This window comes from Leptodactylus fuscus, chromosome 6, assembly GCF_031893055.1.
Source record: "Leptodactylus fuscus isolate aLepFus1 chromosome 6, aLepFus1.hap2, whole genome shotgun sequence".
Taxonomy (NCBI): domain Eukaryota; kingdom Metazoa; phylum Chordata; class Amphibia; order Anura; family Leptodactylidae; genus Leptodactylus; species Leptodactylus fuscus.
Window position 1 is genome coordinate 94009978 of NC_134270.1, and position 72089 is coordinate 94082066.

At 44.8% G+C, this 72089-nt stretch overlaps 1 protein-coding gene across 1 annotated transcript; it reads left to right on the forward strand.

The window, feature by feature from the left end:
- Window positions 1–4070: 4070 nt before the first annotated feature.
- Window positions 4071–35464, forward strand: PARD6B (par-6 family cell polarity regulator beta). The gene is made up of 3 exons (XM_075276825.1): window positions 4071–4225; window positions 10006–10228; window positions 32733–35464. Exons 1-3 carry the CDS (start codon window positions 4157–4159, stop codon window positions 33563–33565), a joined length of 1125 nt encoding a protein of 374 aa, XP_075132926.1. The 5' UTR covers window positions 4071–4156; the 3' UTR covers window positions 33566–35464.
- Window positions 35465–72089: the final 36625 nt, after the last annotated feature.

A 72089-nucleotide genomic window follows, 5' to 3' on the forward strand; every position in this document is an offset into this window, starting at 1 on the left:
AACGTGAAAACCTGACTACACCCTGCTGTGGAACGACGAAAATTCTGACTATTTCACTGAAGAACTTCACAGCTTATCTTGTATCAATAAAGCAGATAAGATGTCGACCTCTATGGCCAAGAGGCTCTATACAGAACAGAGTGTCTATGATTCTTGATGACAACACTGCCACAATTATCAAAGCCATAAATACCATCTTTACATGTCTCTCCCCACCCCCACCCACATTATTAACCACCACAAACATGAGCGCCCATACTAGGCTGCTGTCATCGTTGGAGAGTGCCTGAGTATGTTGCACTTGTTAGCGCTTAAGCATCACCAGGTCTCTGAATGATCACCGACACCTTATCTTTTGAGTCTCAACTGTGCTACAGACAGAAGAAGGCATACATGGACATATAATACTTTAATACATATTCTCTATTCACAGGAAGAGGGTTCATAATCTGATTGGTGCGGTTCTGAAAAGAGTGGCAGGAGACACAGATGATGTCTATTCATTATCTGACTCTACCAGAGATAGCCAAATATAAAAAAACAAAACTTGAAAGTCTTTAGGAGATGATACCTTTTTTAATGGCTAACTCATAATGATGACAGAATATAACGTTTCGAAGCTCTCGGCTTCTTCTTCAGATATAACTAAAAACCATTTCTGAAGGCTGCATATTTATGTACAACAGGACACATAGGGATAGAATTTTAGGAGGGAGGGGGAAAGGGGGAAGAGGCTTATTGGTATGTGAATGTAAACAAATCCACAGTTCCCAGTTCTTATCAGTTCAGAGTGTCTTTATGGCTTTATGTGCCAGTCTCATACATGGTATGGGAGTTATTCTCCTGTATGGAGCTCACCACGGACAGTATCCTTCTGTCGTCCATCATCTGTACTGGGTGTAGGGGGCTCCCCAGGACAGAGCTGGCCCTTCTAATCAGCTTATTTAAAGGGGCTCTATCACTGGGAAAAGTCATTTTTATCTAAACACATTCTTGCATAGGCTTTAGAAATGCTATTTCACACCTACCTATAGTATGTAAATTGCCTCAGTGGTGTCTGAATAAGTCCGTTTTTATTCATATGCTAATGAGCTTCCAGCCAGCACAGGAAGTTCCCAGCAGCCTCCTCTCTCCTATTATCTTCTATGTGTGTGAAGCAAACAGGAAGCTGAGTCAGCAGCAGCAGCAGTCTCCCATAGAAAACAATAGGAGAGGTGTGCACGATCTATCCTGCACCAGTCTAATTAGCATATGGATAAAAACGGACTTATTCAGAGACCACTGAGGCAATCTACATACTATAGGTAGGTGTGAAATAGACTTTCTAAAGGCTATGCAAAGGTGTGATTAGTTAAAAATGACTTTTCCTAGTGATAGAGACCCTTTAAGGCTAGGTTAGGGAGCGTTCACACTACCGTCGGTGTCCGACAGCTAGTGTCCGCTGCTAATGTCCGTTCAAAATCTTGCGCGGACATTAGCATCGGACACTAGCTGTGTCCGTGACATTTTGTTTTGATTTAAATGGACATCGGGTGCGTTCTTTTACAGTCCGTGTCTGTCCTTAACTGTCCGTTCCCAAAGATGTCCGACTTTTCAAGCGGACAGAAAAAACCTACATGTCGGGTTTTGCTGTCCGCTTGAAAAGTCTTTCACCCTTACACCATATATACCCTATTAATCCTATTAATATTATAAAGGTGAATGTTTGTGAATTTGTGGGTTTGTGTGTTTGGATGTTCGGATGTTTGTTCCTCAATCACAGCCAAATGGCTGAATGGATTTGGGGGAAATTTCACACACACCTACATATTTCCCACGAAAGTGCAATAGGCTACTTTAAATGTGGGTCACTCACCCCAAATCGCCACCGTCACCCTCCAAACACCCCTCCGGGCTCGTCTGTAGAAACTGGCATTCTACCAGCGCTGCTCTGTCCACGCTCCTCCTATTGGTGCATGGCAGGCTGTGGGCAGGCTATAGAGCCAGAACTGCGGCACCATAGGTTGGGGGCTCAATGTGGGCGTGCCGATTCACCAGGGACACAGTGAGGAAGATGTTCCGGGGGGGGTGGGGTGCCCCAGGGGGGAGGTGTCCCCAGGTCCCCAGCTTCAGTTTCCCCCCTACATCGGCCCCTGTGTAGTAGCTCTCACCTTTGGCTCTCTCCTCCGCTCCACACACTCTCCTCCGCTCTTGTCTGTGTCCTGTATGAAGCACAGCGAGCTCCGGCGTCAGGTTGCTAAGATGCCGGGCCTGCTCTGCTACATAAACGCCACAGGGAGCAGCACAAGAAGTGTGTGCAGGCAGCCAGTAGACACAGGAGCAGAGGAGAGAGACAAAGGTGAGAGCTACTACATGGGGGCCGATGTAAGGGGTGGGGGCAGGGATGGGGGAACATGAGACTGGGGGGCAGAGATGGGGGGGGAAGACATTGGGGTCACATGAAATGAACTAGGGGCAGAGAAGGAGGGACATGAAGCTGGGGGCAGAGATGGGGGTGAAGAAACTGGGAGCAGAGATGGGGGGGACAAGATACTGGGGGCAGAGATTGGGGGGGACAAGATACTGGGGAAAGAGATTGGGGGGACAAGATACTGGGGGCAGAGATGGGGGGACAAGATACTGGGGGCAGAGCTGGGGGGGAACATGAATTTGAGGGAAGAGATGGGGGGACATGAATCTGGGGGCAGAGATGGGGGACATGAATCTGGGGGCAGAGATGGGGGACATGAAGCTGGGGGAAGAGATGGGGGGGAAGATACTGGGGGCAGAGATAGGGGGGACTACATACTGGGGGAAGAGATGGGGGACAACATACTGGGGGCCGAGATGGGGGGGACAATATAGAGGGGGACAAGATACTGAGGGCAGGCTCGCTCTGGACACAAGTAGAGGGGTGTTGGGGCCCACGGCCCGCGCTGCAGGTGGTTTGCGCAGGCATCAGGGGGCCGACGACGAAGTCACGGGTTATAGCTAATATATATAATATAGGTAAATGTTACAATATGTATGTGTATATATATATATATATATATATATATATATAAACAATCCGGTCTGTCAGCAACTTGTGTGGAAAATGTGCTTTTATTGGAAAAATCAGTACACCACATATCGGTCCACACTCGGACTTTTCTCAAGTGCTTCCCTCCGAAGCGCTACTGCGCAGGCTCACTCTCCATTTTACTTAATGGCAGTTCGCGAGTGAGCCTGCGCAGTAGCGCTCCGGAGGGAAGTGCTACTACGCAGGTGCGGGATTTGAAGACAAGAAGACGGAAGAAGACACGGAACCAGAGGGCGTTACTACAAGAAGACAGAAGTGGCAGGCGTGCCCGAAGATGACGTTGCATCGTGCATCCCCTCCCATGGTGCATATATGTTTTAATGCTTTTATTTAAAAATGGTACGGGGGTTTAATATAACATTTACGGTGCCTGAATAGCCTTTTTAAAGGCTTCATGCATATGTGGGGCTCTATTAGCATAATTTTGCTGACAGAGCCCCTTTAATAATTGTAATTAATAATTGTTCATGGGTGTCCACAATGGGGCATAAAACTGTGTGCAAGGCCACTATGGGGCATCACAATGTGTACAGGGGCCACTATGGGGCACAATAGTGTGTGCAGGAATGTGGGGGGATTTGGTCGGTCAGGTTCTTGATGTTGGTCGGGGGAGGGGGACTATGTCAAAATTTCACCACGGGGCCCCGCCATTCCTAGTTACGCCACTGATACAAGTAAATGTCACTATATTGGTGGTGTTTTGTTCTTCTGTGTAGTTAGTTGTCACTATAAGGGGACGGATCTTCTATACAGGTAGATATCAGAATAGGTGGGAACAGATATTATCTATACAAGAGTGTCGTACGTCACACATGGAGCACCCCTCCAGTAAATACACTGCTGTCACATTTGTTGTTGTTTCCATGGCAGCCGGCCTATGTGACGCCATCACGTAACGCAGCGCTCCTTTCCAGGTGTCCTGCTCGCTGTCTGGTGGGTGTGGTTTATGAACAGGGTAGTGGGCGGGGAGATGACGTAGACGGCCGTGAGGCGGGGCAGTGACGTAGGCGGCCCCGGTCTCCGTGTCACACGGGAATACCTTCCAGGCGCAAGGTGGACGACGAGGCGAGAGGAAATAGCGCTCAGAGCGGCAACATGAACCGGAGCCATCGGACTGCGGGCACCAGCAGCAGGTCCCTGGGCACCGTGGAGGTGAAGAGCAAGGTACATGCCTTAGGAGGAGGATATATGTTAGGGACACCTGCTGGAGAAAAGGAGGGGGCCTGATGGGGCACTGGCGGGGGGGAAAGAGATGCATAGAGGAGGGTAACATGGAGGGGGCACCTGCTGTGGAAGTGGAGTGGATACATAGGGACACCTGCTGGGGGGGACGGGGGACATGGTGGGGACACCTGCCAGATGAAGTGGGGGACAAGGTACCTTAAAGGGGCTTGAAGGCCCCCTGCCTGGTTATGTACAGTGGGAGCTTCTTGCTGAGGACTTACGGTGCGCACACCTGAAGTGTAGGAAAGAGACTATGACAGTCACCTGCTAGAAGCAGAAGGTTCCGGATTGTGGCCACCGCCTAGTATTACTTACCAGGGATGGGGGCACCTGCTATATAGTAAGAGAATGGCAGCACCTATGTTAGGAGGGCGAGCAGTGCCCAGTGGGACAGACAGGTAAGTGATATGGGGCTCTTATCAGGAGAGAAGCTTCTGGCATCTGCCTGGAGAGAGAGGGGTTCCCAGGGACATTATTTGAGTCTTGGGTACAGTTGTCTGGGTATGGGATGGGGCTGGAACTTCCTCTGACCAATGTATGCTGTTGGCTGTACAGTGTGCTCATGTTCTGTGTGTACTCCCAACTCTATAGGTTTATATAATATAGTATATCTTGTTATTATAAGTACTTATTATGTAATGTCAGGCTCTAGGTGTGTGGTTTGTGAGTGCTAAATATAGAATTAGTAGAAGCGGTGCTAGGAATGTGCAGGTAGAAAGTTGCCTTCTGCTTACGTAATAGGGGCGAGAACTGCCATAGACACAATGTCCGGATCGGTGCCGTGAGATACTGACGTCACTTCGCTCTTCCTACTGTACACAGCTGTAAGGTGCAGATCAGGTGATCTGTAAATATATCTCATACTGGAGCAGGTTTATATTGACCATTCCTTTCAGTGAGTGCCCTTTAAGGAGCCTCTTTACCTAAAGTTACGAAACCTCAAGTTAATTCTTGAGTGTGAAGTCATCCTCTTCTGTCATACTTCCTAGAACCAGAGATCAGTAACCTTTTGCATTCCTGCTGCGGTAGAACTACAGCGCCCAGATTGCCCAAGTTCTATGCGTCTGTGGGTAGCCTCAAGAAGAGCAGAGCAAGTCGGTATGCTGGGAGTTGTAGTTTCACAGCAGCTGGAGTGCTGAAGGTTAGCTACCTTCTAGACATAGCTGTATATGATGGGGAACCCACAATTGGGTTCTGAACAGCAATGCATCTACTTGTTCATTGGTACACAAGTGTATATAACTAGGCAGGTTTGCTTTTCAGTAGCTTTGGAAGGAAGACATCCCAAGTCAGTTGTATGAGACCAGTTTTGTTACTACCCATCATTTTAGAGTCAGATCTGTTTATTATTATTATTTATTTATATAGTACCATTAATTCCATGGTGCTTTACATTTGGGGGTTACATAAAATACACAGAATATACAGGTAGATATAATACTAACAATGACTGACTGGCACAGTGGGGTAGAGGGCCCTGCCCGCGAGGGCTTACAATCTATGAATCTGTTTGACTATGCTCCAAGGCATTTCCAAATGTTTCTTTGCATAACTAAGCAGATTTGCCATTGAGGAGTCTTGAAAATCTTGACTGTTCATATTCATGGAGCTTGTACTGGCATCCATATCATATTAGTTGTCATCAAGTACAGTGGGAGTCCTAAACGGCTACTCTACCTTCTTATGCCATGGTGTACGGGTGGAAATATATCCTTATATAGATAGGCAGGTTTAGTCTTCAGCAGGCTTGAAAAAGTTTTCAGATCACATCTGTGTTAACCAATGTGGCCCCACAGTTGTATCCAACTTTCCGTAAATGATTACTCTGCTTAATTTGCTCTGATAATGAGCATAAAATCACTATATGAATTTGCAGATATTCCTTCGAGGAGCCTGGGAAAGCTGGATAATTACATTTGTGGAAGCCATATTGTTTGTAACCCAGCTTTTCCAGGAACAATAGATATAGTAAAGAGCTTTCGAAGAGCAACTATTAGAGATGCCAAGATTTTGGCGAATTTTTTTATTTTTTGTACGTAAGGAAGATCCTTGTTAGCACTTGGTTTCTGTGGGATATGCCTTGTATAAAGTGGCCGCAGAGGCCTCTCTTAGGTAGCGTTCTGTGGTCGGGGTTATAATTAGTGTCTGGCGTCTTGCTAGGTCCTGACCTGGTGACGTCACCTCCTGCACAGGTCTTAATCCAGTAGAGCAAGGCCCTGGACTTAACTAGCCGTGAGCGTATTGAACTGTGCATAAGGTCAGTGGGCAGAGCATCAACCCTAGATCTACAGCAGAATGCTGGGTGAACTTCTCTTTGACTTTGCACTAGTTATATCTGTTCTGCATGTGCTCATTATTTATGTGCATAGTTTCTTTCTTTTTTTTTTTTGGGGGGGGGGGGCGGATCATGCTATGAAAGCTCTGACAGGGAATGAACAGTGACTGCCAATCAAGTGCATACCTCTCTTAGCGTCCACTGTTTGGGGTCCTGGTTCTTTTTGGCACGATTCCATGTTTGCTATAACATGCATGTGTAAATCTGCCTATGGTGCTTCCTCCTTACAGTCACAGCGATGTTAAGGGAGTTATCCAGCTTTTAAAAAGAAAAAAAAAATCTGAAACCAGCTGCAAATGCGATGAAATAAAGAAAAAAAAAAATCACTGCCTACCCTCTGTCCCTTTTTACATGCCCTACCACTGATATAATGGGTGACATCACTGAGCCATGGTGCCAGGGTGGCCTTTATTTGGCTGCAGGGGTCACATGCTGCCCATAGTAAGGACTGTCAGAGAGCAGTTTTCTATTTTCAGATAGGGCATGCACCAGCAGGGATCTCATTTTCAATTCATCCTTGTCTGTATATACTTTTTTGCTGGCAGACGTCTACCCTGTGCACCCACTGCTATTAGCCCCAATCCTTGCGATCTCCTCCACCATCAATTCCATATTCAGCTACCTTTGACTGTATGCAGGTCAGTAGCAGCAGCAGTATGGAGAATGACTCTGGGTGAAAGTCTCCCTTGTGATCATGTGACAGTTTTCCGCAAACTTCTTTATCTTGAGTATTTACACGTGTCTACTAACAATTTCTATTCGTTTGTAACCTTTGATATTTCGCGTTTATTGTTCAGCTTGCAGGTCGCAAATAACTGGTTTCCTGGAAAATGTCTACAATGCAATAGAAGTATTCTAATCTAGTATTAAGGGAGGGGGGGGGGGCAGTTTTATGACTATAAAAATCATTAAATTAAAAAGTTCTGCAATATGAATGTTCGTCCAGAGCTGGAATTCACCATAGAGCTTATAGTTTTCACAACTATGGTTATACTATGATGTATGGAAAAAGCCTGCAGCCCTGACATTTTATGTAACCATCCCTCAGAGGTAGTGGGTTATAAGATAAAAATAACTCTCAGAATGTGTGAGTGGAGATCTCACAAAGGAGAATAACAAACACCATCTATTAAAACTTTTTAGTTTAGGGTGATTGAAGACGGCATGAGCTTGTGAGTTAATTGCCCCTCCCCCACAACTATGCCCTGTCCGTGTAGTAGTGGCTGCAGTGACTGCAGTGTAACACCTGCAGTTTCCCATGCACCACATACCTCTGCACTATATCACTAGATTTTTCCGCTGGTGGACTGGGGACAGTTTTGACTTGTATAACAGGAATATGCTGCTGCTCCCATCCCATTTAGAGAATGACAGGATTCTGTCTGACTGCATGTACTGTGATTGTCTTCTGACCCCCCAGGCCATGGGAAGAGTGTACTTTAATTAAACAAGTCTCTGTGTAAAGATAAACAGATTATGCTTCATGCCATCGTGTCTCCTGTGACAGTATAAAGCATGCACAGTCACGAGTACATACAGGTATACATACTCACAAGTACATTTATAGGTATGCACAGCCATGTCAGCGGCTGCACAGTCTGTAAGAAACTGCTATTTTTACAGCTATTCATGGTTTCACACTATATTATTGGACACTAACTGACGTTAATGTGGCCATTTTTTTAATTGATCCATTTAATTCAGTTTGTGTCTAATTTTATAACTTTCTGAACATGCGTAGAAAAAAAGTACAATAATAACTGACCGTATAGCGGACGCCCGTCCATTACTGTCTGTTAGCCATAGACATTAATGTTAATAAATAAATAATGGACACTTGACGTCCATCATAAAACAGTTATGGTTTTTGTGAGATTTTTTTGTTTTAGGCTTATAACTAACTGGCATTTTTACTTTTCCAAGATTCTCTTTTTTTTTTTTTTTTTTGTTTCCAACCAAAGAGAATCTTGTTCGATACCTTTAAGACACCTGTAGTTTGCGGCACATTTCCATGTGATCTTATCATCCAGCAGTTAATAGAAAACTAAAGATTTCACCTTACACATCACCGGAACTTGAAACAAGGATTTTCTACATTACATTAACACATGTCCGCATGCTATTAAATAGCCTGTATATATTGATAAGAGCTGAAGGGGTTAATATGTGTTTGCAAGCCACATACCTGCAATACTGAGTGTTCACCTGATGATCATAACTAGGTATTTGCCTTAAGCCTCACTGTATGTGCATTTGGTGTTTATCTGCCTGACTCAGGAGCTCGGTATTGTCCTTCCTAGAACAGGCAGAATGTGTGCGCTGACCTCTTAGTCACACATAGGTGTGTCTGATCCAAGTGAAACAAGGTATCTGGACGTGCAGCTGACGACAAACCTGGGGGAGTCTCATGCAAAACAAAGGGTTTGTAACATTTCCAGAAAAACAGAAAGACTGAGTCAACAAGCTCGGTGGCCCAGACAATCTGATTGGAGCTGATCATAAACCACGTGGCCGTAGATTGTAAATCCTCTCTGCACCTCTGCCTAGAGTTCTCAATAAACTGTTCATCCCCTTTTCCTGTTACTCAGTACTACAGCTATCACTATCCAGTACCTCCTAGATCAGCCATACAATGAGCGAAGACAGTTACCGTAAATGTCCTTCATTTTCTAGAAAGCTGGGTGACACTAGCCAGTTACTTTTACAATGGGGATATTGATAGTCGACCACTACTTTGTTAGCAGACTTGGGTGGGTGTAGGTCAAATGGGGCTGATAGCTCTCATTTTCTTGGTTTTAGGGAGAAATGCTTTTGCTGTGCTTGTCTTCAGTTTCTCTAGACCCATGAGAATAGGGCCGCACTATAGGTAGGGTCATTTGAGTGATATCAAAGGAATATTAGTGTGCTGATGCACTCACCTATTAGATGCTTGCTAATGTCCCAATCGATGTAGATGAGGATGATGCCCAGTACTGAGGGTAATACTATGTTGTTCTTCTGTCAAGTACTCCAATCCCAGGAAAGATGGGTGAATGCCAGGGTGTTCCAGAATGTTAACCTGAAGCCATATATTTATATTACAGAACAGGTACCATTCTGATAGGGTCAGCATTCAGCCATCTTTTCTGGGATCAGAGCAGCTTGGCGCCGCACATAGTACTGAGTGAGTCTGACTTGAGGTCAGCTGATTATCGCCCTCCTCCTCCCGTATCGTATTAAACCCATGACAATTCATATGGCTTTCTGCTGTAGGTGCTTGGCAGCCCACCATTGGCTTAGCCCTACAGTGTTATTGAATGGTATGCACTGAAGTCGCGACATGTTTACTGTCATTTTTATTACATTTACTGTTTGTTTTAAAAAATATTTTTTTCCATCTTCACAGTTTGGTGCAGAATTCCGACGATTTGCATTGGAAAGGTCTAAGCCAGGGAAATTTGAAGAGTTTTATGGATTACTTCAACATGTGCATAAAATTCCCAATGTGGATGTGTTGGTGGGATATGCAGATATCCATGGAGACCTGCTGCCCATTAACAACGATGACAATTACCATAAAGCAATAACCACAGCCAATCCCTTACTCCGGATATTTCTACAGAGAAAAGGTAACGTCTTATTTATACCTCAGCCATTGCATTATCTGTTTACTGAACCATAACCAGAAAGGGTCCCCTCCTCCACCTGCTTCTGTCTAAATCCACCCGGACACTGGTTGTGAAATAGGGAACACACATCTGCATCAGGTAGTTGTACAGAGCTTTGTGTAAAGGCAACACTTCCTAGAATGCAAATCACTAGAGCGATCAGGGAATATCGAGAGATTTCAGCTGTAAGGTTGCAGAATTGTGTCTGTAGCTCTGGGGTACAATATATGGTATTCTAATGTGACTGTAAATAGTAAATGTGTGAGAATGAGAATTCTAAAGACATGTAATATTAACTTTCTTTTGTAGCTATTGAAATTGCATTAATGGCAGTGCTTTTATTTTGTCTACATTGATCAGATTCCCTCTTGTAACTGCACATATCCAGGTAAAGGGAAGTGATAGCACAATATAAGGAAACTATTATTAGTTAATACTGCTTTCATCTCAGAAGTTTGCATTTATATTCTGTGTGAATACATTGGTAACACTCAGAACTGTAAGGGTTTGTTCACACTTGTGCTCAGTGTCCGGTTTGTCCTCTCCGCAGGAAAACAGTTTTGTTTTGTTTTTTTTAGTCGGACATGCAGGACTTTGTATCCAGCTTAAAAAACACAGTTTCCCTGCGGACACCAGCGGTAATTTTTACAAACCCATTCAAGCGAATGGGTTTTAAAGCTGCCCGCCAGGTTTCCTTCCCCTTTCCAGTTTTGCCAGGGCTGAAGACTGAAACCCGGCGGAATGCACACACCGAACACCGATTCACATTTAAAGACTACTGTTAAATATCCATTAACGAATAATAACTGATGTTATCGCGTCTGTTTTTTTTTTTAAACTGATCCGTTTAGTGGTCAGGTAAAAAAAAAAAACGGACACATTATCCTCGGTTACGCTAGGTTCACACCTGCGTTCAGCCTTCCGTTCTGTGCTTTCCGTTTTCTGCATGCCAGAAGACGCAAAGCACAGACCGGGTCCGGCCGTGAGCGGCGGTGAGCGTTTTATGCTCTCTGCCGCGAAACCGGATTTTTTAATGCGGACACAGAGTACTGCATGTCCAACTCTGTATCCGGATTAAAAAACCCGGTTTCGCGGCGGAGAGCGCAAAACGCTCACCGCCGGACAGCTTTCTCACCCATTCAGATGAATGGGTGAGAGACTCCTGCAGGTTTCCGTCTCCTGCTCTGTTTTATGCAGGAAACGGAAACCTGCATTACGGAGAGGACAACGCAGATGTGAACGAGCCCTTAGTGTCTGTTTTTATACTGTCAGGTTTTTTTTTCTGCTTTCTGAGGATGCACAGAAAAAACACCCATCTGTGTGTTCTGCATGTCAGATTTTTTTTGTCTGCAAAAAAAAAAATCAATGGAAATTTTAACGGATTTGTGACAGTTCTGCTATTGTCCATTGCTAAAATCTTATAACGGACGATAGCAATCGACACTAATGAGGGTCACCAGCGATAATGTGAATGACACTTTAGCCTAGTTGCAGACTGTGTACACTCACCGGCCACTTTATTAGGTACACCTGTCCAACTGCTCGTTAACACTTAATTTCTAATCAGCCAATCACATGGCGGCAACTCAGTGCATTTAGGCATGTAGACATGGTCAAGACAATCTCCTGCAGTTCAAACCGAGCATCAGTATGGGGAAGAAAGGTGATTTGAGTGCCTTTGAACGTGGCATGGTTGTTGGTGCCAGAAGGGCTGGTCTGAGTATTTCAGAAACTGCTGATCTACTGGGATTTTCACGCACCACCATCTCTAGGGTTTACAGAGAATGGTCCGAAAAAGAAAAAACATCCAGTGAGCGGCAGTTCTGTGGGCGGAAATGCGTTGTTGATGCCAGAGGTCAGAGGAGAATGGCCAGACTGGTTCGAGCTGATAGAAAGGCAACAGTGACTCAAATAGCCACCCGTTACAACCAAGGTAGCCAGAAGAGCATCTCTGAACGCACAGTACGTCGAACTTTGAGGCAGATGGGCTACAGCAGCAGAAGACCACACCGGATGCCACTCCTTTCAGCTAAGAACAGGAAACTGAGGCTACAATTTGCACAAGCTCATCAAAATTGGACAATTGAAGATTGGAAAAACGTTGCCTGGTCTGATGAGTCTCGATTTCTGCTGCGACATTCGGATGGTAGGGTCAGAATTTGGCGTCAACAACATGAAAGCATGGATCCATCCTGCCTTGTATCAACGGTTCAGGCTGGTGGTGGTGGTGTCATGGTGTGGGGAATATTTTCTTGGCACTCTTTGGGCCCCTTGGTACCAATTGAGCATCGTTGCAACGCCAAAGCCTACCTGAGTATTGTTGCTGACCATGTCCATCCCTTTATGACCACAATGTACCCAACATCTGATGGCTACTTTCAGCAGGATAATGCGCCATGTCATAAAGCTGGAATCATCTCAGACTGGTTTCTTGAACATGACAATGAGTTCACTGTACTCCAATGGCCTCCACAGTCACCAGATCTCAATCCAATAGAGCATCTTTGGGATGTGGTGGAACGGGAGATTCGCATCATGGATGTGCAGCCGACAAATCTGCGGCAACTGTGTGATGCCATCATGTCAATATGGACCAAAATCTCTGAGGAATGCTTCCAGCACCTTGTTGAATCTATGCCACGAAGAATTGAGGCAGTTCTGAAGGCAAAAGGGGGTCCAACCCATTACTAGCATGGTGTACCTAATAAAGTGGCCGGTGAGTGTATATTTTGCGGTCAACAAAAAAGTATTCGGAGTTCAGTTTTTGCGGTCCGTGTGTTTTCAGCATCAGTGCCGTATGTCTGCAAAACAGACAGTATTACTTGAGTGTGTCATCTGTTTTTGCGGCTGCACAAATATGGGTGACACACTGAAACAAAAACAAACAAAAAAACAATTCTGTTGGTAGCTAGGTAATGGTTCTGCAAATATGGATGACACTCTGAGTACATCCATGTGCCGCATATGGGTTTTAGTCTCCCATAGGCTTCTATGAGTCTTTGCCGCAAACACTGAACAGAATAGCACCTGCTCTATATTTTGCGGCGCAGACTCCCGGCCCACACACTGATTTGTAGAAATCATTGTCATGTGCGTGTGTCCTCCATAGAAATGTATGAGTCAGAGTGCTGTCCGGGAAAAACATGGATAGGACACTGAAAAATCACATGGTCGTCTTCAAGGTTTTCAGTTATGTTGCTGTTTGCAAAGCAGTAATCTGGCGCTGTGGTATTTTGTGCACTGGACCCTACTGAAACTGTTTTCACTTCTCCACAGAAAATATTTTAGTAACTTTTTTTTTTTTTCATTTAATTTTGTTCCTTTGGTAGAAAAAAACACCTCCCACATGTGTGTCCTGCCGAGCTCAGCATTTCCTTGTGCTTTTGTGATGTGCAGACATTAGTTACTTTGTATTTTTTCTAATGTTCTCCTTGTGTCGGGGTTTTTCTGGTACATTAATTTTTCTTTGTGTTTACTTATGGCTCAGGTCAGCAGCCTCAGATTTAAAGGAAAAATTTTTTGGGTTAATATTTTTTTCAGCAATGAGAATACACAGGACTCCACTTACATGCAGTCGATCAGTCAGTCAGCTTATTTAGCTATCAAGGCTGCCTTGTCATTCAGGTTTTAGAAGAGTCTGGGGGGCAGCCCCTCTTGGAAATTAAAATGGCAGCCTTATTGTACCTAACTGTCCCATAAGCTAAGAAACTGAACCACTTCATTCCTGTCTCTGGGAGCCAATGTTGTTGCATCACAACCATGAATAGTAGATATGCTGTGATACAATGAGCGATACATATACAGATACCACTGAGTCACGTGACTTGCTGTCATTTGCTCGGTTTCTGTCTCTTGTTCCTGGGAACCACTGCCGTATAATGGGCTGATTATATTAAAGTATTGCATTTGGCTGTTTCTTTACACGACAGGTTCCAGATCCAATATGGTTTATGCCTGGGGGTAATTTCTCAAGATTGGTGCTGCCAGGATGAGACATCTTCAGTTTTTTTTTGTGTAGATTACGGGCCCCATGTAGAGGCTCACAATATACACTTTTTTTCCCTATCAGTATGTCTTTGGAGTATGGGAGGAAATCCTCGCAAACACGAGGAGAGCATACAAACTTCTCGCTGATGTTGTCCTTGGCAGGATTTGAACCCAAGACTCCAGCGTTGCAGTGCTAAGCTTATTAAAGAGTTCGGTTAAGGATAGAAAAATGTTTTGTTTTTTTTGTGGTGGTGGGGGGATTGTGTATGAAATGTGAAATCATTGACATACTTTATTGTTCAAAGCTGATGCTTCTTCAGTGCCCATCTCCTGGTCACAACAACCCTTTGTGTCAGTGTGTGACCAGTGACAAGTGTGAAGTTGATGGACTGTCTGCCTCATTTTCAGTAGCTAAGTAAATCCTCTTTTGATTCTGCATCAGCTGTTCAATGACTGAGGTATCGCTGCAGACTTGTATATTAGCAAGTTCAATGATTTTGCAATAGATTCACAATAAAATCCCTCTTTTCTACTGCATGACAGCATTCAACTTTGACTGTGAGAACGGTTGTATACCTATGTCATGATCCTGTGGGTACAAGGGGCTGGGAAGTATTGCAGCATCTAGTGTTGCTTGGTGACTCTTTTCTGTGTATGTAGATGATACATGGATGCCATAACACAGCCTTTGTGATCACCTGGTCACTGACTGCGACAGAGTCCCTAAGTAGAATGTGTAGTGTGATGGTATATAGACAGATTCCTGGAGTATTTTTAGACTCCTACAGGCAGGGCCACTGTCCAGTAATCTGTAATGTAGGTTAAAGAATAGAGATGAGCAAACAGTAAAATGTTCGAGGTTCGATATTTGTTTCGGGTAGCTCCTCAATATTCGACTACTCGAATTGAATATCGAACCCTATTATAGTCTATGGGGGAAAAATGCTCGTTTCAGGGGTAGGCAACATTCGATCAAATTATACTTACCAAGTCCACGAATGAGGGTCGGGCTGGATCCTCCGTGCAGCTTCTCTGCGCCATCTTCCGGCTCTGAATTCACTCTGCCAGGCATCGGACCTGGGCAGAGCCGACTGCACATGCCTGCACTACAAGCAGGCATGCGTAGTCGGCTCTGCCCAGGCCCGATCCCTGGCAGAGTGAATTCAAAACCTGGAAGACGCCGCGGGGAAGCTACACGGAGAAGACTTCTAAATGTAGGAGAAGAACCAGCATTGATTGGCCGACTGTATAGAATTCGGCCAATTAATGCTGGTTCTGCATCAAACTTTTCCATTCAAATAGCGAGTGGTACTCGATCGAGTACGAGTATTTCGAATACCGTAGTATTCGATCGAATACCTACTCGATCGAGTACTACTCGCTCATCTCTATTAAAGAACTAAAAGTTCTGCAAGTGTCTAAAAGACTTTGATGTTCGTTTCCTTTTTTGTGAATGAAAAAGTTCTTGTTTGTTCTTGCAGTAGCTAAAATTTTGTCTTGAATTGGTCCTGCTCACAGCTGATGTGGAGCGGAACAGAAATACAGTAGTACAGTGTAATATGGTGGTTCTCGACCAGTGGTATGCGTACCCCCCTCCGGTTACATCCTGCAGTGAGAATCCCCCATGGTGGCAAGTTGTGGAACTTGCCACCCATATACTACTGATATACTCAGGGATCTCTTCACACCCTCAGAGTATAGTAAACAGAGGCCCAGGGGAGGTAAGCAACTTAAATAATACATTTTATTTAGCGCCGACATATTCGGCAGCACTTTACAAATTGTAGGATTCAAGTATAGACAAAAAAATACATTACAGAGTAATAGCCCATTCACACAATGAGACTGAGGGCCTGCTCGCAAGAGCTTACAATCTATGAGGGAGAGGGAGTGACACGAGGTAGCAGGGGCGGCATAGGAGGTAGAATTGCTTAATACAGAGGTCCAGCCGTTTGTGATGTAAGTTACTTTCACTACACATAAATAAAGCAGTATGAACCATCGCCAGTCAGTGTCCTCTAATGTGCCTGGACATATCAAGTTACAGTCTGATAAAGCATCATATTTTGTGGGGTAATGTGGGAGCGTGGGCAGAGGAGGGTTCATTGTAGGGATTCTAACTGTGGAAGGGTTTAGGTTAGGAACTGTGATAGGTCTGAAAAGATGTGTCTTTAGTTTGTGTTGAAGCTGTAGAAATTGGGAGTTAATCTGGTTGTCCGGGATAGAGCATTCCAGAGAAGTGGTGCAACTTGGGAGAAGTTTTTGATACAGGAGTGGGAGGTTCTGATAATAAAGGATGTAAGTGTTAGGTCATTGAGTGAGCGGAGAGCACGGCTTAGGCAATAGACAGAGATAAGTGAGGAAATGTATGGAGGTGCATCATTATGGAGAGCTTTGTGGATGAGAGTGATAAGTTTATATTGTATTCTGCATGGAATAGGCTAGTGCAGTGACTGACACAGACCAGAGGCATCGCTGTAGCGTCTAGCCTGATAGATGAGCCTGGCTGCTGCATTCAGAATAGATTATAGAGTGGAGAGTTTAATAAGGGAAAGACCAATTAATAAGGAGTTACAGTAGTCAAGTCGAGAGTGAATCAAGGTGAGGAAAGGCAGGATTGTGGAGATGTTTTTGAGGAGGCAATGACATGAGCATCTGATTGATTGGATATGGGGGCTGAAGGAAAGTTCTGAGTTTAACATAACCACGAGGCAGCGGGCATTCTACCTAGGAGTTATGGTAAGGCCAGAGACTGCAATGGAGATATCGGGATTAGGCCTGTTACATGCTGGAAACATCAGTAGTTCAGTCTTTGAGAGATTCAGTTTCAGATAAAAGAAAAATATATTTGAGAAATCAGAGAGACAGTCACTGGTGTTCTATATTAGTGCAGGGGTGATGTCATGGGATGAGGAATACAGTTGTGTGTCGTCAGCATAAAGATGGTATTGGAAGCCAAGTCTGGTGACGATTTGTCCAATAGGACCGAGCTCTGAGGAATCCCAATGGTAAGGGGAAGAGGGGAGGAGACAGCCTGCAAATGATACATTGAAAGTGCGGTCTGAGAGATGAGAGGAGAACCAATAGAGTGCAGCGTCCATGAGGCCAACAGAGCGGAGCATAGTGAGAAGTGGTAGGAGTCGGAGGAAGACAATATCAATCGCATTGCCATCTTCATGTGTGGTAGAAGAAGAAAGTTGTGAAAGGCCAAAAGATGTGGTTATTGAGAGAACCTGCAAATGATACATTGTACCTGTAAGGCAGCTGAAGAGACAGGTATCAATGGGAATCTTAGTCACCCATGATAAGGGTAGGAATTTCACAGGATAGAAAGAGGGGAAGTAAAGTGATCCAGAAACTGGTAGGGTGAGCCAGGTGGACGATAGATTATGACTAGAGATGAGCGAACACTGTTCGGATCAGCCGATCCGAACAGCACGCTCCCATAGAAATGAATGGAAGCACCTGTGACGCCGGCAAAGTCAGCGTCACAGGTGCTTCCATTCATTTCTATGGGAGCGTGCTGTTCGGATCGGCTGATCCGAACAGTGTTCGCTCATCTCTAATTATGACTAGAGATGAGCGAGTAGTATTCGATCGAATACTCGTATCAGTCGAATACCACGCGGGAAAATTCCATTGAATTCAATGCAAAAACCTCCTCGTGCTCCACGTCCTGCTACTTCCGGAACTTGGAGGACAATGTGTCAAACTTTGGTTTCCATGGAAACCAGAACAACATTCCTGTTTTTTCCCATAGACTATAATGTTATTCGATCGAATACTATTCGCTCATCTCTAATTATGACTACATGTAAGGATAGTGGGCAGAGAAGTTGGATGGCATGGATCTCAAATGAGGGGAATGTGAGTAAGGGTACCTAGGTAACGACCTGAAAAGTGCACTGAGGCGATAGAGTATACCTACTCCTCCACCCTGCCTGTTGTCATGCCTAGATGTATGCGAGAAGTGTAGGCCACCATGAGACAGCAAAATAGGAGGCCGTATCTGACGGCTGGATCCAGGTTTCACTGAGGGCTAGCAGGTTGAGAGATTTACTATGAAATAAACCATTAATATATTCTTGTTACACACTGAGCGGGCGTTCAAGAGAACAGTTAAAAAGGACAGAATAAAGATAAGGAGAGGAAATACGGTATTCATAAGGTTAATGGGACTTCTATCTGTGCCGGAAGAGGAAAAGTTAGTGAAAGGAGGAGGACCAGGGTTAGGAGAGATGTCCACAGCAGCTAGGAGGAACAAAATACAGAAATAAAAGGTGGTTCCGAGATTTATGCGGGAGCTTCTGTTTAGTTTCAATGATAAAAGAAGTATAGGAATTGGGAAATTCGAGTTAAGTGTGTGAGATCTGTACATGGGATTGATATGGAGACTGTGAACTGGTGGTACAGATGGAGGGGAGTTTGCATGACAAGAGTTGCTTAGACAGCAAGAGATAGTGTTGTTCTGTGTTACTTGTTGTATTTGTTCTAAGTTTACCTGAAGTTCTTTCATTGCTTACCTGTCTAAGTGGCATGTATAAGTGCATTTTATTTAATCTGCACTTAGGTTTATATGTACATCTGCATTAAAGATGCCCCCTGCATTGGAAATGCTTCGCCCATAAGCTGTCTACTTCTATAGGAAAGTTGAGCGTCATAACTAGTCCTAATTTAGGTAGTTTACCAATTAATCAGCAAAGTATGATACACCAGGAGACTGAGCTATGTAGATACAAATAAACACTAACCAGAGAACTACCATAAAAATCACTGAGGATCAAAAGACTGACACTAGTACAGATAAGGACATATGGCATTGCAAAAATACAGGTTTGATGAGATGCTAGAATAGGATGGATAGGAGATGAGTACCATTCAAAGTTACAAGATGAGTTGAAACTGATGCACAGCAAGTGGAGTTAACATTGTGACCCTTCCAACCTCCTGTGTGTTGTCAGTGACCACGGAGGCCTGTGATTAGGACCTCACACAGGAGACCAGAAGAGGATAGGACATGTGCTGGAAATAAGAGGTGACTAGCAGTGTTAGCTAAGTTTATTCACTTCCCCAGAGTCTCCGATTGTTATACGCTGGGGTCTGAAGAACCTGAAAGTGTTGAAATATTCAAATTGAGAATCAGCTCTCATCCCTATGTATGTTGGATTTTTGTTTTTTCTTGATTTTATTAACGTAGGGGCCACTATGGGACATTATGCTGTGGTTGGGGCCACTATGGGACATTATGCTGTGGTTGGGGCCACTATGGGACATTATGCTGTGGTTGGGGCCACTATGGGACATTATGCTGTGGTTAGGGCCACTATGGGACATTATGCTGTGGTTAGGGCCACTATGGGACATTATGCTGTGGTTAGGGCCACTATGGGACATTATGCTGTGGTTAGGGCCACTATGGGACATTATGCTGTGGTTAGGGCCACTATGGGACATTTAGAATTCATGGAGAGCCACTATGGAACATTGTTATGGCATTTTCTGAACAGCCAGAGACCCATGGTTCCCTTAATCTGCCCTGACGATAAGTAATAAATGCAGTTTACCAAGTGCTCATAAAGCATTACTGAGCAAGGGGGCCACTGTGAAGGTTATTATTTTACATGTAGAGACAGTGTGAGGTTCATTATATTATATGAGGAGCTCTAAGGAACCATTGTACTACGTGAGGGGGGACCATTCTACCAAATGCAGAGGCCATTACTTAGGGGACGTTCACACTAGCGTTGGTGTCCGATGCTAATGCCCGTAGGTTTTGCTGTTCGCTTGAAAAATCGGACATCTTTGTGAACTGACACTTAAGGACAGACACGGACTGTAAAAAAACGCACATGATGTCCCATTAAATCAATGCAAAATGTAACGGACACAGCTAGTGTCCGATGCTATTGTCTGCGCGGACACTAGCTGTCTGACACCGACGCTAGTGTGAACGCCCCCTTAACTATTAACAAGGTTCCAAATGTAGCCTTATTTTACTAACGTTAATGAGTGAGTGAGAAATGTTGATATAACCTCCAATTAAAAACAACTTTTCATAAATGAATAGTGCATATGAATATAAGAAATTTTGTGATATGAGCTCTGCTTCCTTCTGCCTACCTCCTTATCAGTCAGTCACATAGAATCCATAGCCTAGCAGTATCCTGCTCACAGGCAGAGATCTATGGAGATGGAGGAGGCATGCAGTATGTTAATTGATTTATTGTCTACTATCTTTAGCATCGCAGTATTAATAGGGCTCCCCCTTAATCACAGAATGGCATAGAGTAGAAGCAGCAGTTAGCAGTAGGAGGTATGCCGTATCCCATTAGTGACCAACATTAAGACTTCCCACGTTTGTCACTAATGGGTCTTATTTTGCCGCAAATGACTTTCTGCGTTACTTGCGGCAGAATAATTCGGGATCTCCTGCATGCTCAGGTGTGCATCCAGGCACCTGCTCCTAATGATTAACAAACTGATCATCCTTGGCGTCCAACCTCTCATACCCTGTTCACGTCTGCATTTGTCCTTGGAGAGTCTGCATGGAGACACCCCCACCACCCCCCCGAACTGAATACAAACGCAATTGCAGGCGCAGTGCAGTAAAAGCACACGGACCCTATAGACTATAGTGGGGTCCGTGTGCTTGCCGCGCGCTGCCCCCATGAGTCATGCGGACAGGAAAGTAGATTGGGAACTACTTTCCTGTCCGCAAGATTCCTGTGGAGATCTGGCGGCTTTTACTGCACGGCGCCTGCAATTGCATTTGTTATTCTGTTCGGGCGGAATCCAAACGCAGATGTGAACGAGAGCTTAGATGTCATGGTCAATAACAACCATCTTTATATGGCAACTGTGGGGAAGACTAATGAGGGAGACCGGAGATGGCTATGTAAATTCCTGCTAGGCCATGCCAAAGTCATGGCCTGTGATATGACAGGTAGTGTAATTGCATCGAACTACATAAATATTGCAGTGATTTTTAAAAGTGATCAAAAGATTGCAAGTTAAAGTCCCTTGGTTTTACGAAAAAAATAGTAGCGTTAAAAAAATGAAATAAAGTTTAAAAAAACACAAAAAAACCCCCCACACTTTAATTTTCAATTCCAAAATGTTTAATCAATAATGATGATAAAAAGTAAAAACAATACAAATATCGGGTATTGCTTTGTCAGTAAGGACCAGAGCAATACAACTGTAATGTTATTTTCACCACTTGCTAAACAGTGTAAAAAAATGCTAAAAGAATGATGCCAGAATTGACGTCGAGCCACTGAAAAAATGTTCTAAAAAGAGATCAAAAAGTATTGTTTTCTAAAATGCCATCAATACATTCTAAGTTATGGATCTTGGAAAATGGCAGTGGGAATTAAAAATAAATAAAAATTAGTACAAAAAAAGTTTTCAGTAAAATTTATAAAAGCTATACAAATATGGTATCCACATAATCGTACCGGCCCAGTAAATAAAACTGGCTATTTAAAGGGGCTCTATCAGCAAAATTATGCTAATAGAGCCCCACATATGCGTGAATAGCCTTTAAAAAGGCTGTATAGGCAATAGCACGATTTTATTTCTATTCCTTCTCATAAAGCGTAGACGTACCTACTCCAAAATAGTGCCATTACCACTTGGCCCACAAAAAACCTGCCTTACATATACTTATATCGACGTAAAAAATAAAAAAGAAATTGTCTTTGTAGAAACAGGGAAAAAAAAACAAACCCAAAATGGTTTGGTCATCAAGGTCTAAAAGACGGTGGCTCAGTGGTTTTCCTTGCAGCGGTGAAGTCCTGGGTTCGAATCCTGCAAGAAAAACATTTGCAAGGAGTTTGTATGTTCTCTCTCATTGTGCATGGGTTTCGTCCCACACAAAGACATATTTATAGGGAAGTTAGATTGTGAGCCCTATATGGGACAGTGATTGGCAATGTCTCTAAAGTTTGGCGGAATGTGATGGCGCTATACAGGGTGTCTGGAAAGTAAGTACACAAAATGAAAGGGTGAACTTTAGCCAGTATATGAAGGCGCCATTTTCCCGGCGGCACATGGGCGCCGCCATTTTGGCCGGGATCGCCGGCTCCTGGAGCATGCTCCAGGGCTGACGTCCCGTTGCCATGACAGCCGGGAGCCTTGTACAGGCTCCCAGGCTTGTCTGCAAAGCCTCTCTTTTGCAGGCTGGTCTATGCAGCCTGCAAAAGAAAGGATGCTTTTTTGCAATGCATTGCAATGCATTAGCATTGTAATGCATTGCATTAGTGATCAGACCCCCTGGGGTTCAACACCCCTAGGGGGTCTAATAAATGCAAAAAAAAAAATTAAAAAAAGTACAAAAAAATATAAAAAAAAATATAAAAAGAATTAAAAGTTCAAATCACCCCCCTTTCCCTAGAACACATATAAAAGTAGTTAAAAACTGTGAAACATATACATGTTAGGTATCCCCGCGTCCGAAATCGCCCGCTCTACAAATCTATAAAAATATTTTTCCTGTTCGGTAAACACCGTAGCGGGAAAAATAGTCGAAAGTGCCAAACAGCCGTTTTTTCACTGTTTTGATTCTGATAAAAATTTGAATAAAAAGTGAGCAAAGCAATAACATTTCCCGAAAATGGTAGAACTAAAAAGTACACCTGGCCACGCAAAAAAAGACGCCCTATGCATCCCCGTACACTTACGTATAAAAAAGTTACGGCCGTCGGAATATGGCGACTTTTAGAAGAAAAATTTTTTAACACAGTTTTGGAATTTTTTTTAGGGGTCAAAATGTAAATAAAACCATATAAATTTGGTATCCCTGGAACCGTAACGAAACACAGAATATAGGGGACATGTCATTTTGGCTGCACAGTGAACGCCGTAAAACCAAAGCCCGTAAGAAAGTCGCAGAAATGCATTTTTTCTTCAAATCCACCCCATTCTGAATTTTTTTCCTGCTTCCCAGTACATTATATAGAATTATTAATAGTAGCATCATGAAGAAAAATTTGTCCCGCAAAAATTAAGACCTCATATGGCTCTGGGAGCGGAGAAATAAAAAAAGTTATGGGGTTTAGAAGGAGGGGAGTCAAAAACGAAAATCAAAAAATGCCATCGGCGGGAAGGGGTTAAAGATGTCCGACTTTTCAAGCAGACAGAAAAACCTGACATGTAGGTATAAGACGCTCACAGGCGGACACGGGCTGTCGGGTTTCCATCTCCTGTTCAGTTTCTTGGGCAGAAGACGGAAACCCACAAAGCAGAGATGGGGCGCAGGGGTGAACCTGCCCTAAGGCTGAAGTCCCAAATTGTGGAAATACAGCTTTTTTTTTTCCAGTTTTTTTTTTTTTAGCCAAAGCAAGGAGTTCATTGAGCAGATGGTAGAAGTATAAGAACTTCCTATATATTTCCCATTCCTTTTGTATACACTCCTAGGTTTGGTTCAAAAGAATGCAGCAAAATCTGCAACAGAAGAATCTGCTTTTCCACAACATATGGCCTTAGCCTTAAACTGTCTTTTTTTTTTTTTTTTTTGTAGGTTGTGAGCCCCACATAGAGCTCACAATGTACATTTTTTTCCCCTATCAGTATGTCTTTTTTGGAATATGGGATGGAAATCCATACAAACACGGAGAGAACATACAAACTCCTTGCAGATGGTTTTTTGCCCTTGGCGGGATTTGAACACCAGGACCCCAGCGCTGCAAGGCTGCAGTGCTAACCACTGAGCCACCGTGTGGCCCCAAACTGTCTTTTTTTTCGTGGTGAACACACAGTTTTACGGATTCCTCATCATTTGCATCTGTGTTTGGGAAAAGTTGGGTGACAACCCTGGTGGCCTACGTTAAATCTATGGTATCCTATCCGTGATTTATGTTTAAGACCTTTTTTGCCATTCTTTGGTGTGTCTACTTATATACTGTATATATTTTAATAAGGTGGCTGGTCGACATGGCAGCTTGGTATAATAGGCCCCATTGTTCCTGTAGCAGATAATGGAGCATACTAGAACTCCTGGTCTGGGACAAACAGTGAAATTAATTTAATGGGGTGTAGTTGGCCCATGTCCTGCAGGTATTAATGTTTCCTTTCATGGTAAAGGGCATATAAGGACAAGCTCATCGCCTGACAGGTTTCTGAATCCCCGCTCTGGATTCCTTCCTGTGCTTTGATATTGATTTTATATTTCTGTATAGAAGCTGCCGGTGCATTACCCATCAGTGGCAGACTTGTCCTTGCTCCTCCATATGATTCAGTGACATTGGTTAATCTGGGTTTCCCATAATTTTCCTGGAAAAGCCAGTTATGTTTTTAGGTAAATTTGGTCATATGTAGGATTGTTATTGTGTTGCAATGAATGTGGATGTTTGTTAATCCTATTCCAGTGAACACTTCTGTACTGCAGGGCATTGTGGTGCTTTATGCAGACACTGAACTAACAGGATGGTGATTTCAGAATCTTGAGAATCGGGTTACTCAATATAAGTAAAGGCGTCTTTGAGTCGCAGTCAGAAAAAATCTGATGAATTATTTTTCATTATAATATACAATTTTAAATGTTTCTATGATTATTGAAATTAGTTTCATAGGAATTTAGTTCCAAAGGTATTTATTGAAAAATATGAATAAATACAGAACATAAAGCAAACATGAAGACTGTCGCAGAAGCAATGCAAAAATGCAAAGGAAGGCATACAAGGTATAAGGAAATAAGTCTAAAGGTAGCACATTTATAATCAGGAAAAAGGACATAGAAATCAATAACCAACATAAGAGGGGGGAAAGGGAGCTAGCAGCGCCATAATATAAAGAGCTAAGTAAAAAGTGGAAGGGCGACCCTGACCAAGGGAAGGGAGCTGAGCCCCCTACTAGATCCCATGGAGTGACTACAGTTGGAGAGAATACGGCAGGCCTGGGACGTTGAACTATTTATCCAGGGCTGAATGAACAACAACAAAAGCAAACAAAGGCTTAGATAAAGGTGAAAACCCAATTGCTGATAAGGAAAAATTGTCAAAAGACAGGATCACCATAAAAATATTGTATTTATTAGTAATCAAATATAAAAAAAACTTGTAGTTCATATAAATATCAAAAATACTGGCTAAATATTGGAGAACCAGCACACCACAAAATACGGTGAGTGGCAGGCAACAATGAACAATAAAATATAAACATGCAAAAGTGTAACAAAGATACAAAGTGTAACAAAGATAGAGATAGAACTCAGTGTAGGTGCATAAGGGAATACACACATGTAGCTATATACACAAGTGGAAGCATGGTAGCTAAATAATGAAGTGAGTGCAAGGCTAAAAAGACATTACAAGTAAGGCATGACACAAAGATTAACAAATGAAAGACTTTGAACACAATATATTGCAAAAATCATAATGAATATGCCTACCAAAGACCGGAACACCCGACACGCGTTTCACCACGGATGGCTTCGTCAGGGCGACAACTCTTATCAAAGAGTGGGCAAGTATGAGAAATTGTGGCATTACATTTTTTTAAGGAGCATTATGGAATGAACTCTGTACACCACATCTGTCGGGGAGAGGTAGGACCTCTTCCAATTAAAGGTAACATGGACACATGCAGCCATCAGAATATATTGGAGTAGTTTGTTAGTCACGTTTAGGGCTAGCTGGCTTTAAGTCTTAAAAGAAAATTTGGAGAAGACAATGGGAACATCTAGTCAAAAAGCTTGTGCCAGTCTGTGGATAGCTAACCAAAAGCAGTGGGCATGCGGACAGGTATGGAAAGTAGCGGCTAAAACAGAGAAGTGATACTGAAGGTAGAAACTATGGGGGACCAAATAGGCCCGATGAAGAATTTTCAGAGAAGGTTCCATTAGAGTGACCTGCCAGCTGCCCTTGCTAATGGATGTGCTACAGTCATTCCACTGTGCTGGAGTTATTCTGTAGGAATTTCATCACTGTCTTTTTAATGAATGAGCTGATTTTTATTGCTTCTGACTGGCCATAGCTGTTCACCATTTTTGAAGGAGTCAGGCTGTGGAAATATAGCTTGAATTATTTACCCTATAGCTCTGTAAAGGATTTCCAAGTTGAGTCTTAAAGACTTGCCATTTGCCTGATGATGGCCTGTATATAGTATACACTCCTGTGTATCTGGTCTGTAAGGATTCCTTTGTTGAAAGACAACAGAAAGTTAATATTTAACCCTTCTTATGCCAGTGATCACAGTTGTGGTTGTATTATAGGACACTGTCCAGTCTAGTATGCCCTTCATTGGGTGTCAATTACATCTTTAACAATAGAGCCTTGTTATTTTTTAGCTTTTTGGGTTCCCATAGTTCTGGTCATATATTTAACTGGTATTGTGGCTAAGTGTACTAGTAATGACTTGCAGGCATTGCAATGGAAGAAGTCAGAGCAAATGTTGATGGTTTCTTTATTGCCAGGCTTCCAGTCTGGAGGTGGAGGATGGTCTGGGGGCTGTCAAGCTGCAGCCAGTGCACAGAATGTAAAACTTTGAGGAATGTCTGGTTCCTGGCACAGCCCAGCACAATGGATAACGTCACTGCTGAAGAAAAACATTCTCTGCACTGGGCAATGAACCCAGTGCTAAGCCCTGGTGCACATTACCTGGCCACTTCCAGTATTCCTGCTTGGGTGATTTATTGGAGCAGGCTTGATGGGGGTTGTTATGGTAAATAGTTCTGTCATTAGTAGTCAAGAATACGAGTATCAGACCTAAAGCTGTAGCGCACCAGAGCTTCACCTCCTTGTTGGGGGAAGTTGCTCTTGGAGGATGTTTAGATACCATTCTTTATTCATGGCAGTGAGCGAGCCTTCTCCCTGGGATGAAAACCAACCCCACACATATGATGTGAAATCACATCAGCCCAGTCCTCTGCAGTACCCATACTATCTGCAGGGATATCAATCTGTCCATGATGTTATTTTTGGAGATGGTCTGGAGAACAACAGGTAAATGCTGCCATGAGTCCTGTGTTGTGCCAACACTAAAGCATCCTGAAATGCTACATTCTGGGGAAAACCTCTGTGATCTGTGTGTAGGTCTGTGTGCAAGGAAGGTGGAAGAGTTTATAAGCTGTGACTATTACCTCTTGTGAGTGGAGCAAAGATGTGTGTATTCATTGTGGCATGGTCTGCGATGATAATGAAGACTGCTGAAAAGTGAGAAGAATATAGTGCGGTGTACAGAGCAGGAAGTGTTGGACTATTATACACAAGTCTTTGGCCAACTGCTATCCTGCTCGGCTGAGAAGTGCAAGCTTATAGAATAGGAGATGGGGAAAAGCCTCTGCTAGATTCTAGAGATGAGCGAACAGTGTTCTATCGAACACATGTTCGATCGGATATCAGGGTGTTCGCCATGTTCGAATCGAATCGAACACCACGTGGTAAAGTGCGCCAAAATTCGATTCCCCTCCCACCTTCCCTGGCGCCTTTTTTGCACCAATAACAGCGCAGGGGAGGTGGGACAGGAACTACGACACTGGGGGCATTGAAAAAAATTGGAAAAAGTCATTGGCTGCCGAAATCAGGTGACCTCCATTTTAGACGAATAGTGGATTTCAAATCCGGGTCATATGAGAATGTGAACTTTGTGACTATGAGACAGGGATAGCTGTACAGGCAGGGATAGCTAGGGATAACCTTTATTTAGGGGGGAATGTTATTAAAAATAACTTTTTGGGGCTCTATCGGGTGTGTAATTGTGATTTTTGTGAGATAAACTTTTTCCCATAGGGATGCATTGGCCAGCGCTGATTGGCCGAATTCCGTACTCTGGCCAATCAGTGCTGGCCAATGCATTCTATTAGCTTGATGAAGCAGAGTGTGCACAAGGGTTCAAGCGCACCCTCGGCTCTGATGTAGGAGAGCCGAGGGTGCACTTGAACCCTTGTGCACCCTCAGCTCTGCTACATCAGAGCCGAGGGTGCGCTTGAACCCTTGTGCACACTCTGCTTCATCAAGCTAATAGAATGCATTGGCCAGCGCTGATTGGCCAATGTATTCTATTAGCCTGATGAAGTAGAGCTGAATGTGTGTGCTAAGCACACACATTCAGCTCTACTTCATCGGGCTAATAGAATGCATTGGCCAGCGCTGATTGGCCAGAGTACGGAACTCGACCAATCAGCGCTGGCTGTGCTGGAGGAGGCGGAGTCTAAGATCGCTCCACACCAGTCTCCATTCAGGTCCGACCTTAGACTCCGCCTCCTCCGGCAGAGCCAGCGCTGATTGGCCGAAGGCTGGCCAATGCATTCCTATGCGAATGCAGAGACTTAGCAGTGCTGAGTCAGTTTTGCTCAACTACACATCTGATGCACACTCGGCACTGCTACATCAGATGTAGCAATCTGATGTAGCAGAGCCGAGGGTGCACTAGAACCCCTGTGCAAACTCAGTTCACGCTAATAGAATGCATTGGCCAGCGCTGATTGGCCAATGCATTCTATTAGCCCGATGAAGTAGAGCTGAATGTGTGTGCTAAGCACACACATTCAGCACTGCTTCATCAAGCCAATACAATGCATTAGCCAGTGCTGATTGGCCAGAGTACGGAATTCGGCCAATCAGCGCTGGCTCTGCTGGAGGAGGCGGAGTCTAAGATCGCTCCACACCAGTCTCCATTCAGGTCCGACCTTAGACTCCGCCTCCTCCGGCAGAGCCAGCGCTGATTGGCCGAAGGCTGGCCAATGCATTCCTATGCGAATGCAGACTTAGCAGTGCTGAGTCAGTTTTGCTCAACTACACATCTGATGCACACTCGGCACTGCTACATCAGATGTAGCAATCTGATGTAGCAGAGCCGAGGGTGCACTAGAACCCCTGTGCAAACTCAGTTCACGCTAATAGAATGCATTGTCCAGCGCTGATTGGCCAATGCATTCTATTAGCCCGATGAAGTAGAGCTGAATGTGTGTGCTAAGCACACACATTCAGCACTGCTTCATCACGCCAATACAATGCATTAGCCAGTGCTGATTGGCCAGAGTACGGAATTCGGCCAATCAGCGCTGGCTCTGCTGGAGGAGGCGGAGTCTAAGATCGCTCCACACCAGTCTCCATTCAGGTCCGACCTTAGACTCCGCCTCCTCCAGCAGAGCCAGCGCTGATTGGCCGAATTCCGTACTCTGGCCAATCAGCACTGGCTAATGCATTGTATTGGCTTGATGAAGCAGTGCTGAATGTGTGTGCTTAGCACACACATTCAGCTCTACTTCATCGGGCTAATAGAATGCATTGGCCAATCAGCGCTGGCCAATGCATTCTATTAGCGTGAACTGAGTTTGCACAGGGGTTCTAGTGCACCCTCGGCTCTGCTACATCAGATTGCTACATCTGATGTAGCAGTGCCGAGTGTGCATCAGATGTGTAGTTGAGCAAAACTGACTCAGCACTGCTAAGTCTGCATTCGCATAGGAATGCATTGGCCAGCCTTCTGCCAATCAGCGCTGGCTCTGCCGGAGGAGGCGGAGTCTAAGGTCGGACCTGAATGGAGACTGGTGTGGAGCGATCTTAGACTCCGCCTCCTCCAGCAGAGCCAGCGCTGATTGGCCGAATTCCGTACTCTGGCCAATCAGCACTGGCTAATGCATTGTATTGGCTTGATGAAGCAGTGCTGAATGTGTGTGCTTAGCACACACATTCAGCTCTACTTCATCGGGCTAATAGAATGCATTGGCCAGCGCTGATTGGCCGAATTCCGTACTCTGGCCAATCAGCACTGGCTAATGCATTGTATTGGCGTGATGAAGCAGTGCTGAATGAGTGTGCTTAGCACACACATTCAGCTTTACTTCATCGGGCTAATAGAATGCATTGGCCAATCAGCGCTGGCCAATGCATTCTATTAGCGTGAACTGAGTTTGCACAGGGGTTCTAGTGCACCCTCGGCTCTGCTACATCAGATTGCTACATCTGATGTAGCAGTGCCGAGTGTGCATCAGATGTATAGTTGAGCAAAACTGACTCAGCACTGCTAAGTCTGCATTCGCATAGGAATGCATTGGCCAGCCTTCGGCCAATCAGCGCTGGCTCTGCCGGAGGAGGCGGAGTCTAAGGTCGGACCTGAATGGAGACTGGTGTGGAGCGATCTTAGACTCCGCCTCCTCCAGCAGAGCCAGCGCTGATTGGCCGAATTCCGTACTCTGGCCAATCAGCACTGGCTAATGCATTGTATTGGCTTGATGAAGCAGTGTTGAATGTGTGTGCTTAGCACACACATTCAGCTCTACTTCATCGGGCTAATAGAATGCATTGGCCAGCGCTGATTGGCCGAATTCCGTACTCTGGCCAATCAGCACTGGCTAATGCATTGTATTGGCTTGATGAAGCAGTGCTGAATGTGTGTGCTTAGCACACACATTCAGCTCTACTTCATCGGGCTAATAGAATGCATTGGCCAATCAGCGCTGGCCAATGCATTCTATTAGCGTGAACTGAGTTTGCACAGGGGTTCTAGTGCACCCTCGGCTCTGCTACATCAGATTGCTACATCTGATGTAGCAGTGCCGAGTGTGCATCAGATGTGTAGTTGAGCAAAACTGACTCAGCACTGCTAAGTCTGCATTCGCATAGGAATGCATTGGCCAGCCTTCGGCCAATCAGCGCTGGCTCTGCCGGAGGAGGCGGAGTCTAAGGTCGGACCTGAATGGAGACTGGTGTGGAGCGATCTTAGACTCCGCCTCCTCCAGCAGAGCCAGCGCTGATTGGCCGAATTCCGTACTCTGGCCAATCAGCACTGGCCAATGCATTTCTATGGGGAAAAGTTAGCTTGCGAAAATCGCAAACTGACAGGGATTTCCATGAAATAAAGTGACTTTTATGCCCCCAGACATGCTTCCCCTGCTGTCCCAGTGTCATTCCAGGGTGTTGGTATCATTTCCTGGGGTGTCATAGTGGACTTGGTGACCCTCCAGACACGAATTTGGGTTTCCCCCTTAACGAGTTTATGTTCCCCATAGACTATAATGGGGTTCGAAACCCATTCGAACACTCGAACAGTGAGCGGCTGTTCGAATCGAATTTCGAACCTCGAACATTTTAGTGTTCGCTCATCTCTACTAGATTCCTCTTCTCTGTGACCAAGAGGATTGAGCAGTTGAAATGCACCGTCTGATTCTCATATCTCCCAACATTTGATGTTAGGACCCCTTCCACTTTAGATGGTCTGGCGAACCCAATAACATACTGAACACCATGGCCTGTCTATGTACATACTGTACATCTACTATGTATGTGCTACTTAAGTGGCCAGTATAATAACAAAATCATTTATTTATTTTTTTTCTTAAATAAATTCAACCTAAAAACTTGATTCAAACAATGGATCATTTTCTGATGACTCATTCGCTTTAATTGTGTTGTAAAAAGCCGCCCCATATTTGGGAAGAGTTGGGAATGCAGCTATGCCCGTTGGTGAGGTTTGTGTGTCACTACTGCAGAAACCAAGAAAGGAGGGGCAGAAGATGCCAGTTACTTCCTCTTAGTGAATCCATCACTCGGTCATATAGGGTAAAGGTGAATGGTGATTAAACCTGCGCTCACCAGATAATTATATAACTGCATGGTGTGTACATGAGTTATGTGTAAGTCTGACCTGGATGTGCTGCCCCACAAATATATTCCTCAGGTGTCATAGGCACAGCCCATGCATTCCTGCCAAGTGTACATAACAACCCGTCTGGCCAGATTCTGTTTACCTGCAGCCTCTACAGTATTGATGGGCCTACACAAACCTATCATCATCATCTGCAGAGAATTCTGGGAGTATCTCTGTTATTTAGCTCATTATTGTATGTTGACCATATGTAATCTATCCTTTGCTCACAGAGGATCAGACCTTCAGCGGTGTGAGCAGGACTTGGATGGGTCTCTAGCCTCTGAATGTAAATATAATGAATCTGTGTTTAGACGTATTCAGCCATTAATTTCCCCTTCATTTATGGAGCTGTAACAATCTTTCTGAGCATATCTAATTCATATTAAAGATCCTGCAGCTTTAAAGTAAAACATAAATTGCCAGAGATGAGTCAAGAAACCCTGCTGTGTCTTACTAAGCTCTTTATAAAGACAGTGCTGTATATGAATACACAGTAAGTCTGCTCATTCAATGGTGGAAGTTCCAGAAATCATGAAAGTCCTGATCAACAGGAAATTTTATTACTTCAGACCCCTTGTGGTGGATCCATTCCTTGGCAGCAAGGTCTATGAGGATCTTCATTGCTCTGGTTCTGATGTTTCGGTAATCATTCTGGTCACTGAGCTCTACTAGATGCAGACCCAGAATGTACAATTATATGTCAATGGTGGTCGTAGGCGTACTGGACTATTGGAATCATCTTATAATTTTATATGAGCAGGTTACAGTAGAGTAGACTTTTTATGATGTTGTTGATCTGCCCTATAAACGCATTTCTCACAAGATCTTTTGTTATTTTGTTCACATTGGCGTATTCTAATTTTGTTTTTTTGTTTTTTTCCTTTTACAGAAGAAGCTGACTACAGTGCATTTGGCACTGATACTTTGACCAAAAAGAAGAATGTACTTACAACGGTTCTTCGACCAGACATCAACAAAAAGAAGCCTCACCTAGTCATTGGGATGCCCAGTGATTTCAGGCCAGTTTCTTCTATCATTGATGTTGACATTCTTCCAGAAACTCATCGCAGGGTGCGGCTCTACAAACATGGAATGGAGAAGCCTCTAGGGTTCTACATCCGAGATGGATCTAGCGTCCGTGTGACCCCGCATGGGTTGGAGAAAGTGCCAGGCATCTTTATATCCAGGCTAGTTCCCGGAGGACTTGCCCAAAGCACAGGATTATTGGCCGTCAATGATGAGGTTCTTGAAGTCAATGGCATTGAAGTTTCTGGGAAGAGCCTGGACCAGGTCACGGATATGATGATCGCTAACAGCCACAACCTCATCATAACAGTTAGGCCAGCCAACCAGCGGAACAATGTGGTACGGAACAGCAGGAACTCTGGCAGCTCTGGCCAGTCGACGGACAGCAGCACAAGCATGTACAGCAACCAACCCCCACAGCAGATCATACAGAACTACCATCCTGAGGAGGCACAAAGTGACGATGAGGACATTATCATAGAGGAGGGCGGCACCTCTGTCATCCCCAGGGCGGCACCGTCCACTGAAAGTCTGGAGTCCTTAACACAACACAGCTCTTACCACGATTCCCCACAGAACGGATTTATATCTACGTACCGCACACACTTATCTGCCAGTTCTGACAGCCTGGACCACATTGGTAATAACCACAACACTAAGATCTTGGAAGAAGATGGCACCATTATTACACTGTGAATGCCCGATCAGATGTGGCGAATGACGCTGCCTAGTTGCACATTATTATTATAATTTTTTTTTTTTTTTTTTTTTTAGTTTTTATTCTTTTGATTGGTGTGACATTCTACTTGCAAAATCATTTTTATATTAAGAAAATATATTGTATAGTTTATTTCATCTGCGGTTCTTGTATCTCTGGAGAGCTTGCAATTCTATTTTTGCAAAATGAAGGAAAGAAAAAAAAATTTGAGTGTTTTTATGTTGGTTTAACATTCCATTGGCGAACAAAAGGCCCCTCCCCTTATAGCACCATAATGAAGGAGTCAAGGTGCCTGGATCTATGTATACTATATACTATATTCTGCATTTTGTATTTTCATATCTTTTTGTCATTTCTCTTTTGGGCAAAATTGAAATGTTCCGTTGTATGCCATTACTTGACTGGCCTGGGTTTGGCCATCACCATAAACAACATCTGCACAATAATCGGACTTGGGTTTCTACACTGGAATTATTTTTTTAAAAAAAGAGCCAAGTACTTATAGACAAACCACTGGACCCACAAAGTTATCGAGCAGCAGACCTTGTTGTTGTCACTGGCTCCTTATTCCTGTGTCACTTAGTCGTCCTTGCTGGATGTACTGATGTGTTATACTTGGTTTGCATTTAATGTATATAGTTACCTTGTTTGATTTGTTTGCACACGTGGGCAGTGAGTCAGGTCTGTCATCTACACACAAGGCATAGAGCAAAGCTGGGGACAGGATGGGTGCGGGCAAGCAAGGTAACATGTATGTGTGTGTTTAACATATATGTATGTATATATATTATGCACACATATAAGCGGTTATCTGGTATATTTTCTCATAGTAGGCCAAAGAATACTTATGGTAAATCCACTCGTGTTCATTTGTCAGTGCTGCCTAATAGTGATGTGAAGCATGTGCAGATCACTAGGCACACTAGCTTTGACAGATGACATTTGGCAACTAAAAGATATGCATTAGTGTCCATTCATTGGCACGAGGGAGGCCAAAAGCATCTTCTCCAGCCCTTATGAGATGGTTGTGTAATGCAGCAGGCAAACCAATGACCCACTGGCTCTAAGTGTGTAGGCGACAGATCAGTCATGCGCAGACTTGCCTATAATACACATACCATGTAATGTAGTATCTGTTGCATTACTGTCTTATTTCTGGTGTGAACCCTATATGTTTGTCTACACGCAGCCCAGTTTCCGTTGTCATGTTAATATGGACACTCTGTGATATGTAACTGCTGGAATTGGGTGGTACACATAACAGGATTGAGTGACTTCTGGGTACACGCGAGGCTTCTCCTCACTACCCCTTATCCGCATGTCACTTGTACATATTCTAAAATTATACTACAAATGTATATATTATATAAGTCTGATGCTGCTATAATAGGTGGGTTATGATTTTACTCAAAACAAGTTTATGAAGGGGTTCATTGTCAGTGCCATTGCTTTTGGTTACCAACCCAGTTCACCTAGAAGGGCTCTGCTCCAATGATTCCCTGCAAGTGAGAGTGCGGTTAGAGGGGCTGTCCAGATGTCTTTGCTGAGGTCCTCCTTCCAGACCACCTATCTCCCCAGTACTGAGAGTTGTGCTGGACGCAGCTCTCGGTTACAAGGAACTATCTGCTTGGTGAGTTGACGTTACTTTTATGGCAGTCCCCAATAATCAAAGCTTCCTCAATTTCTGTTGGCTGAATGACCTTTATGTGGGAACATGGCTGCTGTGCCATAGACCTATGCATGTCATGCATTGGACCCTCTACCTCTTTTTTTTATTATTCTCCTTTTTAACACTGGTCTTCATCTCTTACTTCCTGTCAGTCTGATCATCTTGGATCTGTGCAATTCCAGTCTTAAATATATGTTCCGATTGAACCCCATTTACAGATTATACATATATAAAATATAGAATTAATCTACAATGGTATACATACGTAACACTTGATCTTGCACTGCTGAGCTTCAGCCTGTATTATACACCATAGGTGCTCTCCCTTCTGCTAATTGTTGGTGGAAACAGTCAGCAAGCCTATGTCAAACTTCTCCAGACTTCAAACAGTTTAGCTGATTTCTTATATTAAAGTAGTTTTTCGTCCATCAGATGACTGTACAGAGTCTGGCATAAGGATGAGCCCTTCTTAGTGCAAGTTACCAGACTGCTGTATGTAGACGCTAAACAGGCGGGGAATGCTGGGAGATTAGGGAGTACTGCTCTAAAGTATAGTACGGGCTGTAACCTTTACACTAATTCATCAATAAGTTCTATGTTATGGAATGAAACGACTTCTCTATAGAAATGTAGGTTTGGCTGTGATATTAAGCTTTAATTTGTTCCTCATGAGTTAAACCTTTTTCTACTAAATGACTGGTACAGTTATATTTATCATGTTTCAGAAGAGGAGGTTATGGTAGCGTAGAGCAATTTGCTTTGACAAGCATATAATTTATTACTATGTATGTGAACTGACCATACACATGCGTGTGTGTGTATGTATGCGTGTGTTATATATATGAATCCTGTGTAATTGTCTGATTAATATGAAGGAATAGCCTCAAGCACAAAATTATCTAGAGTTCCCAGTTTATTTACTTCCCTTCTCTTTGGTTTAGCGGACCAGGAGCTGCGTGCTAATAGTTGGCCTGGTGGAGGTACTGAGAATAGGAATTCCATAGCACAAGGATCCACTATCAATGTAGCATGGTGGCCAGAACTACTATGCATTCCCTGTCAGCTGAATAATTTGTTAAAATAAGGCCTAAGGCACACACATGTGGCTGCCATCTTCATGTATTATAATAACACAGCGGCAGTCAGTAATATAATGTTTTCCAGAGGGTACAGAAGATGTATTTTTCTATATGATGTTTAATGGATTTAACCCTGGAGAGCACAAGTCCATACAGTTGATACCATATGGTACTACGCAGGTTTAGAAAGCCAGCTGACTTTTTCACTGCAGACACCACTAAAGGGCTGCCCATTAAGTTGCTGTGCCCTATTAAGTTATGGTTGGACTACATACCCAAAACTGCTCCAGCCAGGGCAGGGTTACTGTGCAGATGTGGCCTCCAAAAGACACTAAAATATTTTCTAACAAAATCTGTGAATAATAAAGGTGTTCCCCTGTATTTGACTTCTCTATAATGAATCCCCTTTAATATAACACTAACGTCCCTTAAAGCATTACATTGGATAATGTGGATGTCCCAAGAACGATGGAGCCATTGGTCGATGATTCTTAAAGCACAAATTGGGGAGCCTGACTGTGTAGACTGTGACCCTTAACTCTTTGTGATTGAGCACGTTTCTATTATAGTTCTGGTATTCTGACACTGATGCAAGCAAAGTGATTGGCATAGTGGATGCATAAATAATGGAGCCAACCTATGGAAGGCAATGGAGTCCTGTGGGATGGCGACCTCTCATCTGGGTTCATAGGCTGCCTTCTGACTTTGCAGAGTCTTTCATTTATGGTGTGTTGTCAAATGTCCAGTGACTACAGATGATTAGTTTCCCTTTATTGTTTTTATGTTATCACCTACTCTAGTCACATCCAGAGCTGCATTCATAGCCCCGTTTCTTTCCTGGCGGCTGCATGAACCCTGCTATACACCTCTCAGTTGGTTCAGCATCTTCTGCTGTACAGCATTGTGGGTGAAAATCTTCCTCTCACTGTAGCTAGATTGGAGAGCATTATTACAATACTGGGGTGGGCCTATTATTTATATAATATCTAATGCTCCAGTCGCATTCAGAGCTGCATTTACATCTCCACCAATTTCCCTGGAATACAGAAATTCGTTTATTTGCACTTCCCAGTCATGTAGCCTTAAAATTGTACATTTGGCTAGCTGGCATGTGAGCTCTTAGGGTTGTGACTACACTTCTGGGTGTGACTAGAGTATAGGATGGATTATCATACAGCTCAGATCTACCAAACTCATTGTACTGATCTCTGGTAACAGGTCTCCAGCAGATATGTGACTGCAAATCCGGATGTAACGTGCACAACAAATGAGTAAAGGACAAAGTGACATAATTATGTAGAATAAACCAGATAGAATCCTAAAACGCTGATCATTGGCTGCCCATGGGGTGTGACATTATTACTTGGTGTATGCTCTTCCCTCTCTAATTATTATTTGGGTAATATGTCATATGTGATGTTGCTCTTTCTACCGCTATAGAAAAATGTGATTTTTACACAAATTCTGAATGTTTTAAACGTCAGATGTCAGTATTTTACTAAAATTCTGTAAAATATGCATTTGTACCACTAAATGAAGTTTTAATTTTTCAACAATCAGATGAGATCAGATCATTGCTTCTGCAGTACTTCATGTCTTATATTTTTACAAAAATAAATCAATAGATTCTGATGCCTCTTGCTTTATTACCATGGAGGGATGGGAACTGATATGTTTTCTACACCAGACTCCTAGAGCACTGCCAGGTGGAACACTAGATCTCCCACCAAACCAGCAGGGGTAAGAGGTGAAGTATGTCATCCTACAGTCTGAAAAGGCAAAATGAACTGTGGGTACCGGCTGCCCGAAGGGTATATCTGCAGACACAGCAAAACTGAGTGCAGCTCTGGATGTCATTGGAATATTGGTGATGGTATATATATTACATCTAGATGTATGATTTATATGGTAGTAGTCTGCCTAGCTGTATGGCTGTCATTACAGATCAGCTGATTTTAGGCTATGCATGCATATTTTTTTAAAGGGCGCATGTATTTGGTAACCATTTGTCATCAATTAAAAAGGCAAAACACACGTTCCCTTTAAACAGTGTCTGTCACCAGAACAGCACTTTTCAACCCAGTGCGCAGGTAGATTGGTCTAGGTGACCTTAACCTAACAACATTTTTCCCTTGTGACTATCTGCCTCTGTTGCTGAGATATTGGGGTCTTTAAATATGCAAATGACATTTGGAGTAACTGCAACGCCCATGTTGCTTCTCAGAGCTCATTTTTATATTGTCAAAACCAGGGCTATCTCAACAGAGGAGGCAAAAAACATGCTTTTTTTTTTTTAAGCTGTGTTGCAAAAATTCGTGGTAAGACAATGGCCTTACACATGGATGGCCATTAAACAGGGTGAGCCGAGGATCCACCCAACACCATAACTTATATTGACATTATTATTTCCAGGAAAGGGTACATGTCATATGAGGTATTCCTCTAGGTCTTGGATAGGATAGCAGCAGCAGTCCGGGGAAGAGGTGCAGAGATAGTGACCCAACCCATTCTTCAAGTAAGCAAAGAATCTTGCACAGTTCACTGCGGCTTTGCCGCTATCTGTTCTTAAGCGTCTGAGAATGCCGCAGGATTTGTGTCTGATGGTCGATGGTCGAAACGTCACATCTTTGCTGCATATTAAAATATTTCCTAAGCATTTAATCCACTGCTGTCTTGAGTTCAGCATGCAGAATGTAAGCCTACATTTTGCAGTGTTTCCTTACTTTTGGCAGGGCCTGAATAGTAAATGTGAGAATGTTGTAAGGCTACAACTCGCAGTGACAATGATAGGGGGTGCGAATGTCATATTGTCATAAGTAATAGCTGGTTGCAGCTGCTCTTAGGTGATTGCAAGATGCCTGGTACTAGTGTGCTCTTGGTGCCCTGGGTCCATTTTCCTTCTGTTGTTTTCCTACAGTCTTGCCGGCTCATGTCTGACCTTGAATGTTGCAGCTTATAATTCACATACCAGAAGTTTTGTGCTGTCTGGAGCGGAGTATGAACCAAGCAGGAGCCTAAACCAGTGTGTCCCAGACCCTTCAGCTGCTGCGTTTCAATGATGGGTGGTGCGTGAGGCCAAGAAAGAGATTACCCTGGATTATTCCTCCTGCGCCTCACACTAGGTCTGTTAACTCTTTATGCTGGTAACTGGAAGAAGAGGGGTTAAAGGATTATCCATCCCAGATCCAATGTCAGAAATATCCGGTCAGGTTGGAGGTTTGGCCTCCCGAATGATTCCATATTCTAACTAATATGAACACATAGGAGTTGGAACTGGACCTTCGCACACATTGGTGAAATGTAGGAGTATCTACTGTAGTTACAGGACAAATTTTTGTACCTTGTGTTAAAAAGGGGTTTGAAGGAAAAGTGGTTTGTCATATTTAACAGCCTTGGTTCCTACTCCAAATGACACCAAAATTATTAAGTAAAATTCTAGACTGAAGTAAGGGCTCGTTCACATCTGCGCCCGGTCTCTGTTCATACAGGTTTCCGTTTCCTGCACAAAACAGTACAGGAGACGGAAAGCTACAGGACTCTTTCATATCCATTCATTTGAATGGGTTTGAAAGATGTCCGGCTGTGAGCGCCAGTGAGCGTTTTATGCTCCGCTGCGAAACGTGTGTTGTTTTTTTTTGTTTTTTTTTTACCGGACACAGAGTCGGACATGCAGTACAATGTGTCCAGTTTAAAAGAAAAACTGTTTTGCGGCGGAGAGCATAAAACGCTCACCGGCGCTCACAGCCGGACCCGGTCTGACCGCTTTCCGTCTTCTGCATGCCTGAAAACTGAGGCCGGGCGCTAGTGTGAACCCAGCGTCAGCCGACTAATAAGTGCATAACTTTAGACCCGGGGTGGGCAGCCTTTGGCACTCCAGCTGTTGTAAAACTACAATTCCCAGCATGCATACTTGCTCTGCTGTTCTTGGAACTCCCATGAAAATGAGTGGAGCATGTTGGGAGTTGTAGTTTCACAGCAGCTGGAGAGCCGAAGGTTGCTGAGCCCTGGATTAGACAGTTCAGGCATGAGCATTTCATTATATCATACTTGCCAGCTCTCCCAAAACGTCTGGGAAGGCTCCTGCAAAAAGGGGAACCTGGCGTCCCATAACATTGTAAATCTCCTTTGCCCCAGTAAATGTTTCTGCGTAGTTTGGTCTCTCCATCTGTATCCATCTCTTTTGACTATGAAGATAAAAATATGACGGAAGCTTTCTTCCATCTTTTTGGTTTATATTTCAAGTGAAGCGGAATGATTTTAATAAAATGAGTGAAGACAGATGCAGAAAGAAAGTGTACCGTCTGCATCCATCATTCTATTACTTTTTAAGCCCGTTATTCTGATATTATGATGGATCAGAACAATGGACTAAATAGTGGTAGTGTAAACCTTGCCTAACCGTCTAGTTATTAGTAATTGTGTTCCAAAGAAAGTTACAGAACTTATTATAAAATGATTAGGCTTCATTTAAATAAAACTGAAGGACACTGGTTTGTAACGGGTACAGAAGCAGTTGTAGTGATTGGGCATTAAATATAGCCAGGTCCATTGTGAGATATGTACTTTATTATTATTTATTTATTTATTTATATAGCACCATTAATTCCATGGTGCTTTACATTTGGGGGTTACATACTGTTCTCAAAATATACAGGTAGATCTAATACTAACAGTGACCGACTGGCACGGTGGGGTAGGGTAAATCCACCCTGTATGGATTTAGCTGAAGATAGGGGACCATGGCATTCTGGTTGGGAAGATGTCTGCATGCCTTCATGTGACATTTGCATCCTTGGGGCTTTTTTTTTTGCCTTTTGTTTAAAAATTATTTGGTAGGGTTGCTTCAAGAAATGTTTCTTTTCCTTGGATCCTTGAGTATGAAAAGGTTGGAAATCACTGGCCTAAGGAAATTTGAGTTACACCCTCAATAAATAGGTAAAGGACAACTGGACTGCTCCACTTGTGAGCATGGATTCCAGTGTCGTCAGTGTCAGCGCCATCTCCACGTAGCTGAACTTTCACCTTTTAAGTGGTCATTCTGTATGAACAAGGCCATTGCAGCCGGCTGTAAAGTCTTATATTTGTTCTTTATGTGAATATTTCTACAATTTACTATGCCATCACCTGAGACAGGAGTTCATGGAGCCAAACGTTCAGTAGAGGAGACATTGGGCCTCTAGCTGGTCAGCTTCAAGTGGGTTAAGCTGCTTTGCCTGGAATGTAGGGCACAGCTTACCGCAAGGATTAGGACCCCCATGGTGCAGTCAGGTAGTTATTTCTTGCATCTTGCAGAAATGAAATATGCCTATGTCTTGTAATGGAAAAGTGGGGATACATTGCAGTACACCATACGTGTGAACACAATATGCAGTATACTTCTACTCCAGTTTCGCCCTATGTATTTTGTGATAGTCCGTGTATACTAGTTGCAAAAATCACTGATGTGAGGATCAAACATGTACAGGCCATTACTGACTGCTGTAATATGGCTGCATATTGGAGTCTTAGTAGTAGGTACTGGAAAAAGATTGGTTGCAGACATTGCTGTGATTATGTACTCGCTGTAGAAATAACCTGATTCAGCTGAATAGTTGCCAAAATATCTATAAAAAACAAACCTGTGATGTAAATATACCCTTCTAGTTCTCAGGTGAACCATGTTATATCCTGTAGCGTTATGCAGAGACAGTGGGTGATGCAGCTACTATATGCTGTCCATACTTGCATTATATTCTTTTAGGCCCGGGGCCCCACGTGTTTTTTTGTTTGTTTGGTTTTTTGCTGTAGCCGGCTACGTGGGCTTTAGCTTTAACATCTTTTTCTGTGTTCTGAACCTTGACCCTGAGAAGCTAAACCTGGCTGCAAACTCAAACAATGCATACAATTTGGGGTGTGTAATAACGGAAGATTTGCTTACTTGGAGAGTCACCTAGTGGCCATATAGTGAGTTACTACTATCTTACAATTAAGGGACACAATAGTCAGGGTTTATGTAACTAAAGCTCAGTCTTGGAGTACTTGTCGCTCCTCCTGGCATGTTGACTCCAATAAATTCTTGTATTCCAAATATGAAAACAATATTTTCTACCATTGTTGATGGGGAGTTCCTCTGTTGTTCCTGATAATTCCTGTCATTCATTCCACCTCCTAATATTGTACACATAGTGCTTACATTAACAGACAATGTAGACACCTCTTTGACAAGGAGAATGGTAATTTCCAATAAATTCACACATTTTTAGGGAGAGTAATAGAGAAACAGCACAAGAGTTCTAAAAGATGCTTCAGAATTGGGAATACAAGTATTTACTAAAGAGGAGAGGTAACAAATGCCTTTTTTTTTTTTTTTTTTTTTTTTTTTTTTTGGACTCCTTGCCTTCCAAACCCTCATAACTTTTTTTTTTATCTTTACGTTCTGTCCCCAAAGGGGGGCCCCCAAGATCCGGTGCATCAGGCTTTCAGCCTAATGGCTTGAATCCCAGGAGCTCCCACTGTATTGGCCTGCTGTGCTGTGTACGCCGATGCAGTGTAATACTATAACAGTGTAGGGAGCGGAGATGTTCCTGCTCTGCCATAGAGGACCTGCAGAAATGCACAAGACTTTGTGGCGCAGGTGGTGTGATGACATCACTGTATTGCACCACCTGTGCCACCACTACAGGGAGAGTCTGTGGCTGTTCCGCTCATTATAGGAGTGCGATAAGATTTATTGTTTTTTGGTAAGGGAAAGGGGATCACCAGCTAAGGGAGCAAACTATTATTTATGCAGGGGGGTGCTAATACTTATAGTGGGGGAACTATTAAATATAAAGGGGGCTATTGCAAGGTTGAAGTATTATTTATTTATATTTTTTTTAACTGATTTTTATTAAAATTTTTAACAAAATAACAAAGAAATAAGTACAAAGGAAGCTGCCAAAACATTAGACAACAGTCAGTGCGAAAACCGGTCAATAAAGGCGGAATAACAGCAAATCAGTAACAAAAACGGAGGGGGGGGGAGAGAAAGAAGACTAAGGGACAGACTGAAAACACTGGGGAAAAAGAGGGGTAGTGAGAGGAGGGGGGGGGGGAGAGAGAAAGAAGACTAAGGGACAGACTGAAAACACTGGGGAAAAAGAGGGGTAGTGAGAGGAGGAGGGGGGGGGATGAGAGATCAGAGACCATTAGCAGAACAATGGGAATCCCAAGGTGCCCATACAGCTTGGAACTTCTCTACAGTATTGTTCAGAGAAGCCGTAAAGGACTCCAAGCATTGGACGTCCTTAATACGGGCCAGGAGAAAGGGGAGTGAGGGCGGTTAGGTAAACTTCCACTGACTGGCCATGAGGGATTTAGCCGCAGTGCAAACATATGGAAATAACAAGGATGAAGTTTTGCTCAGAGAGCGGGGAAGAAGGTTAAGGAGGTAGACCAATGGATCCAGTGGAAGAGCATGAAGGAGTACATCCTCCAGCAGGAACTTAACCTCAAGCCAGAAAAGACGAATCAAGCAGCAGTCCCAGAAAATGTGACAGAGAGTCCCCAGGCCAGAGAGGTATCTCCAACAGACCAAGGGAACATTGGGATTAGGGGTGTGGAGGAGAGTCGGAGTATGATACCAGTGGAACAGGATCTTATACTGGGTCTCCCGATAGGTGATACAAGTAGAGGATTTGATAGCCCGAGACCATATGATCTGCCACTGAGGTAAGGATATCTGCCTTCCCAAGTCAAAGGACCAACGAGTCATATATCTGTGAACCTGGGGGGGTCCGTCCCTCCAGAGAGGACAGCAACCGGTAAATATCAGAAATCAACCCTTTAGTGGAGGTGTCAGCACGGCACAATCTCTCAAAACTGGTAGGGACGGAGACCCACAGAGCTCCAAAGATAGTGAGCAAAAAGTGTGAGATCTGCTGATAATGAAACCACTCTGAAACCAGCATATGTAAAGTAGCAGTAGAGTAAGCAAAGGGCCTGAGCTCCAAAGAAAAAGGGTCAATAAGATCAGCCACATGGAATAAACCCAGCCCACCCCAGGAGTGCACCATGGGAGACCCCAGCCCCTCCGGGAGGAGCGGGTTGTAAAGAAAATAGACCATGGAAGAGAGGGGTGAGGCAAGCAGAAACAGCCTAGAGCATGAAGCCCAAATGGATATAGTAAATTGAATGGGGCCTAACAGAGGGATAACTGGGGCAGGGGGATCACAGGTAGGCATTGGGGTGAGTAAAGGCCAACCACAGCTTTTCAATGTCTACCCATCTGGTAAACGCACGAGAAACAGCCGAAAATGGAATGCAGCGCAGATGAGTGGCCCAGTAGTAGTAAAGGAGATGCGGGACCCTAAGACCTCCCTCTGCCTTGCCCGTGAGCATAACGAAGTATTATTTATAATGTGGAACTTCTAAATATAAGAGGGTTATTATAAGAGATTACATTATATATGAGGGAGCTTTTGAATATTTGTTATAATTGTTCCCCCCTTATATTTGTCCCTTTATATATTATCTGTCCTCCTTTATAAAAGTACCATTATAAATAATAATTCTGCCTTATAATAGTCCCCATTATAAATAATAGTATAATTATACTCCATAATAATAGCCCTTTTAAAAGGGGAGAACTATAACAAATAAGTGAGGCTATTAGAAGGTTGAAACTATTACTTACTGTATAAGGGGGAGACTGTTATGTATAATGGGATTATTAGAGGAAATTATTATATATAAGGGGGTCTATTATAAGGGAGAAACATATTATTTATAAGTAGAGATGAGCGAGTACTGTTCGGATCAGCCGATCCGAACAGCACGCTCCATAGAAATGAATGGATGCACCTGGTACTTCCGCTTTGACGGCGGCCGGCCGCTTAACCCCCCGCGTGCCGGCTACGTCCATTCATTTCTATGCGAGCGTGCTGTTCAGATCGGCTGATCCGAACAGTACTCGCTCATCTCTATTTATAAGGAAATAACTATTTATAATAGGCCTATAATAATGGGGAAGTATATATAGAGAGGGAGGTGGCTATTATAATATGGCCACTTTTATTTATAAGAGGGGAACTTTATAAGGAGAGTATCGTTAACCACTTCCCGACATCTGCCGTAATAGTACAGCGCTGCCGGGGAGGACTTTCCATCGAACCCATGAACTTCACACAGAACCTGTGTGTGCACCATGCCCTGCGAGTGTCAGCTGTATGTTACGGCTGACAATGCCCTGTAACACCCGGGGCTGGTACCGGGTCCGATCGCGGGAGTTAACCCCTGAGATGTCGGCGGTCAAACATGGTTTCGGGGGGTGTCGTTGTTGGTAGTGGCAGCCCGGGTCTGCCCCATCACTTCCCCCTACACGTACCTGGTTGAGCCTGCCAAAATGGAAGCTGTCAGTCCCATGCGTGTGCATGGGGCTGAGAGCTTCCTGTACACTGCAATACACGTGTATTGCAGCGTACATCTAGTTAAGCAGCGATCAGCAGATCACTGCTTCAATAGCTCATGGGGACAAAAAAAAAAGTTATAAAAAAGTAAAAAATAAAAAAGTTTAAATAGGTTTAAAATAAATTAGAAATAAATAAAGCCCCAAAAATCCCATTTTTCCATATAAAAATGTTTTATTATGTAAAATAAAGAAAAATAGAAAAAAACATTACATATTTGGTATCACCGCGTCCGTAATAACCTGAACAATACAATTAAAACATTATTTAACCCGAACGGCGAACATCATTAAAAAAAAAAAAAACGTAGAAAACCGCACAAAATAATGATTATTCACCACCTTTCCCTTACAAAATGTTCAATTAAAAGTAATCAAATAGTCAGATGGTACCAATAAAAAGCAGAGGTCATCCCGCAAAAAATAAGCCCTCAACCAGCTCTGTCTACCGAAAAATAAAAATGTTATGCCTTTCAGAATATGGCGATGCAAAATAATTGATTTTTTTCCCCTAAATTAAATTTTATTCTGCACAACTAGCAACACATTAAAAAATAGTATAAATGAGGTATTGCCGTAATCGCACTGACCTGCAGAATAAAGATAATGTGTTACTTATGCTGTATGATGCACGGGGAAAAAAAAATGCTAAAAAGCAATGCCAGAATTGATGTTTCCTTTTACATCCCACCCAGAAAGAGTTAATAAAATGTAGTCAAGTTACAGGCACCCCAAAATGGTGGCATTGAAAAGTACATCTAATACCGCAAACACCAAGCCCTCATATGGCCACATTGCCAGAAAATAAAAATCTAGCTTGTACAATGTGAAGACAAAAGCCCCAAAAATCACCAAATCATTAGGACATAAGTGGCTGCGACTAGAAGGAAATGTATATGCTGTGCGAGCGTTTTCAGGGGACACCCCATATTTAGAGCTTATGAGAGATAATACACCAGCGCTGATCCCCCAGAATGCTCCTCTTCCCCATCCGTGTCATAGGAGCTAGTGGGAAAATAGAATGGGATTTGGTGTGCCCAATTTACTCCGCACAGCTAACATATTCACTTCAGGGTTACTAATGCTCACTACATCACTTGATAAATTCTTTGAGGGGGGCGGTTTTCAAAATGGGGTCACTTTCTAGAGGTTTCCACTGTTTTGACACCTCAAGGGCTTTGTAAATGCGACATGGTTCCTGAAACTGATCACAGCCAGATATGCCCTCTAAAAGCTCTTTGGCGCGCCTTCCCTTCTGCGTCTCGCTGTGCGTCCATATATTAGTTTACACCCACAAGTGGGGTACTATGGTAGTCTGGAGAACTTGCATAACAAATTGTGGGATGCGTTTTCTCCTTTAACCCCTTGTGAATGTGCAAATTCTAGGGCTAAACGAAAATATTAGTAAAATAAAATCGAATTTGAAAATTTCACCTCCATTTTGTATTAATTCCTGTTAAGCACTTATAGGGTTGAAATACTAGGTATATGTTGTTTTGGTTTATTTAAGGGGTGCAGTTTTGAAAATTGGGTGATTTATGAGGGTTTTAATACAAGGGTTTTTCAAAACGCTTTCATAACTGGATATTGTTGTTTCACTTGTAAATCTTATAATGTCCGTAAAAAAATAAAAGGGTGACTAAAGTTTGATGCCGACATAAAGCAGAGATCTGGAACATGAGATTTATGATATAATTTTGGCGGTCTGACTCTCTGTATGCAATGCACATCATTTCAAACTTTATAAAATGCATATTTTTCAAAATTTCCACCAAATTTCCTATTTTTTCATAATTAAACACAAAACATATCAACCAAAATTTACCACTAACATGAAGTACAATGTGTTACGAAAAAAACAACCTCAAAATCACTTTGGTAAGTTAAAGCGTTCCAAAGTTATTGCCACATAAAGTGACACATGTCAGTTTTGAAAAATCGAGCTTGGTCAGAAAGTCAAAAAGTGCCATCGGCGGGAAGGGGTTAAAGACACTATTATTTATAAGAGGGCTAATACTGATAATGTGGACTATTACATATAATATGAACTATTATTTATGAGAAGGCTATTATTAATAGGGGGAATATTTATAAGGGTGCACTATTTATGAGGGGCTATTACTTATAAGGCGGGGTTATTACTGATATGGGGAGGTGCTATAATAACTGATAAGGGGGTGGAAAAAATCTATCAGACATTACAAAGTTGGTTATTTGAAGTGTCTGTGGGCATAAAGGGAGGGTGGTTGTTACTGTTTTTGGGACAGAAAGGGGGTGCTGCCACTGGAAATATAGAGTTGTTGGTATATCAGCATTTGGGTCTCCGCTCCGATTTTGCCCAGGGCCACAGTTTGTCTAAAACCGGCCCTGTCCACTGTAATAGCACAGCAGATGTTGGAAAGGCGTTAAGCCCTTCCCCCCACCGGCATTTTTCAATTTTCTTTCCAGACCCCAGAGTATAATAATCAGGGACCCAGGGGAGGATACAAACATAAAAAACACTGTTACTTACCTATCCATGGATCCAATGCGATCCCTGTTGATATCGACCATCTTCAATGATGTATGGCAAGTCACGTGACCTGGGCCTGCGTCGTAATGTCAGGGACGTTACTCAAGTAGGCCCGAAGCCTGCCTGGAGCCAAGAGAGGTAAGTAACAATGTTTTTTATGTTCTGTTACCTTCCCTGGGCCTCCAATCACTATACTCAGGGGTCTGAAAAGACCCCCAAGTATAATAATACTGTTTGTGGGGCCTCCGGGGACTCCACAGGCAGCCATGGGCAGGAACCAGGATCGGTATGTAAATAGGGCCCCATGGGCCTCCCATTGATTTCAATGTGTAGCGCGCGTAAGCTGGCACTCATTGAAGTCATTGGGATCTGTTTTGAAGCGCCTCGCTCTGATACGTGTTTACGTGTGTAAATGAGCGGCGCGTTACGGGAATGGGAATGTGTAAAAAGAGAACATAACCGTTTACTGACAGTGAGCAGAGGTATTGACATCCATTCTAAATTGAAGCACCCATAATTCTGCAGTATTTCTCAATCTATATAGATAAAGGCTGGGGCCCACGGGCTGAAAAAATTGCGATTTGGCCACGGCGGAAACGTCTCGGGAAAATGCGCAGCATTGTACAGTACTTGTAAAGTGGGATGGGATTCATGTGAATCCCATGCCCATTTTGTGTAAAAAATCGCAGCGCGGACACGCTGCAGTTTCCAAAACCGTCGCAGCATGTCAATTATATCTACAGAAACGCCTGTGGTTTCCCCATAGATATAATTGGAAAACTCTGTGAACTTTCTGTTCAAAGCGCTGCGAGAAGAACCACAATGTGTTCACGCCGCGGTTGCACCGCCTTAGCCTAAAGGGGTTGTGCCACTAATGACACGAACTGGCTCGAACTTTTTCCACTGAATGCTCTATGAGAATAAAGCACTGGTACATGTCTATGGCCAGTACTACCTTCATGTTAAACTACCAGATATGCAGATTAGTAAAGTAACAGGGATTAGTAGAGCATAAACCAGGCACTTTGATCACATGACCTTTGTGCTAAACATTCGGTTTTACAGTTCGGAAATTTTAAACACAAGAGAGCGCTACAGATCACTTGCTGAAACATCACTGTCCCAGCAGCCTCATAGAACTATATCGAGTGCCTGCTACTAATGTGCACTAGCGCTCAATTCACTTTGAACATTTAGAAAAAAACTTTCAGGGTCATAGCAATCTCACACATATTTCCTATCCTGTGCATAGGTATAAGCAGTGGCATAACTAGGAATGGCGGGGGCCCATGGCAAACTTTTAACATGAGGCCCCTTCCCCCCCCCCCCTACCCGAAGACCGACCGACTGACTCCCCCCCCCCCACCTGGATTCCTTGCACACAGTTTTATACCCCATAGTGGCCCTTGCACACAGTATTATGCCCCATAGTGGCCCTTTCACACAGTATTATGCCCCATAGTGGCCCTTGCACACAGTATTATGCCCCATAGTGGCCCTTTCACACAGTATTGTGCCCCATTGTGGACCACCCATGAACAATTATTATACTCTTTTTACTCTTTTCAGACCCCACAGTATAAAAAACACTGTTACTGACCTCTCGCTGGGCTCCAACACACTCCCTGGGCCCAAAAGCCTGCCGGAGCCAGGAAGAGTAAGCAACAGTGATTTTAATATTCCCTCATCTCCCCTGGGCATCTGATTATTATTAGAGATGAGCGAACAGTGTTCTATCGAACTCATGTTCGATCGGATATTAGGCTGTTCGGCATGTTCGAATCGAATCGAACACCGCGTGGTAAAGTGCGCCATTACTCGATTCCCCTCCCACCTTCCCTGGCGCCTTTTTTGCTCCAATAACAGCGCAGGGTAGGTGGGACAGGAACTACGACACCGGTGACGTTGAAAAAAGTAGGCAAAACCCATTGGCTGCCGAAAACATGTGACCTCTAATTTAAAAGAACAGCGCCGCCCAGGTTCGCGTCATTCTGAGCTTGCAATTCACCGAGGACGGAGGTTTCCGTCCAGCTAGCTAGGGCTTAGATTCTGGGTAGGCAGGGACAGGCTAGGATAGGAAGGAGAAGACAACCAACAGCTCTTGTAAGAGCTAAATTCCAGGGAGAAGCTTGTCAGTGTAACGTGGTACTGACGGGCTCAATCGCCGGAACCCAGCTTTCCCAGGATCCTGAATGGAATACACTGTCAGTGTATTCCCGTATACCCGATATATACCCCGATACCCGTTCCAACGGTGTGCCCCCCCACCTTCACCCCAGAAATACCCTGCAAGTCCCCTAGCAATAGAATTGGGGCTATATACACCCACAATTTTTACTACTGGTATACAGTGCCATTGTCTGACTGGGAATTCAAAGAATATATTGGGAATACAAATACCCTCATTTCTTGCTACTGCCATATAGTGCCAGTGTCTGACTGGGAATTCAAAGAATATATTGGGGTTACGTGCACCCACAATTTTTACTACTGGTATACAGTGCCATTGTCTGACTGGGAATTCAAAGAATATATTGGGAATACAAATACCCTCATTTCTTGCTACTGCCATATAGTGCCAGTTTCTGACTGGTAATTCAAAGAATATATTGGGGTTACGTGCACCCACAATTTTTACTACTGGTATACAGTGCCATTGTCTGACTGGGAATTCAAAGAATATATTGGGAATACAAATACCCTCATTTCTTGCTACTGCCATATAGTGCCAGTGTCTGACTGGGAATTCAAAGAATATATTGGGGTTACGTGCACCCACAATTTTTACTACTGGTATACAGTGCCATTGTCTGACTGGGAATTCAAAGAATATATTGGGAATACAAATACCCTCATTTCTTGCTACTGCCATATAGTGCCAGTGTCTGACTGGGAATTCAAAGAATATATTGGGGTTACGTGCACCCACAATTTTTACTACTGGTATACAGTGCCATTGTCTGACTGGGAATTCAAAGAATATATTGGGAATACAAATACCCTCATTTCTTGCTACTGCCATATAGTGCCAGTGTCTGACTGGTAATTCAAAGAATATATTGGGGTTACGTGCACCCACAATTTTTACTACTGGTATACAGTGCCATTGTCTGACTGGGAATTCAAAGAATATATTGGGAATACAAATACCCTCATTTCTTGCTACTGCCATATAGTGCCAGTGTCTGACTGGGAATTCAAAGAATATATTGGGGTTACGTGCACCCACAATTTTTACTACTGGTATACAGTGCCATTGTCTGACTGGGAATTCAAAGAATATATTGGGGTTATAAATACCCTCATTTCTTGCTACTGCCATATAGTGCCAGTTTCTGACTGGTAATTCAAAGAATATATTGGGGTTACGTGCACCCACAATTTTTACTACTGGTATACAGTGCCATTGTCTGACTGGGAATTCAAAGAGTATATTGGGAATACAAATACCCTCATTTCTTGCTACTGCCATATAGTGCCAGTTTCTGACTGGTAATTCAAAGAATATATTGGGGTTACGTGCACCCACAATTTTTACTACTGGTATACAGTGCCATTGTCTGACTGGGAATTCAAAGAATATATTGGGGTTATAAATACCCTCATTTCTTGCTACTGCCATATAGTGCCAGTTTCTGACTGGTAATTCAAAGAATATATTGGGGTTACGTGCACCCACAATTTTTACTACTGGTATACAGTGCCATTGTTTGACTGGGAATTCAAAGAGTATATTGGGAATACAAATACCCTCATTTCTTGCTACTGCCATATAGTGCCAGTTTCTGACTGGGAATTCAAAGAATATATTGGGGTTACGTGCACCCACAATTTTTACTACTGGTATACAGTGCCATTGTCTGACTGGGAATTCAAAGAATATATTGGGGTTATAAATACCCTCATTTCTTGCTACTGCCATATAGTGCCAGTTTCTGACTGGTAATTCAAAGAATATATTGGGGTTACGTGCACCCACAATTTTTACTACTAGTATACAGTGCCATTGTCTGACTGGGAATTCAAAGAGTATATTGGGAATACAAATACCCTCATTTCTTGCTACTGCCATATAGTGCCAGTTTCTGACTGGTAATTCAAAGAATATATTGGGGTTACGTGCACCCACAATTTTTACTACTGGTATACAGTGCCATTGTCTGACTGGGAATTCAAAGAATATATTGGGGTTATAAATACCCTCATTTCTTGCTACTGCCATATAGTGCCAGTTTCTGACTGGTAATTCAAAGAATATATTGGGGTTACGTGCACCCACAATTTTTACTACTGGTATACAGTGCCATTGTTTGACTGGGAATTCAAAGAGTATATTGGGAATACAAATACCCTCATTTCTTGCTACTGCCATATAGTGCCAGTTTCTGACTGGGAATTCAAAGAATATATTGGGGTTACGTGCACCCACAATTTTTACTACTGGTATACAGTGCCATTGTCTGACTGGGAATTCAAAGAATATATTGGGGTTATAAATACCCTCATTTCTTGCTACTGCCATATAGTGCCAGTTTCTGACTGGTAATTCAAAGAATATATTGGGGTTACGTGCACCCACAATTTTTACTACTGGTATACAGTGCCATTGTCTGACTGGGAATTCAAAGAGTATATTGGGAATACAAATACCCTCATTTCTTGCTACTGCCATATAGTGCCAGTTTCTGACTGGTAATTCAAAGAATATATTGGGGTTACGTGCACCCACAATTTTTACTACTGGTATACAGTGCCATTGTCTGACTGGGAATTCAAAGAATATATTGGGGTTATAAATACCCTCATTTCTTGCTACTGCCATATAGTGCCAGTTTCTGACTGGTAATTCAAAGAATATATTGGGGTTACGTGCACCCACAATTTTTACTACTGGTATACAGTGCCATTGTCTGACTGGGAATTCAAAGAGTATATTGGGAATACAAATACCCTCATTTCTTGCTACTGCCATATAGTGCCAGTTTCTGACTGGTAATTCAAAGAATATATTGGGGTTACGTGCACCCACAATTTTTACTACTGGTATACAGTGCCATTGTCTGACTGGGAATTCAAAGAATATATTGGGGTTATAAATACCCTCATTTCTTGCTACTGCCATATAGTGCCAGTTTCTGACTGGTAATTCAAAGAATATATTGGGGTTACGTGCACCCACAATTTTTACTACTGGTATACAGTGCCATTGTCTGACTGGGAATTCAAAGAGTATATTGGGAATACAAATACCCTCATTTCTTGCTACTGCCATATAGTGCCAGTTTCTGACTGGGAATTCAAAGAATATATTGGGGTTACGTGCACCCACAATTTTTACTACTGGTATACAGTGCCATTGTCTGACTGGGAATTCAAAGAATATATTGGGGTTATAAATACCCTCATTTCTTGCTACTGCCATATAGTGCCAGTTTCTGACTGGTAATTCAAAGAATATATTGGGGTTACGTGCACCCACAATTTTTACTACTGGTATACAGTGCCATTGTCTGACTGGGAATTCAAAGAGTATATTGGGAATACAAATACCCTCATTTCTTGCTACTGCCATATAGTGCCAGTTTCTGACTGGGAATTCAAAGAATATATTGGGGTTACGTGCACCCACAATTTTTACTACTGGTATACAGTGCCATTGTCTGACTGGGAATTCAAAGAATATATTGGGGTTATAAATACCCTCATTTCTTGCTACTGCCATATAGTGCCAGTTTCTGACTGGTAATTCAAAGAATATATTGGGGTTACGTGCACCCACAATTTTTACTACTGGTATACAGTGCCATTGTCTGACTGGGAATTCAAAGAGTATATTGGGAATACAAATACCCTCATTTCTTGCTACTGCCATATAGTGCCAGTTTCTGACTGGGAATTCAAAGAATATATTGGGGTTACGTGCACCCACAATTTTTACTACTGGTATACAGTGCCATTGTCTGACTGGGAATTCAAAGAATATATTGGGGTTATAAATACCCTCATTTCTTGCTACTGCCATATAGTGCCAGTTTCTGACTGGTAATTCAAAGAATATATTGGGGTTACGTGCACCCACAATTTTTACTACTGGTATACAGTGCCATTGTCTGACTGGGAATTCAAAGAGTATATTGGGAATACAAATACCCTCATTTCTTGCTACTGCCATATAGTGCCAGTTTCTGACTGGTAATTCAAAGAATATATTGGGGTTACGTGCACCCACAATTTTTACTACTGGTATACAGTGCCATTGTCTGACTGGGAATTCAAAGAATATATTGGGGTTATAAATACCCTCATTTCTTGCTACTGCCATATAGTGCCAGTGTCTGACTGGGAATTCAAAGAATATATTGGGGTTACGTGCACCCACAATTTTTACTACTGGTATACAGTGCCAATTTCTAACTAGGAATTCAAAATGCGCAAGGCTCCCGGAAAGGGACGTGGACGAGGCCGTGGGCGAGGTCGGGGGAATGGTTCTGGGGAGCAAGGTAGCAGTGAAGCCACAGGGCGTCCCGTGCCTACTCCTGTGGGGCAGCAAGCATTGCGCCACTCCACAGTGCCAGGGTTGCTTGCCACATTAACTAAACTGCAGGGTACAAACCTTAGTAGGCCCGAGAACCAGGAACAGGTCTTGCAATGGCTGTCAGAGAACGCTTACAGCACATTGTCCAGCAGCCAGTCAGACTCTGCCTCCTCTCCTCCTATTACCCAACAGTCTTGTCTTCCTTCCTCCCAAAATTCCGAAGCTTTACAGAACAATAACCCAAACTGTCCCTGCTCCCCAGAGCTGTTCTCCGCTCCTTTCATTGTCCCTCAACCTGCTTCTCCACGTCACGATTCCACGAACCTAACAGAGGAGCATCTGTGTCCAGATGCTCAAACACTAGAGTCTCCTCCATCTCCGTTCGATTTGGTGGTGGATGACCAGCAACCCACCCTCATCGACGATGATGTGACGCAGTTGCCGTCAGGGCATCCAGTTGACCGGCGCATTGTGCGGGAGGAGGAGATGAGACAGGAGTTGGAAGAGGAAGTGGTGGATGATGAGGACACTGACCCGACCTGGACAGGGGGGATGTCAAGCGGGGAAAGTAGTGTGGATGTTGAGGCAGGTGCAGCACCAAAAAGGGTAGCTAGAGGCAGAGGCAGAGGTCAGCAGCTTAGGCGAAGCCAGGCCACACCCGGAATCTCCCAAGATGTTCCAGTTCGTACCCAGCCCCGAAAAACTCCCACCTCGAGGGCACGTTTCTCGAAGGTGTGGAGTTTTTTCAAGGAATGCGCCGAGGACAGATATAGTGTTGTCTGCACAATTTGCCTCTCGAAATTGATTAGGGGCTCTGAGAAGAGCAACCTGTCCACCACTTCAATGCGCCGTCATTTGGAATCCAAGCACTGGAATCAGTGGCAGGCAGCAACGGCAGGACAAAGGCCGCCTGCCGTTCACGCCACTGCCACTGCCTCTGCCACTGCCTCTGCCTCTGCCACTGCCACTGCTGACTGTGCTGGCGATGCACTCCAGAGGACGAGCCAGGACACCACTTCATCTGCCTCCGCCACTTTGTTGACTTCTACCTCATCCTCCCCTGGTCCTGTCTTATCTCCTTCTCCTGCACCATCAAAGGCACCATCAGGCGTTTCTTTACAACAACCCACCATCTCTCAGACATTGGAGCGGCGGCAGAAATACACTGCTAACCACCCACACGCGCAAGCCTTGAACGCCAACATCGCTAAACTGCTGGCCCAGGAGATGTTGGCGTTCCGGCTTGTTGAAACTCCCGCCTTCCTGGACCTGATGGCAACTGCGGCACCTCGCTATGCCGTCCCTAGCCGTCACTACTTCTCCCGGTGTGCCGTCCCCGCCTTGCACCAGCACGTGTCACTCAACATCAGGCGGGCCCTTAGTTCCGCGCTTTGCACAAAGGTCCACTTGACCACCGACGCGTGGACAAGTGCATGCGGACAGGGACGCTACATTTCACTGACGGCACACTGGGTGAATGTAGTTGAGGCTGGGACTGCTTCCCAAACTGGCCCGGTGTACCTCGTCTCCCCGCCTAACATTCCTGGCAGGGACACGAGAAGAACACCCCCCTCCTCCTCCTCCTCTACCGCCTCCTCCTCCGCCACCGCCTCCTCCTCCGCCACCGCCTCCTCCTCCGCTGTTAGATTGACCCCAGCTACGAGTTGGAAACGTTGCAGCACTGGCGTTGGTAGACGTCAGCAGGCTGTGCTGAAGCTGATCAGCTTGGGGGACAGACAGCACACTGCCTCCGAGGTGAGGGATGCCCTCCTCGATGAGACGGCAATATGGTTTGAGCCGCTGCACCTGGGCCCAGGCATGGTCGTTTGTGATAACGGCCGGAACCTGGTAGCAGCTCTGGAGCTTGCCGGACTCCAACATGTTCCATGCCTGGCCCACGTCTTCAACCTAGTGGTGCAACGTTTCCTAAAGAGCTACCCCAATGTTCCAGAGCTACTGGTGAAAGTGCGGCGCATGTGCGCCCACTTTCGCAAGTCGACAGTAGCCGCTGCTAGCTTAAAATCTCTCCAGCAACGCCTGCATGTGCCACAACACCGGCTTTTGTGCGACGTCCCCACACGCTGGAACTCAACGTTTCAGATGTTGAATAGAGTGGTTGAGCAGCAGAGACCTTTGATGGAATACCAGCTACAAAACCCTAGGGTGCCACAAAGTCAGCTGCCTCAGTTTCACATCCATGAGTGGCCATGGATGAGAGACCTTTGTGACATCCTACGGGTCTTTGAGGAGTCCACAAGGAGGGTGAGCTCTGAGGATGCGATGGTGAGCCTTACAATCCCGCTCTTGTGTGTTCTGAGAGAATCCCTGATTGACATCAGGGATAACTCAGATCACACAGAGGAGTTAGGGATAGCATCCGATCCGTCACAGCTGGAGAGTAGGTCCACACATCTGTCCGCTTCACTGCGTTTAATGGAGGAGGAGGAGGAGGAGGAGGAGGAGGAGGAAGAAGAGTTGTCCGATGATGTGATGGTGATACAGGAGGCTTCCGGGCAACTTCGAATCGTCCCATTGTTGCAGCGCGGATGGGTAGACATGGAGGATGAGGAGGAAATGGAGATTGAACTTTCCGGTGGGGCCAGAGGAGTCATGCCAACTAACACTGTGGCAGACATGGCTGAGTTCATGTTGGGGTGCTTTACAACCGACAAGCGTATTGTCAAAATCATGGAGGACAACCAGTACTGGATCTTTGCTATCCTTGACCCCCGGTATAAAAACAACATCTCGTCTTTTATTCCGGTAGAGGGGAGGGCCAATCGCATCAATGCTTGCCACAGGCAATTGGTGCAGAATATGATGGAGATGTTTCCAGCATGTGACGTTGGCGGCAGGGAGGGCAGTTCCTCCAGTAGGCAACCAAGTTCTCACCGGTCCACACAAACGAGGGGCACACTGTCTAAGGTCTGGGACACCTTGATGGCACCCCCTCGCCAAAGTGCCACCACGGAGGGTCCTAGTGTCACCAGGCGTGAGAAGTATAGGCGCATGTTGCGGGAATACCTTTCCGACCACAGCCCTGTCCTCTCCGACCCCTCTGCGCCCTACACGTATTGGGTGTCGAAGTTGGACCTGTGGCTTGAACTTGCCCTATATGCCTTGGAGGTGCTGTCCTGTCCTGCCGCCAGCGTCCTATCTGAGAGGGTGTTCAGTGCAGCCGGTGGCATCATCACTGACAAGCGCACCCGTCTGTCAGCTGAGAGTGCCGACCGGCTCACTTTGATAAAAATGAACCACCACTGGATAGAGCCTTCATTTTTGTGCCCACCTGTGTAAAGCACCCCAACATGGAACTCCATGTCTGTACTCAACCTCTCCAATTCCTCCGCATCCTCATACTCATCCACCATAAGCGTTGCACAATTCTGCTAATACTAGGCTCCCTCCAACATGATTTCCCCCAACTCTGCTGGTTAGAGGCTCCCTCCACCCTGATTTCCACCAACTCTGCTGGTTAGAGGCTCCCTCCACCCTGCTTTCCCACAACTCTGCTGGTTAGAGGCTCCTTCCACCATGAATTTGCCCAAACTGGGCTGTTTAGAGGCTCCCTCCACCATGAATTGGTCCAAACTGGGCTGGTTAGAGGCTCCCTCCACCATTAATTGGTCCAAACTGGGCTGGTTAGAGGCTCCCTCCACCATGAATTTGCCCAAACTGGGCTGTTTAGAGGCTCCCTCCACCATGAATTTGCCCAAACTGGGCTGTTTAGAGGCTCCCTCCACCATGAATTGGTCCAAACTGGGTTTTTTAGAGGCTCCCTCCACCATGAATTGGTCCAAACTGGGCTGGTTAGAGGCTCCCTCCACCATGAATTGGTCCAAACTGGGGTGGTTAGAGGCTCCCTCCACCATTAATTGGTCCAAACTGGGCTGGTTAGAGGCTCCCTCCACCATTAATTGGTCCAAACTGGGCTGGTTAGAGGCTCCCTCCACCATTAATTGGTCCAAACTGGGCTGGTTAGAGGCTCCCTCCACCATGAATTTGCCCAAACTGGGCTGTTTAGAGGCTCCCTCCACCATGAATTTGCCCAAACTGGGCTGTTTAGAGGCTCCCTCCACCATGAATTGGTCCAAACTGCGGTTTTTAGAGGCTCCCTCCACCATGAATTGGTCCAAACTTGGCTGTTTAGAGGCTCCCTCCACCATGAATTGGTCCAAACTGGGGTGGTTAGAGGCTCCCTCCACCATTAATTGGTCCAAACTGGGCTGGTTAGAGGCTCCCTCCACCATTAATTGGTCCAAACTGGGCTGGTTAGAGGCTCCCTCCACCATGAATTTGCCCAAACTGGGCTGTTTAGAGGCTCCCTCCACCATGAATTTGCCCAAACTGGGCTGGTTAGAGGCTCCCTCCACCATTAATTGGTCCAAACTGGGCTGGTTAGAGGCTCCCTCCACCATGAATTGGTCCAAACTGGGGTTTTTAGAGGCTCCCTCCACCATGAATTGGTCCAAACTTGGCTGTTTAGAGGCTCCCTCCACCATTAATTGGTCCAAACTGGGCTGGTTAGAGGCTCCCTCCACCATGAATTGGTCCAAACTGGGTTTTTTAGAGGCTCCCTCCACCATGAATTTGCCCAAACTGGGCTGGTTAGAGGCTCCCTCCACCATGAATTTCCCAAAACTTGGCTGTTTAGAGGCTCCCTCCACCATTAATTGGTCCAAACTGGGCTGGTTAGAGGCTCCCTCCACCATGAATTGGTCCAAACTGGGGTTTTTAGAGGCTCCCTCCACCATTAATTGGTCCAAACTGGGCTGGTTAGAGGCTCCCTCCACCATTAATTGGTCCAAACTGGGCTGGTTAGAGGCTCCCTCCACCATTAATTGGTCCAAACTGGGCTGGTTAGAGGCTCCCTCCACCATTAATTGGTCCAAACTGGGCTGGTTAGAGGCTCCCTCCACCATGAATTTGCCCAAACTGGGCTGTTTAGAGGCTCCCTCCACCATGAATTTGCCCAAACTGGGCTGGTTAGAGGCTCCCTCCACCATGAATTGGTCCAAACTGGGGTTTTTAGAGGCTCCCTCCACCATGAATTGGTCCAAACTTGGCTGTTTAGAGGCTCCCTCCACCATTAATTGGTCCAAACTGGGCTGGTTAGAGGCTCCCTCCACCATGAATTGGTCCAAACTGGGTTTTTTAGAGGCTCCCTCCACCATGAATTTGCCCAAACTGGGCTGTTTAGAGGCTCCCTCCACCATGAATTTGTCCAAACTGGGCTGGTTAGAGGCTCCCTCCACCATGAATTGGTCCAAACTGGGGTTTTTAGAGGCTCCCTCCACCATGAATTGGTCCAAACTTGGCTGTTTAGAGGCTCCCTCCACCATGAATTGGTCCAAACTGGGGTGGTTAGAGGCTCCCTCCACCATTAATTGGTCCAAACTGGGCTGGTTAGAGGCTCCCTCCACCATTAATTGGTCCAAACTGGGCTGGTTAGAGGCTCCCTCCACCATGAATTGGTCCAAACTGGGTTTTTTAGAGGCTCCCTCCACCATGAATTTGCCCAAACTGGGCTGTTTAGAGGCTCCCTCCACCATGAATTGGTCCAAACTGGGGTTTTTAGAGGCTCCCTCCACCATGAATTGGTCCAAACTTGGCTGTTTAGAGGCTCCCTCCACCATTAATTGGTCCAAACTGGGCTGGTTAGAGGCTCCCTCCACCATGAATTGGTCCAAACTGGGGTTTTTAGAGGCTCCCTCCACCATGAATTGGTCCAAACTTGGCTGTTTAGAGGCTCCCTCCACCATGAATTGGTCCAAACTGGGGTGGTTAGAGGCTCCCTCCACCATTAATTGGTCCAAACTGGGCTGGTTAGAGGCTCCCTCCACCATTAATTGGTCCAAACTGGGCTGGTTAGAGGCTCCCTCCACCATGAATTTGCCCAAACTGGGCTGTTTAGAGGCTCCCTCCACCATGAATTTGCCCAAACTGGGCTGGTTAGAGGCTCCCTCCACCATGAATTGGTCCAAACGGGTTTTTAGAGGCTCCCTTCACCATGAATTGGTCCAAACTTGGCTGTTTAGAGGCTCCCTCCACCATGAATTGGTCCAAACTGGGTTTTTTAGAGGCTCCCTCCACCATGAATTTGCCCAAACTGGGCTGTTTAGAGGCTCCCTCCACCATGAATTTGCCCAAACTGGGCTGGTTAGAGGCTCCCTCCACCATGAATTGGTCCAAACTGGGGTTTTTAGAGGCTCCCTCCACCATGAATTGGTCCAAACTTGGCTGTTTAGAGGCTCCCTCCACCATGAATTGGTCCAAACTGGGGTGGTTAGAGGCTCCCTCCACCATTAATTGGTCCAAACTGGGCTGGTTAGAGGCTCCCTCCACCATTAATTGGTCCAAACTGGGCTGGTTAGAGGCTCCCTCCACCATGAATTGGTCCAAACTGGGTTTTTTAGAGGCTCCCTCCACCATGAATTTGCCCAAACTGGGCTGTTTAGAGGCTCCCTCCACCATGAATTGGTCCAAACTGGGCTGGTTAGAGGCTCCCTCCACCATGAATTTCCCAAAACTTGGCTGTTTAGAGGCTCCCTCCACCATTAATTGGTCCAAACTGGGCTGGTTAGAGGCTCCCTCCACCATGAATTGGTCCAAACTGGGGTTTTTAGAGGCTCCCTCCACCATGAATTGGTCCAAACTTGGCTGTTTAGAGGCTCCCTCCACCATGAATTGGTCCAAACTGGGGTGGTTAGAGGCTCCCTCCACCATTAATTGGTCCAAACTGGGCTGGTTAGAGGCTCCCTCCACCATTAATTGGTCCAAACTGGGCTGGTTAGAGGCTCCCTCCACCATGAATTTGCCCAAACTGGGCTGTTTAGAGGCTCCCTCCACCATGAATTTGCCCAAACTGGGCTGGTTAGAGGCTCCCTCCACCATGAATTGGTCCAAACGGGTTTTTAGAGGCTCCCTTCACCATGAATTGGTCCAAACTTGGCTGTTTAGAGGCTCCCTCCACCATGAATTGGTCCAAACTGGGGTGGTTAGAGGCTCCCTCCACCATTAATTGGTCCAAACTGGGCTGGTTAGAGGCTCCCTCCACCATTAATTGGTCCAAACTGGGCTGGTTAGAGGCTCCCTCCACCATGAATTGGTCCAAACTGGGGTTTTTAGAGGCTCCCTCCACCATGAATTGGTCCAAACTTGGCTGTTTAGAGGCTCCCTCCACCATTAATTGGTCCAAACTGGGCTGGTTAGAGGCTCCCTCCACCATGAATTGGTCCAAACTGGGTTTTTTAGAGGCTCCCTCCACCATGAATTTGCCCAAACTGGGCTGTTTAGAGGCTCCCTCCACCATGAATTGGTCCAAACTGGGTTTTTTAGAGGCTCCCTCCACCATGAATTGGTCCAAACTGGGCTGGTTAGAGGCTCCCTCCACCATGAATTGGTCCAAACTGGGGTTTTTAGAGGCTCCCTCCACCATGAATTGGTCCAAACTTGGCTGTTTAGAGGCTCCCTCCACCATGAATTGGTCCAAACTGGGGTGGTTAGAGGCTCCCTCCACCATTAATTGGTCCAAACTGGGCTGGTTAGAGGCTCCCTCCACCATTAATTGGTCCAAACTGGGCTGGTTAGAGGCTCCCTCCACCATGAATTTGCCCAAACTGGGCTGTTTAGAGGCTCCCTCCACCATGAATTTGCCCAAACTGGGCTGGTTAGAGGCTCCCTCCACCATGAATTGGTCCAAACGGGTTTTTAGAGGCTCCCTTCACCATGAATTGGTCCAAACTTGGCTGTTTAGAGGCTCCCTCCACCATGAATTGGTCCAAACTGGGGTGGTTAGAGGCTCCCTCCACCATTAATTGGTCCAAACTGGGCTGGTTAGAGGCTCCCTCCACCATTAATTGGTCCAAACTGGGCTGGTTAGAGGCTCCCTCCACCATGAATTGGTCCAAACTGGGGTTTTTAGAGGCTCCCTCCACCATGAATTGGTCCAAACTTGGCTGTTTAGAGGCTCCCTCCACCATTAATTGGTCCAAACTGGGCTGGTTAGAGGCTCCCTCCACCATGAATTGGTCCAAAGTGGGTTTTTTAGAGGCTCCCTCCACCATGAATTTGCCCAAACTGGGCTGTTTAGAGGCTCCCTCCACCATGAATTGGTCCAAACTGGGTTTTTTAGAGGCTCCCTCCACCATGAATTGGTCCAAACTGGGCTGGTTAGAGGCTCCCTCCACCATGAATTGGTCCAAACTGGGGTGGTTAGAGGCTCCCTCCACCATTAATTGGTCCAAACTGGGCTGGTTAGAGGCTCCCTCCACCATTAATTGGTCCAAACTGGGCTGGTTAGAGGCTCCCTCCACCATTAATTGGTCCAAACTGGGCTGGTTAGAGGCTCCCTCCACCATGAATTTGCCCAAACTGGGCTGTTTAGAGGCTCCCTCCACCATGAATTTGCCCAAACTGGGCTGGTTAGAGGCTCCCTCCACCATGAATTGGTCCAAACTGGGGTTTTTAGAGGCTCCCTCCACCATGAATTGGTCCAAACTTGGCTGTTTAGAGGCTCCCTCCACCATTAATTGGTCCAAACTGAGCTGGTTAGAGGCTCCCTCCACCATGAATTGGTCCAAACTGGGTTTTTTAGAGGCTCCCTCCACCATGAATTTGCCCAAACTGGGCTGTTTAGAGGCTCCCTCCACCATGAATTGGTCCAAACTGGGGTGGTTAGAGGCTCCCTCCACCATTAATTGGTCCAAACTGGGCTGGTTAGAGGCTCCCTCCACCATTAATTGGTCCAAACTGGGCTGGTTAGAGGCTCCCTCCACCATGAATTTGCCCAAACTGGGCTGGTTAGAGGCTCCCTCCACCATGAATTGGTCCAAACTGGGTTTTTTAGAGGCTCCCTCCACCATGAATTTGCCCAAACTGGGCTGGTTAGAGGCTCCCTCCACCATGAATTGGTCCAAACTGGGGTTTTTAGAGGCTCCCTCCACCATGAATTTGCCCAAACTCTGCTGGTTAGAGGCTCAATCCACCCTGATTTTCAAAACAAATGTTGGTGCCAACCTCAACTTACTACAAGGGCCAAATTCACTGCTGGTGACAAGCTCTCCTCACTGCAAGTGCCAAATACACATGTTTCAAGGTGTTTTCCTACTGTCAGAGAGGTGGTATTGAGTGTGTAAAGTGTGTAGTTGTTAGGCTGTGATGTTGGGGTAATAGAGGGTCTTTGGTGTGTTAGATGCCCCCAGACATGCTTCCCCTGCTGTCCCAGTGTCATTCCAGAGGTGTTGGCATCATTTCCTGGGGTGTCATAGTGGACTTGGTGACCCTCCAGACACGGATTTGGGTTTCCCCCTTAACGAGTATCTGTTCCCCATAGACTATAATGGGGTTCGAAACCCGTTCGAACACACGAACATTGAGCGGCTGTTCGAATCGAATTTCGAACCTCGAACATTTTAGTGTTCGCTCATCTCTAATTATTATACTCGGGGGGGGTCTGAAAAGACCTCACAAGTATAATGATAATGTTTCTGGCTTCAAGAAGGCCCTCCTATTGAGGAAGGCCTACAACCTCCAATAACACTATCACCACACCACCATCTATACAGTCTCCCCCTCTCCTTCTGTCTCTCCTTCCTTCCCCCATAGATTGTAAGCCCTCGCGGGCAGGGCCCTCTACCCCACTGTGCCAGTCGGTCACTGTTAGTATTATATCTGCCTGTATATTCTGTGTATTGTATGTAAGCCCCAAATGTAAAGCACCATGGAATTAATGGTGCTATATAAATAATAATAATAATAATAATAATAATAATAATAATAATAATAATAATAATAATATTTTTTGCATAGCTATACCACCCAAATACGTTAAGAAATATTATTTACTATATTTCTGTTTTATGGTGGCATCATCTTTTAATCCTCCTTCAATTGATTTGGAACATTGAACATTATTTTGAACACTGGAAGGCTTACAAGGCTATGGCCCCACGTTGTGCAAACGCAACTCTTTTTTTTGTAGATTTTGTTGCGTTTTTTCGAGCCAAATCCAGGAGTGGAATGAGCAAAAGGTAGAAATATAAGTATTTTATCTATATCTCCCATTCCTATTTTGGCCATTTTTGGCTTTGGCTCAAAAAACTGCAACAAAATCTACAACAGAAAAAGCTGCGTTTCCGCAATATGGGGCCTCAGCCTAGTAGTGATTTTCCAAATTTAAGCTAAGCTCTTCACTATTCTCAGAAAGTCAGCAGAGATTTCCTCTACAAACTTTCTGCTTCGATTATACCTATAGGGAAACCACCGGCGTTTCTGTAGGTATAATACACATGCTGCAATTTACAAAAACGTGACGGTTTTTGAAATGACAACATGACCACTGTGGAGATTTTTCTGCAATGTGTGGATGGGATTAGCCAGAATGTTTTCCACTGTGCAGGTTCTGTAAAACTCAATGTTTACGCTATGTGGGGCCTCAGGAAATCTGTCAGCAGGAAAATCGGTATCAATGATATCAACTAATGACAGTACCTTGTAGGGCGGCTTTTACACTTTCCAAAGATGCCTAGTCTTATTCTGCATTGCAACTCCATTTTCTTATGCAAATTAGCTAAGATGGGGTTTAAAGCATTTCTTCTCCTGCAAGGCTTCACTCTTTGCTCTAAATTATCACCTCTGTCACCCAGCTTCACCCCACATTGCTTGAGCAACATGTTATACTTTATCACACTTTGTTTGCACTGTAGGCTAAAGCCCCATGTTGTGGAAAAGCAGCTTTTTTGTTGCAGTTTTTTGAGCAAAAGCCAAGAGTTTCCAGAGCAGGAATGGGAAATATACAGGAAGCACTTATACTTCTCCCTTCTCCTCAATTTACTCCTGGCTTTGGCTCAAAAAAACCTGCCAAGAATCTTAACCAAAAAAAAAAAAAAAAAAGAAGAAGAAGCTTCTGCAACATCCGGTCTTAGGGCTCGTTCACACAGGGGGTGGTGGGACGGATTTTGGAACCGAGAGTGACACTGGGAGCCGCGTCCCTCTCGGGTCAAAACCCGCCAACCATGACAGAGTCGGCTCAAATGAACGGGCTGACCCCGGACGTTGCTGCTGCCAGGTGGACATCCGCCTGAAGAAAGGGTAGCTCGCTTCTTTTTTCCGCTAGTGGCAACATGCCGCTAGTGGAAAAAAGAACGCTAGTGATCTCCATAGGCCACCATTGTATGGAGGCGGATTTTGAGGCGAAATCCGCTTTTAAAATCCGTCTCCTTGCCCCCATGTGAACCAGCCCTTAGCCTTAGGCTGCGTTTTACTTTACCTGGATTCCGACTAATCCCATCCACACATTATACAAAAAAATCAGTTGGGGGAAAGCTACAATTACAAAAAGGTATAATAGGGGAAGAACGTCCGTAGAGAAAAACTCTGCAGACTTTCTGTGAAAAATGCTGCAGAAAAGACCGCAGCAGAAATGCATCATGTTTTTTATGCAGTTTTTTTCACAGAAAGTCTGCAGTTTTGCTCTACAGACTTTCTGCCCCACTATATCTTTTTGAAATCACAGCTTTTCTTCTACAGATTTTTTCTGCAATGTTTTGTTTTTTTTTTGGCTGCAGCTTGCTACGTGGGGCATTCCACAATTTATGATTCAATTGCTACTGTTGATAAGATAGTACCGGGGCTCACCATCAGAGCTCCTGATAATTGCAGTTTTAATTTCAGATTTGTTATTTTGTTAGGGCCTGCAGCATTCATCTTTGACTCCATGATTAGAGGGTTTTTTTTCCTACTTACTATTAGCCCTTGATGAACCCTGGCATCTACAGTGGGGCAAATAAGTATTTAGTCAGTCACCAATAGTGCAAGTTCCACCACTTAAAAAGATGAGAGGCGTCTGTAATTTACATCATAGGTAGACCTCAACTATGAGAGACAAAATGAGAAAACAAATCCAGAAAATCACATTGTCTGATTTTGTAAGAATTTATTTGCAAATTATGGTGGAAAATAAGTATTTGGTCACCTACAAACAATCAAGATTTCTGGCTCTCACAGACCTGTAACTTCTTCTTTAAGAGTCTCCTCTTTCCTCCACTCATTACCTGTAGTAATGGCACCTGTTTAAACTTGTTATCAGTATAAAAAGACACCTGTGCACACCCTCAAACAGTCAGACTCCAAACTCCACTATGGTGAAGACCAAAGAGCTGTCAAAGGACACCAGAAACGAAATTGTAGCCCTGCACCAGGCTGGGAAGACTGAATCTGCAATAGGCAACCAGCTTGGATTGAAGAAATCAACTGTGGGAGCAATAATTAGAAAATGGAAGACATACAAGACCACTGATAATCTCCCTCGATCTGGGGCTCCACGCAAAATCTCACCCCGTGGGGTCAAAATGATCACAAGAACGGTGAGCAAAAATCCCAGAACCACGCAGGGGGACCTAGTGAATGAACTGCAGAGAGCTGGGACCAATGTAACAAAGCCTACCATCAGTAACACACTACGCTGCCAGGGACTCAGATCCTGCAGTGCCAGACGTGTCCCACTGCTTAAGCCAGTACATGTCCGGGCCCGTCTGAAGTTTGCTAGAGAGCATTTGGATGATCCAGAAGAGTATTGGGAGAATGTCCTATGGTCTGATGAAACCAAACTGGAACTGTTTGGTAGAAACACAACTTTTCGTGTTTGGAGGAAAAAGAATACTGAGTTGCATCCATCAAACACCATACCTACTGTAAAGCATGGGGGTGGAAACATCATGCTTTGGAGCTGTTTCTCTTCAAAGGGGCCAGGACGACTGATCCGGGTACATGAAAGAATGAATGAGGCCATGTATTGTGAGATTTTGAGTGCAAACCTCCTTCCATCAGCAAGGGCATTGAAGATGAAACGTGGCTGGGTCTTTCAACATGACAATGATCCAAAGCACACCGCCAGGGCAACGAAGGAGTGGCTTTGTAAGAAGCATTTCAAGGTCCTGGAGTGGCCTAGCCAGTCTCCAGATCTCAACCCTATAAAAAACACTTGGAGGAAGTTGAAAGTTTGTATTGCTCAGTGACAGTCCCAAAACATCACTGCTCTAGAAGAGATCTGCATGGAGGAATGGGCCAACATACCAACAACAGTGTGTGCCAACCTTGTGAAGACTTACAGAAAACGTTTGACCTCTGTCATTGCCAACAAAGGAAATATAACAAAGTATTGAGATGAAATTTTGTTACTGACCAAATACTTATTTTCCACGATAATTTGCAAATAAATTCTTACAAAATCAGACAATGTGATTTTCTGGATTTGTTTTCTCATTTTGTCTCTCATAGTTGAGGTCTACCTATGATGTAAATTACAGACGCCTCTCATCTTTTTAAGTGGTGGAACTTGCACTATTGGTGACTGACTAAATACTTTTTTGCCCCACTGTATAAGAAGGGGGAAACACGTATAGCTTGTTACGGTTGACCGTGGTTTAATACAGCGGGGTCAACAATTAAAGCTATTTAGCGGGAGTCACTTTTTTGTATATCTACCTGGTAGGGAGTAGAGATGAGCGAGTACGGTTCGGATCAGCTGATCCGAACAGCACGCTCGCATAGAAATGAATGGACGTAGCCGGCACGCGGGGGGGTTAAGCGGCCGGCCGCCGTCAAAGCGGAAGTACCAGGTGCATCCATTCATTTCTATGGAGCGTGCTGTTCGGATCGGCTGATCCGAACAGTACTCACTCATCTCTAGTAGGGAGTATTTATTATCAGCTGTGTACTATCTTTTGAGTGGTATTGGAGTAGTGAGCATTGATTCCCGAACCCCTCAGCCAAACAATATGTTTAATCGGAGTTAGGGTGCGTTCACACGATGTAACATGCCGCGTGATGTGGCACGTATACGGCGTGTGAGTTTGCGTGCCGTAAACGCTCCCATTGATTTCAATGGGAGTTAGGATCGTATACACCGCGTTATTTTGAGGCCGTGATTTTGCGGTCTGTTTGTTATACCATCTACTCTATCCCTATGCACTGGATGTTTTTAAAAAAGATGAAATAAAGCCTTCTGCTTTTAAAGAACCCATTGTTTGGTGAGTGCCCTGCGCTTTTTTTTCTATATTTTGCTACTTTTTGTATGGACTTCTTATGTAGAGAGCACCATTTGGCAAGCTTGTTAGCTTTTATATTTGACAACGTGGTTACCCGTACTTTATGCTCCACCTCATTGCATCTGTTTTTCTCAGGAACAAAGAACTTTGTGTTTTCGGTAGTGCCGCTTTTTTTCTACTTTTCTGCTCTATAAATTCAGTTATTATTATTATAGCCTTGAACTACACGGCATATAGGCCTATGACAAAGCACTTACTATGCACCAGGCACTGGTAGTGAACCATGAAGACCTCACAGTGAGTATGTTGTTGCTGTTGATTTGGGCACAGTATGATATGGTTACTATTGGGGCACCATTATTTTTATCTCTACATGGAGGTTACCTTTGTATATTCCATGGTTACCATGCATTGTGTGATGAAAATGAAGCACAATATGGTAGGGTATTAGGGGGTTATCATTGCCATAGTATGGTGGTCTTGTTGGAAAGGAAGTCTGCAGTATTAGTGAATAGAAAAGCAGCTGCTGCACAGGAGGACATCAGAACTATGGAGATACTAATAAATAATGTATACTAAAGTGACATTTCATGAGGGAGTAACAGTCATTTCACCATGGAAGACCCTAACCCTAACACAACCCAACCGTGTGACTGCAGTTCCCAGAGATAACCACGCGGTGGCGGCAGCGCACAGATGCGCACAGAATGTGATGGGAGGAAGAGTAGAATGAGCAGCCGGGAATGAGCTACAAGAGCCGGTGTCGGGAAGCCGGATGCAGCGGGGTGCACCATGCAGGCCAGCGGGAGAGCCGGACAGCAGGGGGTGAGGGAACAGGAGAGGAGCCCGGAGCTGCACAACCTGGAAGAGGAGGGACTGCGCAGAGGCAAAGTGCAGGGGGGCGCAGACCTGACGAGACTTCCGAAATATGGGGTGCAGAATCGCCAACATATGGGGGTATTAGAGCAGGGGTCAGGATTGCAAGAGCGGCATGGTGTGGGGGTATTAGAACGTCTCTCAGGGTCACAAAGTGAGCTTACAGTCAGTGTGCTAGGGCAAATATCAGAGGGGCACGGTCAACAGAATGTGGGGGTAGTGGAGCAGGTAGCAGGGGCACAAGGGCAGCACCATGTGCAGGCCTTAGAGCAACTGCCAATAGTCCAAGGGCAGCATGAGGTGGGGTCACTTATACAGCTGTCAGGGGTGCAGGATGTGGAGGTACTAGAGCAGCTGTCAGGGGTGCAGGATGTGGAGGTACTAGAGCAGCTGTCGGGGGTGCAGGATGTGAAGGTACTGGAGCAGCAGTCGGGGGTGCAGGATGTGGAGGTACTAGAGCAGCTGTCAGGGGTGCAGGATGTGGAGGTACTAGAGCAGCAGTCGGGGGTGCAGGATGTGGAGGTCCTAGAGCAGCTGTCAGGGGTGCAGGATGTGAAGGTACTGGAGCAGCAGTCGGGGGTGCAGGATGTGGAGGTACTAGAGCAGCTGTCAGGGGTGCAGGATGTGAAGGTACTGGAGCAGCAGTCGGGGGTGCAGGATGTGGAGGTACTAGAGCAGCTGTCCGGGGTGCAGGATGTGGAGGTCCTAGAGCAGCTGTCGGGGGTGCAGGATGTGAAGGTACTGGAGCAGCTGTCAGGGGTGCAGGATGTGAAGGTACTGGAGCAGCAGTCGGGGGTGCAGGATGTGGAGGTACTAGAGCAGCTGTCCGGGGTGCAGGATGTGGAGGTCCTAGAGCAGCTGTCGGGGGTGCAGGGTGTGGAGGTACTAGAGCAGTTGTCAGGGGTGCAGGATGTGGAGGTACTAGAGCAGCTGTCCGGGGTGCAGGATGTGGACGTACTAGAGCAGCTGTCGGGGGTGCAGGATGTGGAGGTACTAGAGCAGTTGTCAGGGGTGCAGGATGTGGAGGTACTAGAACAGTTGTCGGGGATGCAGGATGTGGAGGTACTAGAGCAGCTGTCCGGGGTGCAGGATGTGGAGGTACTAGAGCAGCTGTCAGGGGTGCAGGATGTGGAGGTACTAGAGCAGCTGTCAGGGGTGCAGGATGTGGAGGTACTAGAGCAGTTGTCAGGGGTGCAGGATGTGGAGGTACTAGAGCAGCTGTCCGGGGTGCAGGATGTGGAGGTACTAGAGCAGCTGTCAGGGGTGCAGGATGTGGAGGTACTAGAGCAGCTGTCAGGGGTGCAGGATGTGGAGGTACTAGAGCAGTTGTCAAGGGTGCAGGATGTGGAGGTACTAGAGCAGCTGTCAGGGGTGAAGGATGTGGAAGTATTACAGAAGCTGTCAGGGGTGCAGAGTGTGGGGGTATTGGAGCAACAGTCAGGAATGATGGATATAGGGGTATCTGGGAAGTTGTCAGGGATGCAGGATGTGGAGGTATTAGAGCAGCTGTCAGGGGTTCAAGATGTTGGGGTATTAGAGATGTTGTCAGGGATACAGGATGTAGTGTCATTAGGCAAGCGGTTAGAAGTGAAGACGGAGCAGGTATTAGAACAGCAGTCAGGGAGGCAGGATGTGAGAGTCATAAAGCAACTGTCAGGGATGAAGGATGTGGGGGTATTAGAGAAGCTGTCAGGGGTGAAGGATGTGGGGGTATTAGAGAAGCTGTCAGGGGTGAAGGATGTGGGGGTATTAGACAAGCTGTCAGGGGTGAAGGATGTGGGGGTATTAGAGAAGCTGTCAGGGGTGAAGGATGTGGGAGTATTAGAGAAGCTGTCAGGGGTGAAGGATGTGGGAGTATTAGAGAAGTTGTCAGGGGTGCAGAATGTGGGGGCATTAGAGAAGCTGTCAGAGGCGAAGGATGTGGGGGTATTAGAGAAGCTGTTAGGGGCGAAGGATGTGGGGGTATTAGAGAAGCTGTTAGGGGTGCAGAATGTGGGGGTATTAGACAAGCTGTCAGGGGTAAAGGATGTGGGGGCATTAGAGAAGCTGTCAGGGGTGAAGGATGTGGGGGTATTAGAGAAGCTGTCAGGGGTAAAGGATGTGGGGGTATTAGAGAAGCTGTCAGGGGTAAAGGATGTGGGCGTATTAGAGAAGCTGTCAGGGGTAAAGGATGTGGGCGTATTAGAGAAGCTGTCAGGGGTAAAGGATGTGGGCGTATTAGAGAAGCTGTCAGGGGTGCAGAATGTGGGGGTATTAGAGCACCAGCAGCAATCTGATGTGTTTGTGGCCCAGAACCCAAAGAAAATGCCAGATTTAGTACCTGAAATGTTGCTAAGCCCTTGTTGGCAGGAGAGCAGAT

Coding starts and splice junctions, on each gene's coding strand:
- PARD6B (XM_075276825.1), top strand. CDS start 4,157: ATGAACCGGAGCCATCGGACTGCGGGCACCAGCAGCAGGTCCCTGGGC. Junction 4,226..10,005: donor CCGTGGAGGTGAAGAGCAAG/GTACATGCCTTA, acceptor CCATCTTCACAG/TTTGGTGCAGAATTCCGACG. Junction 10,229..32,732: donor GATATTTCTACAGAGAAAAG/GTAACGTCTTAT, acceptor TTCCTTTTACAG/AAGAAGCTGACTACAGTGCA.